We start from the raw sequence: 54,365 nt of genomic DNA on the forward strand, positions 1-54,365 counted from the left end.
CTCCTGAAGGTAACAGTGAGAAGAGGGCATGTCCTGGGTGAGGGGGGTCCTCAATGATGCATCGCTCGTGAAGATGTCCTGGATACCGTGGAGGCTAGCGCTCATGATTAAGTTCCCAACTTTCTTTCTGCAGCTTCTTTCGACCCAGCGCAGCAGGAGTAGTCGGGGGATCAAGTCCAAGAGCCTCGCGGTGACATTAAACCATGGCCGGGCCACGCTTACAGAGTTCAGCTCCCGCGGCCTCACTTCAGGGCGCTCTCGAGAGGGTGCAGAGGGAGACATACCAGGACGGCTGCCCCGATTCGAGAGCGTGCCTTATGAGGTGGGGTCGGCCGAGCTAGGCCTTTTCGCTTCAGAGCGGAGGAGGATGAGAGGTGACTTGTTAGAGGTCTACAAGCCGGTAAGAGGCGCAGATTGAGTGGACAGCCCAGTGCGGAAATGCCCAATACAAGTGGGGGGGGTGCATAATTTTAGGTGTTGGGGGGGAATATCAGAGGTAGGTGGGGTTTTTTTTTACAGAGAGAGAGGTGGTGCAGGACGAGGCAGATACACTTGGGACATTTAAGAGACTCTTAGATGATGAAAGAAAAATGGAGGGCTACAGGGAAGGGAAGGTTAAAGTGCAATATTGTGGGCTGAAGGGCTGTTCTATGAGCCCCTGCAAGACGAGGGTTTCTGAAACACCACTGTGAAAAAGGGACTGAGGCGGCCAACGTGTGCGCAGCAAGATCCCACATCACATCGAAGCTCCGTCGATCCTGGCCCAGAGGCAGATGTTACTGTCGGGACGTTCATTATAATGAGTTCCTCTGGTGATGACCCCGGTCGGGTCAGTCAGCTTCTGGGCCCCAAGAGCTCTGCAGGCCAGTCCTCAGAAGGGGATGCTTTAGGCCTACCGACGTCCCGGCACCCCCCCCCCCCACCATATCACCGAGGATCTTCCGGAGCATTAAATCAAATTCTGGAGATGGGACGTTACGTTGAAGTTGGACAAGACGTTGGTGAGGCCAAATTGTGTGCAGTTTTGGTCACCTACCTACAAGAAAGGTGTAAATAAGTTTGAAAAGAGTGCAGAGGAAATTTACAAGGATGATGTAAAGGACTTGAGGAGGTGAGTTATAGGAAAGATTGAATAGGTTAGAAGTTTAGATTGAGGGGAGATTTGACAGAGGTATACAAAATTATGAGGCTTTTTCCGCTGAGGTTGGGTGGTCATGGGTTAAGGGTGAAAGATGAAGCAGAATGAGGGGAAACTTCGTCACTCAGAGTGTGGGACAGCAAGTAGCAGATGGGGGTTCGATTTCAACATTTAGAAGTTTGGATGAGTGCAGGGGTATGGGCCCGGTTGCAGGTCGACAGGACCAGTCGGGCTCTCTGAGATCAGTAATCCAGTCCTGTTCCCCGGGAGAGCTGGATCATCGGTGGGCAGGGCTGGGGGCGAGGCGCAGGGGACAGAGAAGGAGCATCGCGCTATGTGTGGGGAGGGGGAGGAGGGAGCACCGGACCCCTCAGGGGCAGGAGGGAGCGCCAGCTGTGGGGGCAGCTGTACCAAGGGAGCGCCTCACTGCCAGAAGGGCAGTAATGAGGGAGCACCCTAGCAGTACCGAGGGAGTGCCAACTGAGAGGGAGCTGTGGGTGGGTCAGTACTGAAGGAGCTCCCGCTGGAGGGTCGGTACCGAGGAAATGCCTAGCTGTGGGGGGGGGGGTCAGTAACAAGGGAGCACTACGCTGTGGGAGGGAGAATTCTGAGGGAGTGCCTCCACTGGGGGAGGGAGAGTACTGAGGGAGCACCTGTGAGAGGGAGAGTACTGAGGGGAGCACCTCACTGTGGGAGGGAGAGTACCGAGGGAGGGCCTCGCTGTGGGAGGGAGAGTACCGAGGGAGCGCCACGCTGCGGGAGGGTCAGGACCGAGGGAGCGCCGATGTCAAAACAGCCGCCCCAGGTACCCAGAACTCAAACGCGTGACCTGAGTAACTGAGCCGCCCCGCCCCGCGGCCTCTTGCTGTGCATCGGGAAAGTCAGGCGGAGAGTAGACCCCTCCCCCTGGGGTGAGCTCAGTTCCGTGTCTGCCCGTGGAAGATGGCGTGTTCCGCTTTGCAGTTTGTGGAGCTGCTGTTGTACGGCGCGGCGTTTATCTGCGGCATCGTTACCGCTGCCCTGGTCACTGTCATCCAGGTACGGAGCAAGGCTTTGGAGCGGGGAGGAGGGCGGGTCACACTCATGGAAAGTTGTTCAAACTTTGCGAACAACCCCAAGTTTGCGCTGAAACTTGCCGAACGCCGCTGGCGCAGGCTTTAACAGTTCCTGCTATTGGGCAGGAGACCTGCTGTAGAAGTGTCGAGTTTTGGAAGTTCTCGGGGATTTTAACACGAGTAATGGGAGGAAAGTTTGGGGAGGGAGGTCGGCGCTTGAGGAAGGAGCCGACTTCGGCTGAATTGTGTGCCCAGTCCGCTGTTAGTTCCTCAAACCCTTCACGCCTGAGCTCTGCAAAGCTGAGCGCGTATCCCTGTCTTGGCCGTAGAGGCCCTACAGCCCACGGAGTCGCTGCTAGTCACTGACCCCCCCCCCCCCCCCGCCGCACAGACTTTAACTTTCTCCCGTCGACTCTCCCTCAGCTACCAACCTGCCGTGGGGAGGTGGGACTTTAAGCCATTGAAGTCAGAATCTAGCCCATGCCAAAAACTTTTTAAGCTGTCCGCCCCGGGACCGTAGCCCCCCCACCCGTGTATCCATCCAAACTCCTCGTAAACGTCGAACTGCAGCTCGCACGAGTGAAGAGGTCTCTCCCCACCCCCCCGGCGTTCCCCTTTAACCCTCTCACCCTTAATCCGTGGCCTCTGGTTGCAGCCCCACCCGGCCTCAGTGGGGAAAGCCCCGTCTGTTTACCTACCCCCTGGGTAGATGCCGCCCGACCTGCCGAGCTCCGGCCAGCGCTTTGTGCTGAGCCCCTTGCGTTTGCTTCCACGGCGACCGCTCCGGCCCCGAATTGTTTCCTTCCCTAGCTCAGCGCACCATGTAATGCTCAGCCCCGTACGGACAGTGCGCAAGGAGAGCTTTTTCTCACCGTACTTCGCCCTCCCGGACCTTGGGGGGACGCGAGAGGTTCTACAAGATGCTGGAAGCCTCCAGCGAGCCGCTGGCGCAGCACGGCAGGACAGGCAGGGTCCGTGGAGGGGACTGAAACGGTGGACGTTTCGGGTCGGGACCCCTTGATGGAGAGGTGTGCCCTGTAGACCTGGAGCAAGGAGACACGGAGGAACATTTCAGCTTGTGGGGTGCGCAGGGACTTTTTCCAGGCAGTCCACTGGGGAGGGGGGAACTTAAGAAGAAGTTTTTCGAAGGTAGAGGGGGGGAACTGCGACAGAAGAGGAACTGAGGCCTGGGGCGGATCTGCCACGATAGCACTGCCTTGAGGGGCCGAGTGGCCTCCCCTGTGCTTCGGAGGAGAATGGGGTGGGGTGGAGCGGGACTGTGACCGAATGGCAGACCATGCTCGATGGGCTGAACGGCCTACTGTCCCATTTGCTGCCTCGCTTCAGCTCCCTGTGGGGCATGGCCAAGTGTTTAACGGTTCTCGCCCTTACCGGAGGAGACTTTGGGAACTCTAAGCCTGCCCTGCTCCCTGTTACTGTGGATGGTGAGGACGTGGATGTAGTGAGGACCTACAAGTACCTGGGGGTTCACCTGGATGACAGACTTCAGGGGAGCACCAACACAGAGGCTTTGTACAAGAAGGGCCAGAATCACCTCTACTTCCTGAGGAGACTGAGGTGCTCTGGAGTGTACAGGCCTCTCCTTCACACGTTCTACCAGTCTGTTGTCACCAGTACAACCTTCAATGCGGGCGGTGTGCTGGGGCAGTGGCATCAACACGGGTGATGCCAACAGGCTCGATAAACTGATTATACAGGCTGTCTCTGTTATCGGAGTCAAACTGGACACACTGGAGGCCGTGGTAGAACAAGGGACCCTCTGGAAAATCCTGGCAATTCTGGACAATGTTTCTCACCCTCTGCATGCCACCTTGGCTGAACAGAGGAGCACTTTCAGTAACAGACTAAGACAACTCTGCTGCTCCAAAGAGCGCTATGTGAGGTCATCACTACCCTCAGCTCGATAATGAGTCAACCTGTCGCTGGGGAAGTGATGACCCCCTCCTGTTAGACTGTTTGAGATAACTTATTTTTTACTCTTTCTTACTTCTAATATTTGTATATCTGTGCACTTGTAATGCCACTGTGACACTGTAATTTCCTCTGGGATCAATAAAGTATCTGTCTACCCAGCCTCCCTTCCCCCATCTCTGGGAACCCATTCACCCCACTAAGGTGTCTGCGTTCCTCCAGTTCAGGCCTCTTGACCCTCCAATTTATCACCGACCTTGTGCCTTCAAGCCCGGGCCCTGAGCTCTGGGATTCGATCCCCCCGTGCCTCCTAAAGCTTTTATCCGGGCATTTCTCCAGCGGGCTGCCTGTGGTTTGTTGGTAAGCGTGGATGGAGGCTCCGGTCCGACTCCGAGCTCCGACGCTGCGTGTGGGCGTGTCCACGCTGAGGGTCTCCCCGTGCATCTCCTCCCGCTTGAGGGGGCGTAAGTCGGCCCCCTTAGTGTTGGGGGGGGAGAATGTGAGGGAGAATCGTTCGGAGGGGGACAATGGATGGATTTGGTGTGCGGGCCGGCATAACTTGTGTGGGCCAAACGGCCTCCCTCTGCGTTGACGTCAGATGGGCCTTTCAGCCGGCTGTCTGGTTCTGGTGTCTGACGCAGGCCTGATTGCCTTCATGAGTTAAATACTTCTGCCTGTCAAACGTGCCATCGTAATTGCTGCAGAACCGATTAAAGTCACGATCTGGATTTGAAAGTTCGTCAGATCCCGAGAGTGCAGCTCAACTTGATTACAGAAAGCAAATGCGAACGTGCACCATGGAATTTCGAGCCCTGTTCACCGGGGTGGAAGCGAGGCGTGAGGGGAAGAGTTGGGAGATGAAGATCGGCTTTGGTTGTCCGGTCTACGCTGAGACGTAGAGCGAAAGGCCCCATTTGCGCCGACGTCCGAGGCGTGCTGGGGGCGGCTCGGTAGCATAGCGGTTAGCTTGGCGGTTTACAGTGCCGGCGGCACAGGATTCGGTTCCTGGTGCTGCCTGCGAGGAGTTTGTACGTCCTTCCCCCTCCCCCGTGACCGGTTATGGTTTCCTCCGGCGGCTCCTGTCTGAAGGCCAACCGGTCAGTGGGTTAACTGGTCACCGTAAATTGTCCCTGCGATTAGGACCCCTTTGCGGGCAATTGAACCCCCACTCCGCCCCCCAAGACCTTGCAAACGGACCCCGTAAAGCGCAGTGCTCTCCGCCGGGGGAGCGGGGGTAAGTTCGGAGGAGGTGCGCGGAGCAGAGTGGCGGCTGCCTGGAACGGGCCAGCAGGGCTGGGGTTGGGTGGGTGTGGGGGAGGAATCGGATCCAGTGGTGGTGTTTCAGAGGCTGTTGTACACGTGAATACGGAGTGGGGGCAGAAGAGATTCCGACTGGGTAGCCTCCAGCCTGATGGCATGAACATTGATTTCTCCTTCCGGTGATATTTTTTTCCCTCCTATTCCCCAGTCTGGCCTCTTACGTCTTCTCCTCACCTCCCTCTGGTGCCCCTCCTCCTTCCCCATTCTCTCCTCTCCTCTCAAATTCCTCCCTCTTTGGCCCTTTACCTTTCCCACCCACCTGGCTTCACCTCTCGCCTTCTATCTAGTCCTCCTCCCTTTTTATTCTGGCCTCTTCCCCTTCTCGGCCCTGAAGAAGGGGCTCGGCCCGAAACGTCGACTGTTTGCTCCTTTCCATAGATGCTGCCCGGCCTGCCGGGTTCTTCCGCCCGTCTTGTGCGTCCGTCTTCTGCGTTTCCGGCGTCCGCGGAGTCTCCCGTGTCCAGGAGCGGGTTAGTCCTGGCACGGACGTGAAGGGCCGAAGGGCCTGCTCCAGCTTGCTGGCTGGGGTGGGGGGGGGGGGGAATCTGCCTCCCTGCTCGTCCGGGGCTACTAGAAAACCCCGGACCCAGGATTAGATCGCGCGCTCCCCTGCCGCCGGTCAGGGATGGAAATCCATTCCGGCCACCGGAATTTAAAGGGACAAAAGTGGCATGGCACCTCAGTGGGATGGGGTTGGCTCCCCGACTCGCTGTCCTCCGTGGGGCCTGGGACGCGACCGTGTGTCACCGTGCTACACTGGGGGACTCGCAGTGGTTCCGAGCCAATACTGGAGCTATACCTCCCTTCCCTCTCCCGAAATCACCCTGTGTGCTCTCTTCCCCGTCTCTGGAACCCTCTTTCTTCCTGAGGTCTCCCTCCTTGCTCAACTGAGCTCTCCCCAGCCCACTCTTAGACATAGAAACATAGAAACCCTACAGCACAATACAGGCCCTTCGGCCCGCAAAGCTTAGAGCTACCTAGGCTTTACCCATAGCCCTCTATTTTTCAAAGCTCCATGTAGCCATCCAGGAGTCTCTTAAAAGACCCTATCGCGCTGGCAGCCCATTCCACGCACTCACCACTCTCTGCGTAAAAAACTTACCCCTGCCATCTCCTGTGTACCTGCTTCTTAAAATCACCTTAAAGCTGTGCCCCCTCATGCTAGCCATTTCAGCCCTGGGAAAAAGCCTCTGACTATCCACACGATCAATGCCTCTCATCATCTTATACACCTCTATCAGGTCACCTATCATTCTCCGTCGCTCCAAGGAGAAAAGGCCAAGTTCACTCAACCTATTCTCATAAGGCAGGCTCCCCAATCCAGGCAACATCCTTGTAAATCTCCTCTGCATCCTTTCTGTGGTTTCCACATCCTTCCTGTAGTGAGACAACCAGAACTGAGCACAGTACTCCAAGTGGGGTCTGACCAGGGTCCTATATAGCTGCAACATTACCTCTCGGCTCCTAATCTCAATCTCACGATTGATGAAGGCCCTCCCCCCCCGCCCTGACCCTTTCTCCTTCTCCTGGGCCAACTGCCCCCTCACCCTCCCTCTTCCTCCTGATTTCACCCCCCCCCCCCAAACCCCTTCCCCAATCCCTTCCTGCCCTCCCTCTCCTGGTCTTCTGGCGGTTTGTGCCGAGGGTTAACGAGATAATGAGTAGTTCCTGACTGGTCCTGTGATCTGATTTATCAGCCAGCCGGGCCGAGCTGGGAGTCTGGAGGCAAAGTCCGCTTTCCTTGGCAGTGTTCACCTCCCCACAGTAACCCCTCCGCCTCTGGGGAAACCACCATCTCTCACCAGAGACGAGTTGCCAGCAATCAGATCTCTGTCTCTGGTGACACCGCGGGGTGGGGGGGGGTAAATTCCGGCCGCAAGACTCCCTGTGGCTCTGTGAGGTTTAGCCCCAACAGTGAAGGGAACTGGGTCACCCCTCCCCACCTGCACCGCACCTCCCGCGAACCCCCTTCTTTACTGCCCTTCGCGTGGCATGGGTCTCCCTTCTTTCTGGGGGGGGGAGGGGACTGCCCCTCTGAGTGCGGTGGCCAACGTCACTCCCCGTCGTCGGTCCACCGCACCCCAACTCTGCCGGCTGTCCGCGCGCGGGTTCCACGCGGCAGGCTGCGGGTGGGGTGAGCGAATGCGGTTCTGAGCTCCGCCTGCCTCCGAGCCTGGGTCCCCCGCTCGAAGGACCCTGGGGGTTGCTGCGGCCGTTGATTGTCTCGTCTCCCTGCTGCTCGGTTAGGCTGCCCCCCCCGCCCCCGTGGGAGGAGTTGGCATACTGTACAAGCTGCGATGTCGGTAAAGTTCATTTGAATACCCTGCATGCTGGCGTCTGGGTGTGGTCTGCACCAACCCTTCATATCGAGCACAACAGAAGTGAGCCCCTGGGGTGGGGGGGGGAGCAAGAGGGATTTCACCACCCCCTCTAAACCTGGCCCCCGACGGCCCACCAAACCCGTTTCTTTGCCACTTCGTTTTTAAATTCACTTTACTTATTCAGATGGTGCCGAAAGAGAAGGCTTAATTATGAGCAGGAAAGGGCGGCGCAGTGACGTAGCGGTTGGGGTGCGTTGGCGCTTACAACGCCGGCGATCGGGGTTCGATTCCCGCCACGTCCTCCCCGTGTCTGCGTGGGTTTCTGCCCAGGTTCCAAAGATGTACAGTTAGAGCTAGCAAGCGGCGGCGTAGGCGGGCTGCCCACGCCGCAATCCTCGCCAATGTCACATGATGCAGCCGAGGTATTTTGCTGGGTGGGTCGATATAAATATAGCGGATGAAGCTAATCTATCGTCAGGCCTCTTGTAATATCTTTTCACGCGTCAGTTTGCTTGCCTCGTGATATTTGAATTGAGTTGACTTTATTTCTTCCTTCATATACAGGAGAAGTAAAAATCTTTACATTACGTCTCCGTCTAAATGTGCAAATTATAGTAATCTATAATAAATATTATATACAATAGGACAGTCGATAAAACATAGAAATACAGTTGTGTCAGCGTGAATTAATCAGTCTGACGGCCTGGGGGAAGAAGCTGTCCCGGAGCCTGTTGGTCCTGGCTTTTATGCTGCGGTACCGTTTCCCGGATGGTAGTAGCTGGAACAGTTTGTGGTTGGGGTGACTCGGGTCCCCAGTGATCCTTCGGGCCCTTTTTACACACCTGTCTCTGTAAATGTCCTGAATAGTGGGAAGTTCACATCTACAGATGTGCTGGGCTGTCCGCACCACTCTCTGCAGAGTCCTGCGATCGAAGGAGGTACAGTTCCCATACCAGGCAGTGATGCAGCCAGTCGGGGTGCTCTCAATTGTGCCCCTGTAGAAAGTTCTTAGGATTTGGGGGCCCACACCAAACTGCGTCAACCGCCTGGATGCCATTAGATGTTAAAAATTAAGGCTGGTTCTCACTGTCACCATCAGGAAGGAGGTACAGGAGCCTGAAGACACACACTCAATGATTCAGGAACAGCTTCTTCCCCTCTGCCGTCCGATGTCTGAATGGACACTGAACCCGTGAGCACCACCTCACCATTTTCACTCTATGTTTGCCCTACTGACTTAGTTTACTTTTAAAGATATTTCTTAGTACAATTCAGAGTATATTTTATGTATTGGCTCTGTACGCAAGTCAACAAATTTCGCCACACGATAAACCTGATCCGGCTTCTGTGATTTCTGAGGGCAAGTTCTGGCACGAAGTCACAGATCTGCCACCATTGGAGATTCCTTTGCAAATGAGGAAGTCCAAAACTTGCCTGCCTTCGAACTATGACTTCATAATTTAATTCAGAATCAGGTTAATTATGGCCGGCATAAGTTGTGAAACTTGTTAACTGCAGCAGTACAATGCAATACATGATACAGAAGGGGAAAAAAAAAGTAAATCAATTGCAGAGAGTTTAAAAATAAAATTGATTTACTTGTTAGATATGTTTTATTTAATATATATGTACCGTCAGGTTCTGTTGACTGAATAAGTCGAGGGAAGATGATCTCTGGCCAACCAAACATGAGATTGAGGTGCAAGCATGTTTGTATGGATGCTGCGTGATGTGTCAGCCTGTTACAGATCAGTACCACGAAATAACAGGCACCAGATGCAATTAAACGATTTAGCTGTGTGATTCCTAATTTGACTAGAGGGTTAGTAAAGTAAAAGGATAAGAAAAAGGGCCCGTTTTAACGAAACAGTCGAATGTGCACAAGTTGGGGCTCACGGTGTCCCTTTCTCTGATCCTCCATCGACTTCCCCCGGGGCCTCGTCGACTCCCGGCCGCACTCCAAGTCCACTCCTTTCTCGTGTCTTCTTAAGTAAGTAGTTGAAGAAAATAGAAATTAAAAATGTAGTGAGATAGCGTTCGCGGGTTCAATGTCCATTCAGACATCGGACGGCAGAGGGGAAGAAGCTGTTCCTGAATCGCTGAGTGTGTGTCTTCAGGCTCCTGTACCCTCCTACCTGATGGTGACAGTGAGAAGAGGGCATGTCCTGGGTGGTGGGGGTCCTTAATGATGGAGGCCCCTGCTGAAGATGTTCTCAATGGGGGGTGGGGGGGTGGGGGGGCTGTGCCCGCGATGGAACGGGCTGAGTTTACAACCCTCTGCAGCTTTCTCAGACCCTGTGCGGGGGCCCCTCCCTCCGTACTGGTGATGAAACCAGTTAAAATGCTCTCCGCCGTGCATCGGGAGAAATTCAGTCACCTCTGGTGATGGACCGAAGTTCCTCAGACCCAGAGTGAAATACAGCCGCTGATGAGTTGTCTTCGCTCGCTGCTGTCCGTCCTGCCTGTCAGGAAACCCTTAACCAGTCGTGTCTGTTGGGCCGTGTTGAGAAAAGGTTGTGTGACCGCGGGTTTTTGTCTTTGGACCTGCGGAGGACGAGAACTGACCCGAAAGGGGTGTAGAAGATGATAAGAGGCACAGATCGAGTGGACAGAGACCCCCCCCCCCACCCAGGCGGAAATGGCTGATACGAGGGTGTAACTTTAAGGTGATTGGAGGAAAGTATGGGGGGATGTCAGAGGTAAGTTATTTACACGGAGAGTGGTAGGTGTGTGGAACGCCCTGCCGTGGGGTTGGTGGCAGAGAACATGTGAGAGACTCTTAGTTGGGCAGAAAAATAGAGGGCTGTGTAGGAGGGGAGGATTAGATTGAGCTGAGATTAGGTTAAAAGGTGAGCACAACATTGTGGGCCGAAGGGCCTGTACGATGCGGTTCTGTTCTGCCTTGTCACAGAGTCGTAGGAAAGGACGACACAGAAACAGGCCCTTTGGCCCATCCAGTCTGTGCCATACCATTAAAACTGCCGAGTCCCATCGCCCTGCACACAGCCCTCCACAACCGTCCCATCCATCATCCATGGACCCATCCAAACTTCCCTTAAACATTGAAATCGAGCTCACATCCACCGCTTGTGCTGGCAGCTCGTTCCACACTCTCAGCACCCTCTCTGAGTGAAGAAGTTTCCCCTCATGTTCCCCTTAAACTTTTCACCTTTCACCCTTAACCCATGACCTCTGGTTGTAATCCCACCCACCCTCAGTGGGGAAAGCCTGCTTGCATTTACCCTCATAATTTTGTACACCTCTATCAAATCACCTCTCAATCTTCTACGTTCCAAGGAACAAAGTCCGAACCTATTCAATCTTTCCTTACAACTCGGGTCCTCCAGACCCGGCAACATCCTTATAAATTTTCTCTGTACTCTTTCAACCTTATTTACATCTTTCCTGTAGGTAGGTGATCAAAACTGCACACAATACTCCAAATTAGGCCTCACCGACATCTGATACAACTTCAACATAACATCCCATCTCCTGTACTCAATACTCTGATTTACGAAGGCCAATGTGCCAAGAGCTTTCTTTATGACCCTACCTACCTGTGACGCCACTTTCAATGAAATGATGTCCCTGTGTCCCTGTGTCCCTGGATCCCTCTGTTCTACCTCACTCCTCAGTGCCCAGTTCTGTAGGGCCTACCTTGGTCGGTCCTCCCAAAGTGCAACACCTCGCATTTGTCTGCATTAAATTCCAGCTGTGTGCGCATTTGGGAGTGGATCTGTGCGTACTTGCCCGGTCTGGGTAAAACAGCTGGCCGACTGCAAGCTCGTGTTGTAGGTGCAGTGAGGCGTGACCTGTACCTTCTGACAGTGGGCAGAGTAAACAGAGAGGGGTCTGCAGAAGCAGGGACAAAGTTTTTCGCAACTCATAAATTCCTCACTGAATTAGTCCCCCCTGCTTACACAGTGTCCACATCCCTCCATTCCCTGCACCAACACACCTCTATCGTATTTACCGCCACCACCCTCCGGCAGCATGTTTCGGGCACCCACCATGTCTCTGTCGAACTTCCACCTCTCGCCGTAAATGCGTGAATTCTAGTGTTAGACGTTGCTTACCCTGGTTAAAAGATGCCGGCTCTCGACCCTATCTGTGCCTCCACTGGACGCCGCTTTTCTGAGGCACCGCTCCTTGAAGATGTCCTGGATACGACGGAGGCCGGTGCCCATGATGGAGCTGACTGAGTTTACAACTCCCTGCAGCTTGTTTTGATCCTGTGCAGTAGTCTCCACCCCCCCACAACACCAGACAGTGATGCAGCTGGCTAGAATACTGTAGAAATTTGCCAGTGTTTTAGGTGACAGGTCAAATCTCCTCAAACTCCTAATGAAATATAGCCGCTGTCGTGCCTTCTTTATAACTGCATCGGTGTGTCGGGCCCACGTTAGATCCTCAGAGATGTTGCCATCCAGGAACTTGGAACTACTCACTCTCTCCACTTCTGATCCCTCTGTGAGGGTTGATTCATGTTCCCTCGCCTTACCCTTCCTGAAGTCCACAATCAGCTCTTTGGTCTGACTGACGTTGAGTGCCAGGTTGTTGCTGTGACACCACTCCACTAGCTGGCATATCTCACTCCTGTACGCCCCCTGAGATTCTACCAACAGTGGTTGTATCATCAGCAAATTTATGGATTGCATTGAGCTGGGCATAACCACACAGTCATAAGACCATAAGACAAAGGAGCAGAAGTCAGCCATTCGGCCCATTGAGTCTGCTCCGCCATTTTATCATGAGCTGATCCATTCTCCCATTTAGTCCCACTCCCCCGCCTTCTCACCATAACCTTTGATGCCCTGGCTACTCAGATCCTATCAATCTCTGCCTTAAATACACCCAATGACTTGGCCTCCACTGCTGCCCATGGGAATAAATTCCATAGATTCACCACCCTCTGCCTAAAAAATTTTTTCCCATTTCTGTTCTGAAAGGGAGCCCTTCAATCCTTAAGTCATGCCCTCTCGTACTAGACTCCACATCATGGGAAATAACTTTGCCACATCCACTCTGTCCATACCTTTCAACATTTGAAATGTTTCTATGAGGTCCCCCATCATTCTTCTAAACTCCAAGGAACACAGTCCAAGAGCGGACAAACGTTCCTCATATGTTAACCCTCTCATTCCCAGAATCATCCCGGTGAATCTTCTCTGTACCCTCTCCAATGTCAGCACATCCTTTCTTAAATAAGGAGACCAAAACTGCCCACAGTACTCCAAGTGAGGTCTTACCAGTGCCTTAACCCTCTCATTCCTGGAATCATGGCTATATAGAGAGTAGAGCAGTGGACAAAGCTCACATCCCGGAGGTGCGTGCATCAGTGTTGACTGTCAGCGAGGTGGAGATGTTGTTTCCGGTCCACACAGACTGGTCTTCCGGTTCGGAAGTTAAGGATCCGGTTGCAGAGGGAGGTAGATTGGAAACCTCAAGCTTTCTCCCATCCAACTCCCTCAATATACAGCTCGTAATATACAGCCCCTGCCACCTAACCAGAGGTGGACAAAGCCCAGTTCCACCACGGGACGCACCCTCCCCACTACTGAGCACACCTACAAGAAGCGTGGATGCAGGAGAGCAGCGTCCGTTACCAGGGACACCTCCCGGGCCGTGCTGTCTTCTCCCCACCGCCAGCGGGCAGGAAGTATGGGAGACTCGGGTCCCACACCTCCATGTTCAGGAGCGGTTACTACCCCTCGACCGTCGGGCTCCTGAACCCGGGTGGATAGCTTCACTCACCTCAAGCCGACTTTCCTGCACTGTCTCCGGTGTTAATCCCCCCCCCCACCGAGGCTGGTGGATCTCGGACACCCTGCTTCCAGAGGGCAAAGTGGGATCAGCAAATGGGGTCAGAATGGCCCAAGCGGGCCGAAGGGCCTTCTTAAACTCTAATTAGTGGGATCTTGCTGTGTGCTTGTCTGCTACCATTCCCCTCCCCCCTCACCCGCTTTCAGGCTGAGAGAGATTATGGGAGGGGTGGAAGGGGAGGTGGCCGCGGTCTCCCCCAGGTGCTGGTTCTAGTCCCGGATACGGCACTCTCCGTGGAGACTGACCCATGCTTGCGTCCCGCCTGCAGGGGGACTTCGAAGGGAACTGCATCCTGTACGGCGAGGCCAGCTGGAACGCCACGGAACAGGTGCTGGGCGTAGCGAGCTTCGGCAGCGGCTCGCTCTGCAACTTCGTGGACTTCGTCTCGCTGCTGGTCGCCATCTACTGCTTCTGCACCGTCTTCTACTTCATCTACGCCATCTGCCTGGAGGAGATCACCCGGTGAGTGCGCCTGCAGGCGGCAGGGGTGTGCCGTAACTGGAGCACCCTCGGTGCCCGTTCCCCCACCCCCCACCCCCCACCCCTGTCACTCCCCTACCCCTGTCACTCCCCTCCTGACTCTGTAACTCTGCTCTGGCCCCTACAGCCCTCCCCGTCTCCGTAACCCCCTCCCCGTATCCGTAACCCCCTCCGGCCCCTACACCCCTCCCCCCCTCCCCGTCTCCGTAACCCCCTCCGGCCCCTACACCCCTCCCCCCCTCCACCCCTCCCCCCTCCGCGTCTCCGTAACCCCCTCTGGCCCCTACACCCCTCCGCGTCTCCGTAACCCCCTCTGCCCCCTACACCCCTCCCCCCCTCCGCGTCTCTAACCCCCTCCGGCCCCTACACCCCTCCCCCCTCCCCATCTCCGTAACCCCCTCCCCGTATCCGTAACCCCCTCCGGCCCCTACACCCCTCCCCCCCCGCGTCTCCGTAACACCCTCCGGCCCCTACACCCCTCCCCCCCGCGTCTCCGTAACCCCCTCTGGCCCCTCCCCCCTCCCCCCCTCCGCGTCTCCATAACCCCCTCTGGCCCCTACACCCCTCCCCCCCTCCACGTCTCCGTAACCCCCTCTGGCCCCTACACCCCTCCCCCCCTCCGCGTCTCCGTAACCCCCTCTGGCCCCTACACCCCTCCCCCCCTCCCCGTCTCCGTAACCCCCTCTGGCCCCTACACCCCTCCCCGTCTCCGTAACCCCCTCTGGCCCCTACACCCCTCCCCATCTCCGTAACCCCCTCCCCGTCTCCGTAACCCCCTCCAGACCCTACACCCCTCCCTTTTTCTGTAACTCCCTCCATCCCCTACACTCCTCGCTTACTCTGTAACCCCCTCTGGCCCCTACACCCTTCTCTGTCTCTGTAACCCCCTCTGGCCCCTTACACCCCTCCCTGTTTCTGTAACCCCCTCTGTCCCCTACACCCCTCCCTGTCTCTGTAACCCCCTCCATCCCCTCCCTGTCTCTGTAACCCCCTCCATCCCCTACACCCCTCCCTGTCTCTATAACCCCCTCCCTGTCTCTATAACCCCCTCTGGCTCCTACACCCCTCCCTGTCTCTGTAACACCCAATGGCCACTACACCTCTCCCTGTCTCTGTAACCCCCTCCATCCCCTTCACCCCTCCCTGTCTCTGTAAACCCCTCTGACCCCTATGCCCCTCCCTGTCTCTGTAACCCCTCCAACATCTACACCCCTCCCTGTCGCTGTAACCCCCTCCATCCCCTACACCCGTCCCTGTCTCTGTAACCCACTCCGGCCCCTACACCCCTCCCTGTCTCTGTAACCCTGTCCGGACCCTACACCCCTCCCTGTCTCTGTAACCCCCTGCGGCCCCCTACACCCCTCCCTGTCTCTGTAACCCCCTCCAGCGCCTACACCCCTTCCTGTCTCTCTAACCCCCTCCAGCCCCGACACTCCTCCCTGTCTCGGTAACCCCCTCCAGCCCCTACACCCCTCCCTGTCTCTGCAGCCCCCTTCATCCTCTATCACCCTCCTTGTCTCTGTAACCCCCTCCGGTCCTTACACCCCTCCCTGTCTCTGTAACCCCGTAAGTCCCCTACAGCCCTCCTTGTCTCTGTAACCCCCTCCGGTCCCTGCACCCCTCCCTGTCTCTGTAACCCTGTCCGTCCCCTACAGCCCTCCTTGTCTCTGTAACCCCCTCCGGCCCCTACACCCCTCCCTATCTCTGTAATTCCGTCCGGCCCCTAGACCCCTCCCTGTCTCTGTAACCCCTTCCAGCCCCTACACCCCTCCCTGTCTCTGTAACCCCCTCCAGCCCCGACACCCCTCCCTGTCTTGGTAACCCCCTCCAGCCCCTACACCCCTCCCTGTCTCTGTAGCCCCCTCCAGCCCCTACACCCCTCCCTGTCTCTGTAGCCCCCTCCATCCCCTAGAACACTCCTTCTCTCTGTAACCCCCTCCGGCCCCAACACCCCACCCTGTCTCTGTAACCCCTCCAACATCTACACCCCTCCCTGTCTCTGTAACCCCCTCCGGCCCCCTACACCCCTCCCTGTCTCTGTAACCCCCTCCGTCCCCTGCACCCCTGCCCGTCTCTGTAAACCCCTCCATCCCCTTCACCCCTCCCTGTCTCTATAGCCACCTCCATCCCCCTAAACCTCTCCCTGTCTCTGTAACCCACTCCGACCCCTACAACCCTCCCTGTTTCTCTAAACCCCTCCATCCTCTACACCCCTCCCTATCTCTGTAACCCCTCCGGCCCCTACACTCTCCCTGTCTCTGTAACCTCCTCTCTCCCCTACACCCCCCTCTGTCTCTGTAACCCCCTACACCCCTCCCTGTCTCTGTAACCCCCTCTCTCCCCTACACCCCTCTCTGTTTCTGTAACCCCCTCCGGTCCCTACACCCCTCCCTGTCTCTGTAACCCCCTCTCTCCCCTACACACCTCTCTGTTTCTGTAACCCCCTCTGGTCCCTACACCCCTCCCTGTCTCTGTAACACCCTCTGTCCCTGCACCCCTCCCTGTCTCTGTAGCCCCCTCCAGCCTCTACACCCCTCCCTGTCTCTGTAACCCCCCTTCATCCCCTAGAACCCTCCTTGTCTCTGTAATCACGTCCGGCCCCTACACCCCTCCCTGTCTCTGTAACCCCTTCCAGCCCCTACTGCCCTCCCTGTCTCTGTAACCGCCCCCAGCACCTACACCCCTCCCTGTCTCTGTAACCCCCTCCATCCTCTACACCCCTCCATGTCTCTGTAACCTCCTCCAGCCCCGACATCCCTCCCTGTCTCGGTAAACCGCTCCGGCACCTACACCCCTCCCTCTCTCTGTAACACCCTCCAGCCCCTACACCCCTCCCTGTCTCTGTAGCCCCCTCCATCCCCTACACCCCTCCTTGTTTCTGTAACCCCCTCCGGTCCCTACACTCTTCCCTGTCTCTGTAACACCCTCCGGCCCCTACACCCCTCGCTGTCTCTGTAAACCCCTCCATCCCTTTCACCCCTCCCTGTCTCTATAACCCCCTCCATCCCCTACACACCTCCCTGTCTCTATAACCCCCTCCATCCCCTACACACCTCCCTGTCTCTGTAACCACTAATGGCCACTACACCTCTCCCTGTCTCTGTAACCCACTCTGGCCCCTACGCCCCTCCCTATCTCTGTCACCCCTCCGGCCCCTACACCCTCCCTGTCTCTGTAACCCCTTCCGGCCCCTACACCCCTCCCTGTCTCTGTAACCCCCTCCAGCACCTACACCCCTCCCTGTCTCTGTAACCTCCTCCAGCCCCGACATCCCTCCCTGTCTCGGTAAACCGCTCCGGCACCTACACCCCTCCCTCTCTCTGTAACACCCTCCAGCCCCTACACCCCTCCCTCTCTCTGTAACACCCTCCAGCCCCTACACCCCTCCCTGTCTCTGTAACCCTCTCCAGCCCCGACATCCCTCCCTGTCTCTGTAACCCCTCCAGCCCCGACACCCCTCCCTGTCTCGGTAACCCCCTCCAGCCCCTACACCCCTCCCTGTCTCTGTAACCCCCTCCAGCCCCGACACCCCTCCCTGTCTCTGTAACCACTAATGGCCACTACACCTCTCCCTGTCTCTGTAACCCACTCTGGCCCCTACGCCCCTCCCTATCTCTGTCACCCCTCCGGCCCCTACACCCTCCCTGTCTCTGTAACCCCTTCCGGCCCCTACACCCCTCCCTGTCTCTGTAACCCCCTCCAGCACCTACACCCCTCCCTGTCTCTGTAACCCCTTCCGGCCCCTACACCCCTCCCTGTCTCTGTAACCCCCTCCAGCACCTACACCCCTCCCTGTCTCTGTAACCTCCTCCAGCCCCGACATCCCTCCCTGTCTCGGTAAACCGCTCCGGCACATACACCCCTCCCTCTCTCTGTAACACCCTCCAGCCCCTACACCCCTCCCTGTCTCTGTAACCCCCTCCAGCCCCGACACCCCTCCCTGTCTCTGTAACCCCCTCCAGCCCCTACACCCCTCCCTGTCTCTGTAACCCCTCCAGCCCCGACACCCCTCCCTGTCTCGGTAACCCCCTCCAGCCCCTACACCCCTCCCTGTCTCTGTAACCCCTCCAGCCCCGACACCCCTCCCTGTCTCGGTAACCCCCTCCAGCCCCTACACCCCTCCCTGTCTCTGTAACCCCCTCCAGCCCCGACACCCCTCCCTGTCTCGGTAACCCCCTCCAGCCCCTACACCCCTCCCTGTCTCTGCAGCCCCCTCCATCCCCTAGAACCCTCCTTGTCTCTGTAACCCCCTCCGGCTCCAACATCCCACATTGTCTCTGTAAACCCCTCTGACCCCTACACCCCTCCCTGTCTCTGTAACCCCCTCCGTCCACTGCACCCCTGCCGGTCTCTGTAAACCCCTCCATCCCGTTCACCCCCTCCCTGTCTCTATAGCTCCTTCCATCCCCTACACCTCTCCCTGTCTCTGTAACCCACTCCGACCCCTACACCCCTCCCTGTTTCTCTAAACCCCTCCATCCTCTACACCCCTCCCTGTCTCTGTAACCCCCTCCATCCCCTAAATCCCTCCATGTCTCTGTGACCCCCTCCGGCCCCTACACCCCTCCCTGTCTCTGTAACCCCCTCCATCCTCTACACCCCTCCCTGTCTCAGTGACCCCCTCCGGCCCCTACACCCTCCTTGTCTCTGTAACCCCCTACTGCCCCTAAACCCCTCCCTGTCTCTGTAACCCCCTACTGCCCCTAAACGCCTCCCTGTCTCTTTAACCCCCTCCGTCCCCTGCACCCCTCGCTTTGTCTGTAACCCCCTCCGGCCCCTACACCCCTCCCTGGCTCTGTAACCCCCTCCGGCCCCTACACCCCTCCCTGTCTCTGTAACCCCTCCGGCCCCTACACCTCTCCCTGTCTCTGTAACGCCCTCCGTCCCCTGCACCCCTGCCCGTCTCTGTAAACCGCTCCATCCCTTTCACCCTTCCCTGTCTCTATAACCCCCTCCATCCCCTACACACCTCTCTGTCTCTGTAACCACTAATGGCCACTACACCTCTCCCTGTCTCTGTAACCCACTCCGGCCCCTACGCCCCTCCCTATCTCTGGAACCCCTCCTGCCCCTACACCCTCCCTGTCTCTGTAACCCCTCCACGCCCCTACACCCCTCCCTGTCTCTGTAACCCCCTCCATCCCCTACACCCCCCTCTGTCTCTGTAACCCCCTCTGTCCCCTACAACCCTCCTTGTCTCTGTAATCCCGTCCAGCCCCTACAGCCCTCCCTGTCTCTGTAACCCCCTCCAGCCCCTACACCCCTCCCTGTCTCTGTAACCCCCTCCAGCGCCTACACCCCTCCCTGTCTCTGTAACCCCTCTGGCCCCTACACCCTCCCTGTCTCTGTAACCCCCTGTCTCCCCTACACCCCTCTCTGTTTCTGTAACCCCCTCCGGTCTCTACACCCCTCCCTGTCTCTGTAACCCCCTCCGGCCCCTGCACCTCTCCCTGTCTCTCTAACCCCTCCAACCCCTACACCCCTCCCCGTCTCTGTAACCCCCTCCGTCTCCGACACCCTTCCCTGTCTCTGTAACCCCTTCCAGCCTCTACACCCATCCCTGTCTCTGTAACCCCTTCCATGCCCGACACCCCTCTCCATCTCTGTAAACCCTCCAACATTTACACCCCTCCGTGTCGCTGTAACCCCCTCCATCCCCTACACCCCTCCCTGTCTCTGTAACCCCTTCCATCCCCTACACCCCTCCTTGTCTCTGTAACCACCTCCGGCCCCAACACCCCACCTTGTCTCTGTAAACCCCTCTGACCCCTACGCCCCTCCCTGTCTTGGTAACCCCTCCAACATCTACACCCCTCCCTGTCGCTGTAACCCCCTCCATGCCCTACACCTGTCCCTGTCTCTGTAACCCACTCTGGCCCCTACACCCCTCCCTGTCTCTGTAACCCTGTCCGGACTCTACACCCTTCCCTGTCTCTGTAACCCCCTCCGGCCCCCTACATCCCTCCCTATCTCTCTAACCCCCTCTCTCCCCTACACCCCTCCCTGCTTCTGTAACCCCCTCCGGTCCCTACACCCCTCCCTGTCTCTGTAACCCCCGTCAGCCCCTACAAACCTCCCTGTCTCTGTATCCCCCTCTGGCCCCTACACCCCTCCCTGTCTCTGTAACCCCCTACTGCCCCTACACCCCTCCCTGTCTCTTTAACCCCCTCCGTCACCTACACCCCTCGCTTTGTCTGTAACCCCCTCTGTCCCCTACACCCCTCCCTGTCTCTGTAACCCCCTCAGCCCCTACACCCTTCCCTGTCTCTGTAACCTCCTCCGTCCCCGACACCCTTCTTTGTCTCTGTAACCTCCTCCATCCCCTACACCCCTCCCTGTCTCTGTAACCCCTTCCATCCCTTACACACCTCCCCGTCTCTATAACCCCCTCTGGCTCCTACACCCCTCCCTGTCTCTGTAACACCCTCCGTCCCCTACACCCCTCCCTGTCTCTGTAACCCCCTCCATCCTCTAAACCCCTCCATGTCTCTGTGACCCCCTCCGGCCCCTACACCCCTCCCTGTCTCTGTAACCCCCTCCATCCTCTACACCCCTCCCTGTCTCAGTGACCCCCTCCGGCCCCTACACCCTCCTTGTCTCTGTAACCCCCTACTGCCCCTAAACCCCTCCCTGTCTCTGTAACCCCCTACTGCCCCTAAACGCCTCCCTGTCTCTTTAACCCCCTCCGTCCCCTGCACCCCTCGCTTTGTCTGTAACCCCCTCCGGCCCCTACACCCCTCCCTGGCTCTGTAACCCCCTCCGGCCCCTACACCCCTCCCTGTCTCTGTAACCCCTCCGGCCCCTACACCTCTCCCTGTCTCTGTAACCCCCTCCGTCCCCTGCACCCCTGCCCGTCTCTGTAAACCGCTCCATCCCTTTCACCCTTCCCTGTCTCTATAACCCCCTCCATCCCCTACACACCTCTCTGTCTCTGTAACCACTAATGGCCACTACACCTCTCCCTGTCTCTGTAACCCACTCCGGCCCCTACGCCCCTCCCTATCTCTGGAACCCCTCCTGCCCCTACACCCTCCCTGTCTCTGTAACCCCTCCACGCCCCTACACCCCTCCCTGTCTCTGTAACCCCCTCCATCCCCTACACCCCCCTCTGTCTCTGTAACCCCCTCTGTCCCCTACAACCCTCCTTGTCTCTGTAATCCCGTCCAGCCCCTACAGCCCTCCCTGTCTCTGTAACCCCCTCCAGCCCCTACACCCCTCCCTGTCTCTGTAACCCCCTCCAGCGCCTACACCCCTCCCTGTCTCTGTAACCCCTCTGGCCCCTACACCCTCCCTGTCTCTGTAACCCCCTCTGGCCCCTACACCCCTCCCTGACTCTGTAACCCCCTCCATCCCCTACACCCCCTTTTGTCTCTGTAACACTCTCCATACCCTACAATCCTCCCTGTCTCTGTAACCCCCTGTCTCCCCTACACCCCTCTCTGTTTCTGTAACCCCCTCCGGTCTCTACACCCCTCCCCGTCTCTGTAACACCCTCCATCAACTACACCCCTCCCCGCCTCTGTAACCCCCTCCGTCTCCGACACCCTTCCCTGTCTCTATAACCCCTTCCAGCCTCTACACCCATCCCTGTCTCTGTAACCCCTTCCATGCCCGACACCCCTCTCCATCTCTGTAAACCCTCCAACATTTACACCCCTCCGTGTCGCTGTAACCCCCTCCATCCCCTACACCCCTCCCTGTCTCTGTAACCCCCTCCATCCCCTAAACCCCTCCATGTCTCTGTGACCCCCTCCGGCCCCTACACCCCTCCCTGTCTCTGTAACCCCCTCCATCCCCTACACCTCTCCCTGTCTCTGTGACCTCCTCCGGCCCCTACACGCTCCCGTCTCTGTAACCCCTCTGGCCCCTACACCCCTCCCTGTCTCTCTAACCCCCTCTCTCTCCTACACTCCTCCCTGTTTCTGTAACCCCCTCCAGTCCCTACACCATTCCCTGTCTCTGTAACCCCGCCGGCCCCTACACCCCTCCCTGTCTCTGTAACCCCCGTCGGCCCCTACAACCCTCCCTGTCTCTGTGACCCCCTTTGGCCCCTACACCCCTCCCTGTCTTGTGACCCCCTCCAGCCCCTACACCCCTCCCCATCTCTGTAACCCCTCCAACATCACCACTCACCGTCTCTGTAACCCCCTCCGGCCCCTACACCCCTCCCTGTCTCTGTAACCCCCTCCAGACCCTACACCCCTCCCTGTCTCTCTAACCTCCTCTGGCCCCTACACGCCTCCCTGTCTCTGTAACCACTCCATCCCCTACACCCCTCCCTGTCTCTGTAACCCCCTCTGGCCCCTACACCCCTCCCTGTCTCTGTAACACCCTCCATCCCCTACACCCCTCCCTGTCTCTGTAACCCCCTCTGGCCACTATACCCCTCCCTGTCTCTGTAACCCCCTCCGGCCCCTACACCCCTCCCTGTCTCTGTAACCCCTCCGGCCCATACACCCCTCCCCGTCTCTGTAAAAGCCTCCATCCCCTTCACCCCTCCCTGTCTCTGTAACCCCCTCCGGCCCCTACAACCCTCCCTGTCTCTGTAAACCCCTCCATCCCCTTCACCTCTCCCTGTCTCTATAACCCCCTCCATCTCCTACACCCCTCCCTGTCTCTGTAACACCCTCTGTCCCCTACACCCCTCCCTGTGTCTGTAAACCCCTCCATCCTTTACACCCCTCCCTGTCTCTGTAACCTCCTCTGTCCCCTACACCCCGCCCTGTCTCTGTAAACCCCTCCATCCCGTACACCCCTCCCTGTCTCCATAACCCCCTCCATCTCCTACACCCCTCCCTGTCTCTGTGTACCCCTCCGGCCCCTACACCCTCCCCGTCGCTGTAACCCCCTCTGGCCCTTACACCCCTCCCTGTCTCTGTAACCCCTCCGGCCCCTACACCCTCCCTGTCTCTGTAACCCACTCTGGCCCCTACACCCCTTCCTGACTCTGTAACCCTCTCGATCCCCAACACCCTCCTCTGTCTCTGTAACCCCCTCCGTCCCCTACACCCCTCCCTGTGTCTGTGACCCCCTCCGGCCCCTACACCCTCCCTGTCTCTGTAACCCCCTCTGGCCCTTACACCCCTCCCTGTCTCTGTAACCCCTCCAACATCTACACCCCTCCCTGTCGCTGTAACCCCCTCCATGCCCTGCACCTGTCCCTGTCTCTGTGACCTCCTCCGGCCCCTACACCCCTCCCTGTCTTTGTAACCCCGTACTGCCCCTAAACCCCTCCCTGTCTCTGTAACCCCCTACTGCACCTAAACCCCTCCCTGTCTCTTTAACCCCCTCCGTCCCCTACAACCTTTGCTTTGTCTGTAACCCCCTCCGGCCCCTACACCCCTCCCTGGCTCTGTAACCCCCTCCGGCCCCTACACCCCTCCCTGTCTCTGTAACCCCCTCCGTCCCCTGCACCCCTGCCCGTCTCTGTAAACCGTTCCATCCCTTTGACCCCTCCCTGTCTCTATAACCCCCTCCATCCCCTACACACTTCTCTGTCTCTGTAACCACTAATGTCCACTACACCTCTCGCTGTCTCTGTAACCCACTCCGGCCCCTACGCCCCTCCCTATCTCTGGAACCCCTCCTGCCCCTACACCCTCCCTGTCTCTGTAACCCCTCCACGCCCCTACACCCCTCCCTGTCTCTGTAACCCCCTCCATCCCCTACACCACCCTCTGTCTCTGTAACCCCCTCCAGCCCCTACACCCCTCCCTGTCTCTGTAACCCCCTCCGTCCCCTGCACCCCTGCCCGTCTCTGTAAACCGTTCCATCCCTTTGACCCCTCCCTGTCTCTATAACCCCCTCCATCCCCTACACACTTCTCTGTCTCTGTAACCACTAATGGCCACTACACCTCTCGCTGTCTCTGTAACCCACTCCGGCCCCTACGCCCCTCCCTATCTCTGGAACCCCTCCTGCCCCTACACCCTCCCTGTCTCTGTAACCCCTCCACGCCCCTACACCCCTCCCTGTCTCTGTAACCCCCTCCATCCCCTACACCCCCCTCTGTCTCTGTAACCCCCTCCAGCCCCTACACCCCTCCCTGTCTCTGTAACCCCCTCCAGCGCCTACACCCCTCCCTGTCTCTGTAACCCCTCCGGCCCCTACACCCTCCCTGTCTCTGTAACCCCCTCTGGCCCCTACACCCCTCCCTGACTCTGTAACCCCCTCCATCCCCTACACCCCCCTCTGTCTCTGTAACACTCTCCATCCCCTACAACCCTCCCTGTCTCTGTAACCCCCTGTCTCCCCTACACCCCTCTCTGTTTCTGTAACCCCCTCCGGCCCCTGCACCTCTCCCTGTCTCTGTAACCCCCTCCGTCCCCTACAACCCTCCCTGTCTCTGTAACCCCTCCAACATCTACAGCCCTCCCTGTTGCTGTAACCCCCTCCATCCCTACACCTGTCCCTGTCTCTGTAACCGACTCCGGCCCCTACACCCCTCCCTGTCTCTGTAACCCTGTCCGGACTCTACACCCCTCCCAGTCTCTGTAACCCCCTCCGGCCCCCTACATCCCTCCCTGTCTCTCTAACCCCCTCTCTCCCCTACACCCCTCCCTGTTTCTGTAACCCCCTCCAGTCCCTACACCCCTCCCTGTCTCTGTGACCCCCTCCGGCCCCTACATCCCTCCCTGTCTCTCTAACCCCCTCTCTCCCCTACACCCCTCCCTGTTTCTGTAACCCCCTCCGGTCCCTACACCACTCCCTCTCTCTGTAACCCCTCCGGCCCCTACACCACTCCCTGTCTCTGTAACCCCCTCCGGCCCCTACACCCCTCCCTGTCTCTGTAACCCCCTCCAGACCCTACACCCCTCCCTGTCTCTGTAACCCCCTCCTGTCCCTACACTCCTCCCTGTCTCAGTAACCACTCCATCCCCTACACCCGTCGCTGTCTCTGTAACCTCCTCCGGCCCCTACACCCCTCCCTGTCTCTGTAACCCTCTCCAGCCCCTACACCCCTCCCTGTCTCTGTAACCCCCTCCATCCCCTACACCCCTCCCTGTCTCTGTAACCCCTCCATCCTCTACACCCCTCCCTGTCACTGTAACCCCTCCATCCTCTACACCCCTCCCTGTCTCTGTAACCCCCTCCAGACCCTACACCCCTCCTTGTCTCTGTATCCGCTCCATCCCCTACACCCCTCCCTGTCTCTGTAACCCCCTCCAGCCTCTACACCCCTCCCTGTTTCTGTAACCCCTCCGGCCCCTACAACCCTCCCTGTCTCTGTAACACCCTCCAGCCTCTACACCCCTCCCTGGCTCTGTGACCCCCTCCGGCCCCTACACCCGTCCCTGTCTCTGTAACCCATCCATCCCCTACACCCCTCCGTGTCTCTGTAACCCCCTCCGGCCCCTACACCCCTCCCTGTCTCTGTAACCGCTCCGGCCCCTACACCTCTCCCTGGCTCTGTGACCCCCTCCGGCCCCTACACCCGTCCCTGTCTCTGTAACCCTTCCATCCCCTACACCCCTCCGTGTCTCTGTAACCCCCTCCGGCCCCTACACCCCTCCCTGTCTCTGTAACACCCTCCGGCCCCTGCACCCCTGCCCGTCTCTGTAAACCCCTCCATCCCTTTGACCCCTCCCTGTCTCTATAACCCACTCCATCCCCTACACACCTCCCTGTCTCTGTAACCACTAATGGCCACTACACCTCTCCCTGTCTCTGTAAACCACTCCGGCCCCTACACCCCTCCCTGTCTCTGTAACCCCTCCGGCCCCTACCCCCTCCCTTTCTCTGTAACCCCTTCTGGCCCCTACACCCCTCCCTGTCTCGGTAAACCGCTCCGGCACCTACACCCCTCCCTGTCTCTGTAACCCCCTCCATCCCCTACACCCCCCTCTGTCTCTGTAACACTCTCCATCCCCTACAACCCTCCCTGTCTCTGTAATCCCCTGTCTCCCCTACACCCCTCTCTGTTTCTGTAACCCCCTCCGGTCTCTACACCCCTCCCTGTCTCTGTAACCCCCTCCGGCCCCTGCACCTCTCCCTGTCTCTGTAACCCCCTCCGTCCCCTACAACCCTCCCTGTCTCTGTAACCCCTCCAACATCTACAGCCCTCCCTGTTGCTGTAACCCCCTCCATCCCTACACCTGTCCCTGTCTCTGTAACCGACTCCGGCCCCTACACCCCTCCCTGTCTCTGTAACCCTGTCCGGACTCTACACCCCTCCCAGTCTCTGTAACCCCTTCCGGCCCCCTACACCACTCCCTGTCTCTGTAACCCCCTCCGGCCCCTACACCCCTCCCTGTCACTGTAACCCCTCCATCCTCTACACCCCTCCCTGTCTCTGTAACCCCCTCCAGACCCTACACCCCTCCCTGTCTCTGTATCCGCTCCATCCCCTACACCCTTCCCTGTCTCTGTAACCCCCTCCAGCCTCTACACCTCTCCCTGTTTCTGTAACCCCTCCGGCCCCTACACCCCTCCCTGTCTCTGTAACACCCTCCAGCCTCTACACCCCTCCCTGGCTCTGTGACCCCCTCCGGCCCCTACACCCGTCCCTGTCTCTGTAACCCATCCATCCCCTACACCCCTCCGTGTCTCTGTAACCCCCTCCGGCCCCTACACCCTTCCCTGTCTCTGTAACCCCCTCCGTCCCCTGCACCCCTGCCCGTATCTGTAAACCCCTCCATCCCTTTGACCCCTCCATCCCCTACACACCTCCCTGTCTCCGTAACCACTAATGGCCACTACACCTCTCCCTGTCTCTGTAACCCCCTCCGGCCCCTACACCCCTCCCTGTCTCTGTAACCCCCTCCGGCCCCTACACCCCTCCCTGTCTCTGTAACCCCCTCCTGTCCCTACACTCCTCCCTGTCTCTGTAACCACGCCATCCCCTACACCCCTCCCTGTCTCTGTAACCTCCTCCGTCCCCTACACCCCTCCCTGTCTCTGTAACCCTTCCATCCCCTACACCCCTCCCTGTCTCTGTAACACCCTCTGGCCCCTACACTCCTCCCTGTCTCTGTAACCCCCTCCGGCCCCTACACCCTCCCCGTCGCTGTAACCCCCTCTGGCCCTTACACCCCTCCCTGTCTCTGTAACCCCCTCCGGCCCCTACACCCCTCCCTCTCTCTGTAACCCCTCCGGCCCCTACACCCTCCCTGTCTCTGTAACCCACTCTGGCCCCTACACCCCTTCCTGACTCTGTAACCCTCTCGATCCCCTACACCCCCCTCTGTCTCTGTAACCCCCTCCGTCCCCTACACCCTCCCTGTCTCTGTAACCCCCTCTGGCCCTTACACCCCTCCCTGTCTCTGTAACCCCTCCCTGTCTCTGTAACCCCTCCAACATCTACACCCCTCCCTGTCGCTGTAACCCCCTCCATGCCCTGCACCTGTCCCTGTCTCTGTAACCCCTCCGACCTCTACACCCCTCCCTGTCTCTGTAACTCCCTCAGCCCCTACACTCCTCCCTGTCTCTGTAACCCCCTCCGTCCCCCTACATCCCTCCTGTCTCTCTAACCCGCTCTCTCCCCTACACCCCTCCCTGTTTCTGTAACCCCCTCCGGTCCCTACACCCTTCCCCATCTCTGCCATAATTTTCCCATGGGGGGGGTTCAGTGAATTACAGAGCGAGGTGGAGCACAAAGCAGGCCACTCGACCCATCAAGTCTCTGCTGGCTGTTTACACAGATCCCATTTAATTCTTCCCATGTTCCCATCAATTTCCTGCCAATTCTGGATTACCCTGAGGGGTGGGGGGAGCCCACACAGTAATAAAGCACCAGAGTTTGGAATCAAACACGGGTCAGGCAGTGTCTCTCCCCCGCTGCGCGCTGCCTGGAGTTGAATCGCGTCGGAGGACCTTGTGAGTTTTTTTATAAGTCACTTTTAGGGCATGGTGTGGCTAAAGGGAAGACGGGAATATCCTGGAGACTGTAGTGAATCCCGCTGAGTCTCACGTCAGTTGTGGGGAAATCGCAGGAGAAAGTCCTTAGGGATAGGGTATATGAGCGTTTGGAAACTCGTGGCCCAACATAGGGAGAGCCAACACAGCTGTGGGCAGAGAAATGGCAGATGCAGTTTAACCCAAATAAATGTGGGAAGTTGCAAGGATCTGGGGCAAAACCCTTAACAGTGTTGCTGGGCAGGGAGAGATCTCGGGGTCCAAGTTCATAGCTCCTTAGAAGTGGCTGCGCCGGTCGGTGGAGATGATCGAGGAGGCTTGAGGGACGCTTGCTTTTATTGGTTGAGGCATTGAGCTCAAAAGTGAGGAGGCTCTGTCGCAACTTTATGAAACTCTGGTCAGGCCACACCTGGAGTACTGTGAGTATTTCTGGTCTCCCCCACTGTAGGGAGGGACGCTGAGGCTTTGGAGAGGGCGTGGAGGAGATTCACCAGGATGCTATCTGGTTCAGAGGGTGTGTGTGCTATCAGGAGAGGCCGGAGGCTGAGGGGAGATCTGATGGAGGTTTATACCTTTATGGGAGGTATTAATAGAGTGGACAGGGAGTATCTGTTGAAATGAGGGCATGCATTGAAGGTGGGAGGGGTAAGTTTTTTACTCAGAGAGTGGTGGGTGCCTGGAATGGGATGCCTGGTGTGGTGGGAGAGACATTTGGATGGGCAAATGGATGTGAGGAGGATGGAGGGATATGGACATGGTGTAGGTAGGAGGGATTAGTGTTGGCGTGTTTTTGATTTGCTTTTTAGCCAGTTCAGCATGGAGACTGTGGGCCGAATGGCCTGTCCCTGATTGGAGGGGGTGGGGGCGAAGGGAGATCGGCCTGGGCGGACGGGGTCTTCTGTTACCTTGGCTGCTTTGCTGAGAGATCCCCGGAGGGGAGGCTGGCCCCCTTGCGAGCTGCAGGCCGACTCTCGTGCGCCTGCGTTGAGCGTGCACGATTTCCCTGTGACCATAGAGCCCGCCTCCCCCAGCACCTCTGGGTTCTTCCTCACGACCCAACAATGTGCTGGTTAGTCACTGTAAACCCTTGACCCCCTGTGACTGTGATTCCCTGCTTCCTCAGGATGGGACAGGACGGGGAACGCTGTCAGGCGCAGCTATAAAAATCGGTCAGCATCCCGACGAGAGGATCTCGGCCCCGAAATGTCGGCTGTTCGTCCTCTGCCCGCGAGGCCGCCCGGCCTGCGGACTTCCTCCAGCGTTTTCTGTGAGCGCGTCGCGATGCGTCGAGGCGGTGCAAAGTTTAAAAAGAAGTGTGCGCCCGCGCGCGTCGCTCTGCAGGGTCCCTTGTGGTTTGACCTGTGTGAACGGTTCGCGGGGGCCAGCTGTCCGCTCTGCGACGGCGCCAGCCCTGTTTTCCCGGTCAGTGCGGGAGGGAGGCCGAGCAAGGGGGCGGTGGGGGAGCTCGTCCGTGGCTTCTGTGACCCTGTCTCTCTGGTTCCCGTCCAGGGGTGCGCGCTGGTTGACGGCTTGCCTGGTGGTCTCCGTCGTCTTCCTCTTCCTTCTGCTGGTGTGCGGCTGCCTGATCAGAGTTGGCTTCAGCACCTTCTGCCAGTCTGTGGTCAAGGCAGCTGGAATCAAAAGGTAAGACCGTCGAGTCCAAACTGTGCCACGTTGCGCTGGGGGGGGGGGGGGGGAGGAATTGATGGGGCTGCGAAGTGTTGTCCGTGCCCACCAGGGAACTGAGGTCTGCCCGGACAAACGCCTCCCCCGGTCAAGAGAGAGAGAAGCGCTGCCGGGGACCCTGTCCCCTGGAGTAGGTGGTTCAGGTCCCGTATTGAATGGAGCGGCCCGGGACTGTGTAAGTTCGGCCACAGTGGATCACCTCTCAATACCGGGCCGAGACGGTTAGCTGTCGCCCCGGGCAAAGATCTTGTAGCCTGCGCACAAGAGGGAGACTGGGCGCCAGTTCTTTGGCAGGCGGAGGTCTCCCTTCTTGGGCGATAGGACTATGACAGGACTATGTTCTTTTGGTTTTCCCAGACGATACTATGTTTAAATTTGGAGAAAATTAGAAGTAATCTTTATGATTCTTCAGCTAAATTTGAACAGACCTGGAGATCTTTTATTCAATATTTTCATTGAATGTAATTTTTTTTTCTCTCTCGGTCCATATTTACATTCCCTTCTTGCTTTTTAACTGTTTTTAATGGAGGTCGGGTTTGAGGACGTGATTGTTTTAAGTTGTTTAACTCTACTTGATACCTAGTCAGCCCATTGCTTTGCTTTGCTTTTTATGTTAGTTGCACAGTGGGGTTTTCTGGGGGAGTTTATTTGGGTTGTTTTTTCCTTTCCTTATTGATATGTATGAAAATTAGTATGCTATTACCTTGTTATTTTATATCTAAACTGCACTGTACTAATTTTTTTGTGTATTAATATTTCTTGTAAAGTTATATCGCAACGGTGTATTAGTGCCTATATGGTTTACCTTTTGTGTACTAATTCAATAAAAAGATTTAAAAAAAAAGAAAGCATCACGACAGTTCCCCGCCACGAGGGCAGAGTCCTGGCCGACCCCTGCCCCCACCTCAACGGATGTCGGCAATAGAGTAGCTGCATTTGTCTCTGTCGTTTAACTACCTACACGTGTGCCGTCAAACGAGACGCCGTTTCTCTGGGCGCAGTACACAGAACGCAGGACAATGAAAGGAAGGGGGAAGTCTACGGGTAGATGACAAACTGGTGTTCAACTTATTGTGAGGTGCAGAGCAGCGACACTTTGAGTGCGACGCGGCAGGGGGTTCAGAGGCCTCGTGGCCTGAGGGAAGGAACTGTTTCCCATTGTGTCTCCTGCCCGACTGTAGACAGCCAAAGAGGGTGCCGGAGGGACGGGTGGGATCCCAGACGTAGATCCTTAATGCATGACGTGCTGGTGCTGCCACGCGTACACTCCAACCCAGTGATCCTAACCCGCACAGCTCGACTTTGGACGTGGGAGGGAACCCGCGCTGTCACGGGGGAGAATTAGAAGAACCGGGGGTGGGGAGGGGTCTCATTGAAACCTATGGGATATTGAAAGGTCTACATAGAGTGGACATGGAGAAGATGTTTCCAGTAGCGGGGGAGTCTAGGACCAGAGGGCACATCCTCAGAATAGATGGATGTTTCTTCAGAACAGAGATGAGGAGGAATTTCTTTAGCCAAAGGGTGTGGAGTCCGTAGAATTCATGGCCACAGGCGGCCGTGGAGACCGAGTCACGGTGTATTGAAAGCGGAGGTTGATAGGTTCTTGTGTGGCGTGGGGCCAGGTGGTTAGGGTGTTGGGCTAGCGATCTGAAGGCCGTGGGTTCGAGCCTCGGCCGGGGCAGCGTGTTGTGTCTTTGAGCAAGGCACCTAACCACACAATGCTCCAGTCCACCCAGCTGAGAATGGGTACCGGCAAAAATGCTGGGGGTTAACCTCGCGATAGACTGGTGTCCTATCCGGGGAGGAGTCTCGTACTCTCAGTCGCTTCACGCCATGGAAACCAGCATAAGCACTGGCCTGTTGGGCCACAAGGCTCCTGACAGACTTTAATCTTTAATCTTGATAGGTTATTGATTAGTCAGGGCATCAAAGGTTATGGGGAAAAGGCAGGAGAATGGGGTTGAGAGAGATAATAAATCAGCCACGATGCAGCAGACTCGAGCTGATGGGCCGAATGGCTTAAATCTGCTCCCGTGTCTTAGGGTCTTGTGGATTCCTGGAGCATTTGGCCTGGGGTGCGGGGCACCCATGTGCAAGTGGGCATGTGGCTTGTGGTGGCGGGGGTCACCCTAACCGCAGGCGGGAACCTTTCACCAGGGCTACATTGACCGGTCTCCAGCGCGGCCTGACTCTACGGAAACTTTATGGGGTGTCCTAAGCCCGCCAGGGAGACCAGTAACCACTGCACTGTGGGAAGTGTGGTCGCCAGTTGGCAGGATGTGGCCGGGTCTGGAAGGGAAAGATGGAACAGGTTAGGACTTTATTCCTTGTAGAAGATTGAGGGGACATTTGATAGGGGTGTACAAAATTATGAGGGGTATAGATAGGGTAAATGCAAGCAGGCTTTTTCCACTGAGGTTGGGTGGGACTATGACCTGAGGTCAGGGGTTAAGGGTGAAAGGGGAGAAGTTTAAGGGGAACACGAGGGGGAACGTCTTCACTCAGAGAGTGTGGGAGCGAGCTGCCAGTGGAGCAAGCAAGCTCGATTTCAACGTCTAAGAGGAGGTCGGGCCAGTACGTGGGTGGGAGGTTCCCGGTCTGGGCGTACGTCAGCAGGATTAGGCAGGATAATGTTTTCAGCACGGACTAGGTGGGCCTGTTTCTGGGCCATCGGAGAGGGTCACTGTCGAAACGCTGGCACCTCGGAGAGTTGGGGTGGGGTGGTTGTTTACATCGCCGGGCACCTCGGACAGTCGGCACTGTCAGAGCGGAAAACGGCCCCAGCAAGACTGAACACAGCCCAAGGACAGGCCCTTTGGGTGTCAAGTTCAACGAAATCTATTCTTCTTGCACGCGATCCATCTCCCTCCTTCCCCTGCAAGCCCACGTCCCTGCCTGACGGCCTCTTAAACGCCACCATTGTATCTTCCCCCCCACCCCAGCGGAACGTTCCACGCACCCACCACTCTGTGTGTGTGTGTGTGTGTGTGTGTGTGTGTGTGTATGTATGTGTGTGTGTGTGTGTGTGTGTGTGTGTGTGTGTATGTATGTGTGTGTGTGTGTGTGTGTGTGTGTGAGGGCGGGTGGGGAGAATATCTTGCCTCACACATCTCCTTTAAATTGCCCCCTACACCACCTCAGATCAAGTATTGGACTTGTCTATCTGAGGAACCAAGCCCCCTGCGGTTTGTTGTGAGCACTGTGCGTGAGAATCTGGAGCCGTGCAGCTTTCCTGGCCCAGTGACGACAACGCGTGTGCTCCGAGTAATCTCCTCACTAAGAACGGTATAAATAAGCCCGTTTCCGGAATCTGCAGAGACGTCAGCGCAGACTCCCGCGTTGCCAGCGCCGCCAGCCTCAGAGGCCAGAAACGGAAATGAGACTGCGTGCGGCCGCGAAACGTGCCGAGTGGGCCGCCGGGGTAGAGGGCGATGACCTTCTCGTGCGCGCGCGATCGGGAGGGAGCGTTGCCTCAGGAAAAGACTCTCGACCATCTCCCCTCTCTGTGGCTCATTGGGGGGGGGGTTTAAAACTTCTTTTGGGTCGCCCCCACAGCCTCGAGTAAACAACAGAAGTCAGCCCAACCTCAGACCCTCCCTCATCCAGGCAGCAGCCTGAGGGACCTCTTCTGCACCCTCTGTAAAGCCGCCACACCCTTCCTGCAGTGGGGCAGCCAGAACTTGACGCGGTGCTCTAAGCTCGGCCGAACCAGAGTGTTATATAACCATAACCTGACTTCCTGACCCTTGAACCCAAAGCCCTGCCCACTGCCGTATGCCTTCCCTACCACCATGTCGAGTTATGTCGTTTCTTTCATAGAGATGTGGACTTACACCTATTTATTAATGATGTTAACTCTCCTGCCATAAGGTATAGGGGCAGAATTAGGCCATTCGGCCCATTGAGTCTGCTCCGCCATTATGGCTGGTCCTGGATCCCACTCAGCCCCATACGCCTGCCCTCTCGCCATATCCTGGGACCGATCAGGGAACGATAGGGAGGGCGGGAGGAGGGGGGGGGTTGGCAGACAGCGAGGTGAACTGGCTGATTGCCGGGAGGTGGGACCCTGAGGCTACGCTGCCGACCCCCCAGCCCAGGATGGAGAGGGCTGCTGGCATTCTCTTACTGACCAGGCCATCTCTGTTTCGCAGCTGCTCAGAGGCCGAGGCGCGGAAGTGGACTCCCCCGTTCCATGGCACCAACTTCAACCAGAACTTCAATAGCGCTGAGGTGAGGCTCCGTCCCCGCACGCCCCAACGCAGCCCGTCACTTTCGGTAATGTCGTGGGGTAGTCTCGCCGCAGGAGCGAGCAAAATTGGGTCTGTTCTGCCATTCGAACAAAAAGTTCAAAGTACATTTATTATCAAAGAATGTATACATTATACAACCTCGAGATTTGTCTGCTTATGGGCAGCCGCAAACCGAGAAACACGAAAGAGCCCAATTGCAAAAATAAAGACCAACCCCCCCCCAACAATGCGCAGAGAGAAAAAAAACAAATCATATAAACAGCATAAGCGAGCAATAGCATTCTGAGCCAAATTGAATTCCCAGAGCAGCCCAGGGTAGGCCCAAAGCCTCAGTGTTCAGTTCATCATATTTTGGGGGAGGGCAAATTGCACAAAGCCCTCTCTCCCCCCGCCCCCCAGTCTACCTGGGTCACCGCTTAAATTGTCCAAACAGCGGATCATGCCTCACGCTCGGACCCGGGCTCCACGAATCACTCCGGGCCTGGAACAGGCTGCCGCGATTCTCTTCGGGCCTCGATTTTGGGTGCCGGCGAAGCCGTTCCTGAGCTCTCTGAATCTGCTCGGTACTTAGAGTGATCCACTCCTGCTCCCTTTGTCTCGACCCCCTTCTTCCCGCCACCCTTAACCCCTTTAAGAACCTATCAATTTTTTTTTGCCTTAAATAACATGGCAGCGTGTTCCACAGGTTCATCAGTGAAGATGTTGAGCCTCATCTCAGTCCTAAAGGGATGTTCCTTTCTTCAGGGCCCGTATCGATCTCTCAGATCCAAGTCTCAGGTCTCCCATCCCCACCTTCCTCTCTGTCCCCTGCACGTCCTTTCGTAAGAAACGGGAGCAGGAGTCAGCCATCTGGCCCGTCGAGCCTGCTGCACCATTCAATAAGATCATGGCTGATCTGACCATGGACTCATCTCCACCCACCTGCCTTTTCCCCACAACCCTTAATTCCCCATCTGTGCAAAAATCTATCCAACCTTGTCTTAAATATATTTACTGAGGCAGCCTCCACTGCTTCATTGGGCAGAGAGTTCCACAGATTCACCATTCTCTGGGAAAAGCAGTTCCTCCTCATCTCCATCCTAAATCTACTCCCCCGAATCTTGAGGCTCTGTCCCCTAGTTCTAGTCTCACCTACCAGTCGAAACAACTTTCCTGTCTTTTATTTATCCCTTTTGTAATTTTATATGTTTCCATAAACTTTCCTCTCTTTCTTCTGAATTCCAGCGAGTACAGTCCCAGGCGACTCAATCTCTCCTCATAGTCTAACCCCCTCATCTCTGGAACCAGCCTGGTGAACCTCCTCTGCACCACCTCCAAAGCCTTCCAAAGCTCTGATGGACAGTTTCCTCTCCACCGCGAGCTCTGGACCCCTTGCGGTCCGCTCCCCTCATTCTCCCTCTATCTTGCACCATGTGCCAATGGGAGTAGCTTCCCTCTGTGTGCTCCACCCCCCCCCCGGTCTAAACCAGCCCACTCCGAACAAACCTCTGAGCCCAAAGCAAATGTAGCCTTGATTTAGAGAGTGTGGCCTCTGACAGGGATCCCTAACCTTTTTCGCACCACCAACCGGGGCGGGGGGACGGTGGGGGTGTTCAGGTTCAACAGGGCGTGACAGGGAATGAAGAAAGGTGCAGCCGGCTCGTATGGTTTCCTCCACCGGCCTATGAGAATAGGCTGTGCCAGCGAGGGCTGTTCTGTCTGGAGCGGGGAAGGGTGAGAGGCGTACAAGATGACGAGAGGCGCAGATTAAGAGGAGAGCCAGAGTGGGGCACAGTTTTAAGGTTATTGGAGGACGGTTGTCGTAGCCGGGGGTGGTAGTACGGATAAGCTCCCACTACCTATAAACTGCTCCAAATGGCGTGCGTCTCTAACAGCCTCTGACAACCAAGTCCAACTCTTGTGGCTTAGCTACTAGGCCGGACGGAACTGTTTCTACTGACAGGGGGCGAAGGCGGACCACTGCCACCTCAAACCCCAATGGGGCTCATCAGCCTTGGATGGCAGCCTGCCTAGGAGAAGGAAAACTCTGATTTTAAACCTCCGCTGCCTTTGCGGCCATAACCACCCTTGGGAAAGGCTTCGGGGGTAAACCCCGAGGCAGAAATCCGGAGCCAGGGTCCCTAATGCAGTTTGATGTTGTTTACAACTTCACTCTGCCAACCTCTGCGACGGCACTGGTGCCAAGCTGTGTTGGTGCTTGCCCTTCCCTTGGACTACATCGGTGACGCGGAGAGGGGGAGCTCGCTGTACGGGCAACAGCCTGTTCTTCAAATCTTCCTGCCCACAGTCCTCCAGAGGCGCAAACCCACGGTTCCCTGAGATCGACGGCTGCCCACTGGAGGAAAGTGTGGGGAATGTCAGAGTTAGGGTGGGTTTTTTTTTACACATTTGTTGCCACAGGCCAAGTCACTGGGTGTATGTAAGGCAGAGGTTGGTAGATTGTTGAGTGGTGGGTGCATGGATCACCCTGCCAGGGCTGTTGGTACATAAGGGATATTTATGGGACACCGAAGGCACATGGATGATAGAAAAATGGAGGGCGATGTGGGAGGGAAGGGTGGGATTGATCTTGGAGCAGGTTAAAGGGTCAGCACATCATACTGTGGAAAACTGGAAAATGCCAGACACACTCGTGGAGAAGGAAAGGGAACAAACATGTCAGGTCAAAGAACGGGGAGCAGAGAGCACGGTACAGGCCCTTTGACCCACCATATTGTGCCAACCTTTGATCGGCCATATTGTGCCAACCTTTGACCCGCCATATTGTGCCAACCTTTGACCTGCCATATTGTGCCAACCTTTCGACCCGCCATATTGTGCCAACCCTTCAACCCAGCTTGCTTTTGTTTTGCTGCGGAGTTTAAGTTGAAAGTAAATTTGATTACCTGTGTGCATGTACGTTACCAGATACAACTCTGAGATTCATTTCCCTGCGGGCATACTCAGCAAATCTATAGAATAGTAACTGTAAAGAGGATCAGTGAAAGATCAACCAGAGTGCAGAAGACAACATGAGATAAAGAGTCCTTAAAGTGAGATCATTGGTTGTGGGAACATCTCAGTGGATGGACAAGTGAGTGTAGTTATCCCCTTTTGTTCAGGAGCCTGATGGTTGAGGGGTAGTAACTGTTCCTGAACCTGGTGGTGCGAGTCCTGAGGCTCTTGTACCTTCTACCTGATGGCAGCAGCAAGAAGAGAGCACGGCCTGGGTGGTGAGGGTCCCTGATGATATACACAGTGTTTGATGTCGATGTGCCCAGTGGTTGGGAGGGCTCTGCCTGTGTTGGACTGGGCCAAATGCTCTACCTTTTGTAGGATTTTCTGTTCAAAGGTGTTGGTGTTTCCAAACCAGGCCAGGCTGACCCTCCTGATGAGGACTGCCTCGCGGACCTCTGGTTCCCCTCTCCTGAAATCAGTACTTGGGTCTTGCTGACATCGAGTGAGAGGTGGCAGTCACCGCACCACTCGGCCAAGTTCTCCTGCACGCCGATCTCTCTTCAGTGCGGCCCACGACGCTGGTGCCATCAGCAAGCTTGCGTATGGAGTCGGGGCTGCGGTCAGCCACGTAAGGCGGGTAGAGCACACAGCTCTCTGATGGAGATGTTGTCGGTCTGAACTGACTTGGGCCCTCTCAGCTGAGGACATCCAGGGTCCAGTCACACAAGGGGGCATTGGGGCCCAGGTCTGGGAGCCGAGTGATTAGTTTTGAGGGGATGACGGTATTAAATGCTGGGCTGTAGTTGCCGCAGAGTTGTACTGTTACAACTTCACAAGGTGCTGCGGTTCCGGTCTCTGTAATTTAAGGAGGGATGTGGTTTTAGAGAAGGTGGTACCGAGAACTTCCCAGAATGGAGGCCTCAATTTAAGTTGATTGTAGTTTAGGATTAATGAGAGAAGATAGTATTGGTACGAGATTTTGAGGGCAATTAACAGGGTAGATGTTTTCCCCCGAGTGAGAGGTGTCTAGAACCGGGTGCCAGGGACACAGTTTCAAACTATTGCTATTCACGGTGGGGGAATTTCTTCCTATTGAGTCTTGGCCCGAAACGTGGGCCGCTCGCTCCCCTCCATAGATGCTGCCTGGCCTGCTGCGTTTTGTGTGTGCGTGTCTCTGAGTCACTGGGGCAGGGGTTTGGTCAGCGGGGCAGCCGACGGCAGGGGGTGTGGGGGGGGCGTCAGGAGAGTGAAGCTGAAACCAGCGTCAAGACCTGCTCGAGGTGCGCGAGATGAAAAGAGGCATGGATTGAGTGCACAGCCATCCTCCCCCCCACCCCCACGGCCGAAATGGCTATTGCCTCTCTGAGCCGCGCTGCCCCCAGCAGCCCCAGCGACAAACCCGGTTAACCCTAACCTGACCACAGGATAATTTTTAACGACCATTATCCTACCAATCAGTACGCCGTTGGACCGTGGGAGGGAATCTGAGCACCCGGGGGAAACCACACATTCCCCGGACAGCACGTCCAAAAACTCCTTACAGAAACATAGAAATCTACAGCACATTACAGGCCCTTCGGCCCACAATGTCGTGGCAACCATGTAACCTACTCTAGAAACTGTCTAGAATTTCCCTACTGCATTGTCCTCTATTTTTCTAAGCTCCAGGTACCTATCTAAGAGTCTCTTAAAAGACCCTATTGTATCCGCTTCTACCACCGTCACTGGCCGTGCATTTCACGCACCCACCACTCACTGTATGAAAAACTTACCCTGATGTCTCCTCTGTACCAACTTCCAAGCAGCTTAAAACTATGTTCCCTCCTGTTGGCCATTTCATCCCTGGGAAAAAGCCTCTGACTATCCACACAATCAATGCCTCTCATCATCTTATACACCTCTATCAGGTCACCTCTCATCCTCCGTCGCTCCAGGGAGAAAAGGCCGAGTTCACTCAACCTATTCTCATTAGGCATGCTCCCCAATCCAGGCAACGTCCTTGTAAATCTCCTCTGCACCCTTTCTATGGTTTCCACATCCTTCCTGTAGTGAGGTGACCAGAACTGAACACAATACTCCAAGTGGGGTCTGACCAAGGTCTTATATAGCCGTAACATTACCTCTCGGCTCTTGAACTCAGTCCAACGGTTGATGAATGCCAACACACCATACGCCTTCTTAACTGTCAACCTGCACAGCAGCTTTGAGTGTCCTATCAACACAGACCCCAAGATCTCTCAGATCCTCCACACCGCCAAGAGTCTTACCATTTATATTATAATCTGGCGCCAAATTTCTACTCTGATCCCCAGACTGCCCCGAACTGTGTAACGTCACGCTAACCACCACCGCCACTGTGGCTAACACAGGGGGCATCTGTGCCATCCAGATGCCATAGGGTTGAGTGAAAAGCCACCGTAATGGTACCAGCCGTGGACTTGATCTGCCGGGAGGCAAAGTAGAGAGGGTTCGTGTGTTTCATCACCGACCTCTCAAAGCACTTCGTCACTGTGGATGCGAGTGCTACTGGACCAAAGTCAGGCTCATCTCAGACTGAAGTCTGCTTGAAGCAGGGGGGTACCTCAGACTGCCGAAGCGAGAGGTTTAAAGATCTCAGCGAGCACTGAAGACATCACGAAACGTCGGACTAAAGACATAGTTGGAAGTAGTTTTTCTGAGGTAAATTGTGTCAAATTACCGCCGTGAACCATGAAGGGGCGAGCGGTGGTGAGGCGGGTTCGGGGGATGAGTCGATGCGGACTGGCCCGGGAGTGAGGTCGGGTCGCTCTCTGGGCGCCAAGCTGAGGATCCTGAGGACGGCGGAATCCGGGCCCGGAGCGAGTCGCTGGGTGGGGCCGGTCAAGGCCCAGGGCCCTTTGCAGGGGCCTAGTGCAAAGGTCCCACGCACTGCTTAGGCAATTTAAACGCCAGCCCACTTCGGGGGGCGGGGAGGAGAGCCCCGATTTCACTCACTCTCCGCGATGTCCGCTCCTCCCTCCAGGGCACCGGAGCCTTTTGCTATTCCATTATGGAGTCGATCTAAACACCGGCCCCGATGAGCTGAAGAGATGGTGTCGGGATCCAGGGCGAGAGCCGATTCCACCCGATCTCCGCGATGGCCGTCTCCACGGCGCTGAAACTACGAAGACTGACCGGTTGCCATGCTCCGTGCCCACTCACATGATGCCTGACAAGCCAGGCTTCGGGCCTACTCCTGGGCCCGGATCTGAGGACTCGTTCTGGTTCGGAATGCTGTTGTTCACTTCAGTTGTTCACACAATTTGTTTTTTTTTCTTTCTCTTGCGCATCGGGGGTTGGTCTTTTTATTTTTATTCTTTTTTATCCTTTAATCGGGTTCTTTCGGGCTTCTTGCTTTGTGGCCTCCTGTGAGCGAGCAAAGCTCAAGGTTGTGAAAATGTACACGTGGGAGATGAAGAGGGACTGCTTTTCGCAGAAAGGAGTTAATCTGTGGAGCTCTCTTCCCGGGGAAGCAGTGGAGTCCAAGTAGATTGAAGACACAATTAGAAGGGTTTTTCCATAACAGGGGAATTGAGGGTTCTGGGGAAACGGCTCGTAGGAAGAGCTGAGTCCATTGCCAGAACACTCTGCTGTCCGTTACACCGCTGGCGTTTCGGGCAGCGATGGAGGTCCTCCATCTCTGGCGGTGTGCAGGGCTTCACGATGTTGTAGTGGTGTCGGCACCCGGATGTCAGAGCACAAGGTCCCCGGTTCGAATCCGGCTGGCTCCTCGCACACTTTCCACCCATGCTGAGCTGAGCGTCGAGCTAGCGACTCGGCCTCGTAAAAAAAAAAACAAACGCTAAAGATTGCCACCCGATATGCGGGAAGGAACTTCATCGGGTCAGGAGCTTCCTCTCGGTTTTCACTCCTGTCAGTCGTGCAAGTCCCGGGTGGAGACTCAGGAATACCGTCACACTCAGATGGAGAATGATTCTTCATTGCTGTTTCCAGAACAGCTTTGTCTGACCAGTCGGGGTTGTTAGCCCCGAACCTGGAGGACCGGTGGGCCGCTCTTAATTTGACCTGTTTGGCATGGGCGACCCTACCAAGAGCCAAAGCACGAAGCCCTGACTCCAGCCGGCACCGCTCTCCTGGTCACTGAGGCAGGCAAGCCCCCAGACCCTAGGACAAGGCTGTGGTCCTTTTGGAAGAAGGCCAGGTCAGATGTCATCTTACTGAATGGTGGAGCGGGCTCGGTGGGCCAGTTAGCCAACCTCTGCTTCTGGTTCTAAAGTTCTTATCTTACTGATCTTTTATTTTATGTAGAGATTGCTACATAAATGAGCGCTGAGACTGATGGTTTGAGATGTATCTGTTTTAACACGAGGAGTATTACGAGTAAAGCGGATGCGCTTAGAGCGTGGATCTGCACTTGGAGTTATGATGTGGCCATTGCAGAGACTTGGATGTGCAGGGCCAGGAATGGCTGCTTCAAGTGTCAGACTTTAGATGTTTCAGAAAGGACAGGGAGGGAGGCAAAAGAGGTGGGGGCATGGCACTGCTGATCAGAGATAGCGTCATGGCTACAGAAAAGGAGGAAGTTCTGGAGGAATTGTCTACTGAGTCTCTGTGGGTGGAAGTTAGAAACAGGAAGGGGTCAATAACTCTACTGGGTGTGTTTTTTTATCGACCACCCAAGAGTAACAGGGACATCGAGGAGCAGATAGGGAGACAGATTCTGGAAAGGAGTAATAATAACAGGGTTGTTGTGGGAGATTTTAATTTCTCAAATATCGATTGGCATCTCCCAAGAGCGAGGAGTTTAGATGGGGAGAGCCAGAAGGGGCCTTCAGAAGGCCTTGGCGGGCAGGATTAAGGAAAACCCCAAGGCATTCTACAACTATGTGAAGAGCAAGAGGATAAGACGTGAGAGAATAGGACCAGTCAAGTGTGACAGTGGAAAAGTTTGTGTGGAACTGGAGGAGATAGCAAAGGTACTGAATGAATACTTTGCTTCAGTATTCACTATGGAAAAGGATCTTGGCTATTGTAGGGATGACTTTCAGCGGACTGAAAAACTTGAGCATGTAGATATTAAGGAAGAGGATCTGCTGGAGCTTTTGGGTAACATCAAATTAGATAAGTCACCGGGACTGTACGGGATGTACCCCAGGATGCTGTGGGAAGCGAGGGAGGAGATTGCTGAGCCTCTGGCAATGATCTTTGCATCATTAATGGGGACGGGAGAGGTTCCGGAAGATTGGAGAGTTGCAGATGTTGTTCCCTTATTCAAGAAAGGGAGTAGAGATAGCCCAGGAAATTATAGACCAGTGAGTCTTACCTCAGTGGTTGGTAAGTTGATGGAGAAGATCCTGAGAGGCAGGATTTACGAACATTTGGAGAGGTATAATGTGATTAGGAATAGTCAGCATGGCTTTGTAAAGGGCAAGTTATGCCTTACAAGCCTGATTGAATTTTTTGAGGATGTGACTTAGCACATTGATGAAGGTAGAGCAGTAGATGTAGTGTACATGGATTTCAGCAAGGCATTTGACAAGGTACCCCATGCAAGGCTTATTGAGAAGGTAAGGAGACATGGGATCCAAGGGGACATTGCTTTGTGGATCCAGAACTGGCTTGCCCACAGAAGGCAAAGAGTGGTTGTAGATAGGTCATATTCTGCATGGAGGCTGGTAACCAGTGGTGTGCCTCAGGGATCTGTTCTGGGACCCCAACTCTTAGTGATTTTTATAAATGACCTGGATGAGGAAGTGGAGGGATGGGTTAGTAAATTTGCTGATGACACAAAGGTTGGGGGTGTTGTGGATAGTGTGGAGGGCTGTCAGAGGTTACAGTGGGACATCGATAGGATGCACGACTGGGCTGAGAAGTGGCAGATGGAATTTAACCCGGATAAGTGTGAGGTGGTTAATTTTGGTACGTCAGATATGATGGCAGAATATAGTATTAATGGTAAGACTCTTGGCAGTGTGGAGGATCAGAGGGATCTTGGGGTCTGAGTCTATAGGACACTCAAAGCTGCTACGCAGGTTGACTCTGTGGTTAAGAAGGCATACGGTGCATTGGCCTTCATCAATCGGGGAATTGAGTTTAAGGGCCGAGAGGTAATGTTACAGCTATATAGGGCCCTGGTCAGACCCCACTTCCAGTACTGTGCTCAATTCTGGTCGCCTCACTACAGGAAGGACGTGGAAACCATAGAAAGGGTGCAGAGGAAATTTACAAGGATGTTGCCTGGATTGGGGAGCATGCCTTATGATAATAGGTTGAGTGAACTCAGTCTTTTCTCGTTGGAGTGATGGAGGATGAGAGGTGACCTGACAGAGGAATACAAGATGATGAGAGGCATTGATCATGTGGACAGTCAGAGGCTTTTTCCGAGGGCTGAAATGGCCAACACAAGAGGGCACAGTTTTAAGGTGCTTGGAAGTAGGTACAGAGGAGATGTCAGGGGTAAGTTTTTTTACGCAGAGAGTGGTGAGTGTGTGAAATGGGCTGCCGGCGATGGTGGTGGAGGTGGAAACGATAGGGTCTTTTAAGAGACTCCTGGATGGCTACATGGAGCTCAGATAAACAGAGGGCTATGGGTAAAGCCTAGGTAGTTCTAAGGTAGGGACATGTTCGGCACAGCTTTGTGGGCCGAAGGGCCTGTATTGTGCTGGTGGTTTTCTGTGTTTCTATTGCAGCACGGAAACAGGCCTTTTGTCCAAATCCTCTCCCTCTGACCTGCCTGAGGTAGTCCCTCATTTGACCCAGGTGTGTCTAACACCTTCCTATCCACGTACCTGTCCAAACGACTCTTAACTACTGACCCCGCCATGTCCTCTGGCAGCTCACTCCACATACCCACCACCGGCTGTCTGTGTGTGTGTGTGGGGGGGGGGGAGAATTGTCCCTTTAAATCCTTCCCCTTTCACCTTTAACCCATGCCCTCCAGTTTGAGATCCCCCCCCGGCACAGAGTCTGTGGCATCCACCTTGCCTCTGCCCCTCGTGATTTTATAAACGTCCGTAAGGAGAGCCTGTCCAGTCTGTCAGGCCCAGAGTTAGTCCCGTTTCCCCGATCCTTCCCTCGATCTCTGCAATTCCTCCCCCGCTTCCCGAGGTAAAGCTCAAAAGGAGTCCGGCCCCACTGTGGCCTCACAGAATGAAAGCAGCTTCTTGTAGGGCTAAATCCAGCAGAGACGAGTCAATAACGACGCCACCAAATTTCTCCCACGCCCACAGAGTGCCCCAGGTGATAAAAACAGGGAACAGTTTGCTTATTGTAAACACAGGAGATTCTGCAGAGGCTGGAAATCCAGAGTAACACGCACACGATGATGGAGGAACGCAGCTGGTCAGGCAGCATCTATGGAGGGGAGTCAACAGTCGGCTTTTATTAGTCGGGGTAGGGTGGCCGATATTTCCCTCAGGGTTTCCCTCCCGAAGCCTTCCCTGTGAGCGGGTATAGCCACGCGGCAGCGGAGGTTTAAAATCAGAACTTTCCTTCCGGACTTGCTGCCAACAATGACTGATGAGCCCCCATCTTCCTGAAGCGACTGGTTTTAAAACAACAGTAACCGGCCTTTGCCCCGTCTCCTGTCAGTGGAAATGGTTCGCCAGGCTTAGTGGCTAAGCCACACGTGAAGGCCAGGAGATAGACTTGGTTGTCAGAGGCTATTTGAGCTGCACGACATTGGGAGCATTTAATAGGTAGTAGGAACTTGTCCCTATTATCAAAGCTGAGGAGAACAACCTTAAGGAACTTGGTCCCCTTACACCTGGAATATTGTGGACAGTTCTGGTCTCTCTACACCTGGGATATTGTGGTCAGTTCTGGTCTCTCTACACCTGGGATACTGTGGTCAGTTCTGGTCTCTCTACACCTGGGATACTGTAGTCAGTTCTGGTCTCTCTACACCTGGGATACTGTGGACAGTTCTGGTCTCTCTACACCTGGGATACTGTGGTCAGTTCTGGTCTCTCTACACCTGGGATATTGTGGACAGCTCTGGTCTCTCTACACCTGGGATACTGTGGACAGTTCTGGTCTCTACACCTGGGGTATTGTGGTCAGTTCTGGTCTCTCTACACCTGGGATACTGTGGTCAGTTCTGGTCTCTCTACACCTGGGATACTGTGGACAGTTCTGGTCTCTCTGCACCTGGGATATTGTGGACAGCTCTGGTCTCTCTACACCTGGGATATTGTGGACAGTTCTGGTCTCTACACCTGGGATACTGTGGTCAGTTCTGGTCTCTCTACACCTGGGATACTGTGGACAGTTCTGGTCTCTCTGCACCTGGGATATTGTGGACAGCTCTGGTCTCTCTACACCTGGGATATTGTGGACAGTTCTGGTCTCTACACCTGGGATACTGTGGACAGTTCTGGTCTCTCACCCCTATCAACTTGCATGGGAAATTTGAGGGAACTGTGGGTTTGGACCTGAGGATATCTCTGCTGCTCCACACTATTGTGAATCTTACCATGGAGCCAAGAGGTAATGTTGCAGCTATATAGCACCCTGGTCAGACCCCACTTGGAGTACTGTGTTCAGTTCTGATCAGCTCACTACAGGAAGGACGTGGAAACCATAGAAAGAGTGCAGAGGAGATTTACAAGGATGTTGCCTGGATTGGGGAGCATGCCTGATGAGAATGGGTTGAGTGAACTTGGCCTTTTCTCCTTGGAGCGACAGAGGATGAGAGGTGACCTGATAGAGGTGTACAAGATGATGAGAGGCATTGATCGTGTGGATAGTCAGAGGCTTTTCCCCAGGGATGAAATGGCTAGCAGGAGAGGACACAGGTTTAAGGTGCTTGGGAGTAGGTACAGAGGAGATGTCAAGAGTAAGTTTTTTTATGCAGAGAGTGATGAGTGAGTGGAATGGGCTGCCGGCAATGGTGGTGGAGGTGGATACGATAGGGTCTTTCATGAGACTCCTGGGCAGGTACATGAAGCTTAGGAATATAGAGGACTTTGGGTAACCCTTGGTAATTTCTTAGGTAAGGACGTGTTAGGCAAAGGTTCGTGGGCCGAATGGCCTGTTTTGTGCTGTAGTTTTTCTATGTTTCTATTTACTCTGTACTCTGCCTTCAAATTTGACCTTCCAAAGGGGGATCACTTCACACTTTTCCTGGTTGAGATCGGTCTGCCACTTCTCAGCCCAGCTCCACACCCTGCTGTCCTGTTGTAACCTGTGACAATCTTCTGCGCTGGCCACAGCTGCACCCTCTGTGGCATCTGCAGATTTATGAACCCACCCTTCCACTTCCTTAAAGAAAAAACACAACCTTGGAAACAGGGCGCCAGATTTCTGGATACTGACGGTTGCGAGGGCAGGGCAGGTTGTGAGGAAGATAAATGTGTGAATGGGGGAAAGCAGGGCTCGTGGGGCCGAAGCGGCTCTCCACTCCTCCTGCACTCGATCAGAAGTTGGCATTACGAGTCGGTAGCTCTGCTAATGGGGTTGACTTGCACAGAGAAGTCCCGGAGATCCCTGCCCCACTGACAAGGCCGAATCCTCTCCCCACAGACTGCAACCTGGGTGAATTTCTTCCTCTGGGTCCTCATCCTGAGCCTGCTGGTCGTCCAGCGGAGGAGGGGCAACAGCATCCGGCTGTTCTCCGGCGCCGATCCCGAGTGGAGCACGGCTGTGGCGGGCGGCACGGCGGCGACAGAGACTTCGGGCACGGTGTCTGAGACGAAACGCCTGATCCCCTCCAGAGCCAAGCCGTGAGGGCGCCCCCCTCCCCCGGAGAGCGGGTGGGAAGGGGGCTCCCTTGGCGACAGCACGGGTGGCCGCGCAGCTGGATCCTGGACGGGCTAGTGATCTGCCTCTCCCTCTCACCCCGAGGGTCCTAACTACCGACAGGTCGGTGGGAGGGGAACTGGGACTGCAGGTGTGTCTGTGCTCTGATGTACGGAGTGTGTGTGTGAGAGAGAGAGTGAGATTGACTGTGCCTCAATACTGTAAACAAGTCACCTACTGTCTGTCTAATTCTGTATCCCTTTCACTGCCCAGTACTCCGTTCAAGTCTGGCACTGTGTGTGTGTGTGGGTGGGTGTCCACTGAGGCCGAACTCTCTTGTCTGCGTGTGGGTGCCTGCCGGGGTCCAAATCTGTCCGATCGTGTGCCTGGGCCTGGGATACTCTTGTCTGTGTGGCATTCGCTGTCTGATACCACCTGGCAGGGATTTGCTGTGTCTGCGGGAGGGGATTGGGGGGTCTAATTTTGCCTTTTTGGAAGTGCTTGATATTTTGTGGTGTGTGTGTGTGTGTGTCTAGACACCTTTTATATGTGATACTGTCGGGGGCTACTCTGATTGAACTTTTTCGCCGTGCACGCAGTCTGATTTAGTTTCGTCTGGGTGTTGCACGGTGTGAATGCAGACATCGGACCCGTGAGTGGACCCATATTCGGGGGGGAGGCGGTGGTGGGTTGAGATGGGGGTTGGGATACTTCGTGGTGGAGAAAGCTGCTGTGCTTAAAGGGGAGGGGATGTCCCGGGGGTTGGGGGAGACTGATTTGTCCCCGCGAAGCGAACTGCAACCCAGCTGCCCGGCTGTACCTGTATGGGTGGAGAGAGAGAGACTGTGATAAGAGGTCTCTCTAACTCAGCCAGCTCCCGTCCAACGGGACCAGGGCGGTGGAGGGAGGGCTTCCACCCCCTCGCTGAGGGCCTCCGCAGGTAGGAGGCACAGGAGGAGGATTATGAGCCGATGGCTTTGAAGGAGTTGGGCGGGGTGTTGGGGCAGGGCCATTCCTGGAGGGCATGGGTCCTGGCAGAGGGGGCACTTAACCACGCACCCTGGGCTGGTGAGAAAGTGATTTTGGTCACCGGGCACCAATTCTCCCACTGTGTGCCCAGCACGAATGCCCCGTCGCACTTGGCAGGCCCTTGTGGGGGACAAGCTGGCCTCGTCTCTTCCTCTCCCCAATCCCAGCAAGGCCCCAGGGGAGGGGAGGGGGTCAAAGGCCAGGATTGGCGACTCGTGCTTCCTCGCTGTGACGGACCCCAGATCAGGGAGCCAGAAGGAGAGGGAGCCCGTGGAGATCGACAATCTGAACCTTCTTGAGTTTGCTGGAAATGTTGATGCGAGTATAATCTTTAATGTACAGATCAATTGTGTACGAGAATAAAAGAATTCTTTGTGATGGTAACTGTCTCGTCAGGCTGTGCATGTGATTTCAGGGACAATCGAACTGACTGGCTGGGGAAGAGAGAGGGAGGTCGAGGTGAGGTGTGCTACAGATTTTTGAGTCTGATCACTGCTCAGCCACCTGCGTACGTCCTCTTGCTGGAGCATGAGAGGTTGCGGTCCCTGTTTTTGTGTCGGAAGGGGCTGTTCAAGTTTGGTCACACTTCAGCCCCCCCCACCCCCAGGCGGCTGTTCTATGGTCACCGGGTGCCGAGGGGAGAGGGTCACTCGGGGATCTCCTGGCCCCAGCCAGGACCACAAGACATAGGAGCAGAATCAGGCCTTTTGGCCCATCGAGTCTGCTCTGCCCTTCGATCGTGGCTGATTCATTATCCTCCTCAACCCCATTCTCCTGCCTTCTACCCATCACCCTTCAGCATCAAGACCTATCAACCTGCAGCAATAAATTCCAAGTTCTCTACCCTCTGGCCGTTCTAAATGGACATCCTTCAATTCTGAGGCTGTGCCCTCTGGTCCTGGACACCCGCTACTATAGGAAACACCTTCTCCGCATCCACTCTATCTGGGCCTTTCAATATTCGAGAGGTTTCCAGTGAGTGCAGGCCCAGAGCCATCAAATGCTCCTCACACGTTAACCCTTACTTTCTGGGGATTATTTTCACGAGCCCTCTGTGCACTGACCCCCGCTGCCAGCATGCTTTGTCATGGCTGCAGGCAGTGGGCAGTTGAGGTCTCTGCCCGAGCCGATTTCAGCCACCTCGCCGGAGTTATAGCTGTGCCCAGGTGTACCTGGTATCCGTGGGGATTTCCGAGAACAGTGGGGCTGACCCCTCGGCTTCGAATGTGTTGTAATAATAGTATTTTAATTAAAACGGTAGTGTACGAAACCATGACTATTGTATAGCATTTTGTCGGTAATAGACGTTTGTTGAAAAAGGGATGCAGAGCGCAGAATATCCAAAGCCTGAACGGAGGATCGGGGAGGCCATTGAGTCATTTTACAACACAGACGGTGGCAGGCTGGAACCCAGTGTTCATATTCTGAGGTGTTACCCCATCCCCGTCTGCCTTGACAACCTCTCCACTATCTGTTGGTTCCCGTCCCCCTGCGACTCCAGTTTACACCCCACCACGCGGTGTTAACGAACCTGCCCGCTGGGATATTAGTGCCTCGTCCCATCCCACCTTCCCTGGCAGGGAGCCCAACGACCCAGAAATGTTATGCCGTCCCTCCTACACCAACTCCTCAGCCACTACCTGCCTAGTTCTGGCCTCACCGGCACAGGTAGCAATCCTGAGATCACAACCTGGAGGTCCTGCCCTTTAACTTAGCCCCCCACTCCCTCTGCAGAACCCCAGCACCCGTTCTACTCATTTCATTGGTACCTACATGGGCCGTGACCTCTGGCTGTTCACCCTCCCCTTTAAAAATGCTGACGACTTGATCCGAGTTACCCCAGACTCTGGCACCCGAGAGGCAACACACCGCCAGGGAATCTCGTTCTCAGCCACAGAACCTCCAGTCCGTTCCCCTAACAAATAAATCTCCCATCAGCACACTGTGCCTCATCTTCCCCCCACCCCCCCTTCCCTTCTGAATCAGAGAGCCAGAGACCCGTGACTTTCCTCGCTAGGTCATTTCCCTGCCCCCCCCCCCCCCCAGACAATATCCAAAGTGTTAAGCTGTTGTTGAGAGGGATGGCCACAGGGATACTCGCCACTGGCTCCATAACCCCTTTCCCGTTCCTGACTGTCACCCAGTCTCCCGCGTCCTCCGCCTCTCTATAAATCCTACCTATCACCCCCTCAGCCTCCGGAATGGTCCGCAGTTCATCCAGTTCCAGCTCCAACTCCTCAACGCGGATTGTTAGAAGCTGCGGCCTCCCCGCCGTCCCACATCCCGCAAGAAGAGCATTCAACTAACACTCACAACACGCTGATAGAGCTCTTAAAGATAGCGGAATCAAAGGGTTATGGGGATAAGGCAGGAACTGGATACTGATTGTGGACGATCAGCCATGATCACAGCGAATGGCGGTGCTGGCTCGAAGGGCCAAATGGCCTACTCCCACACCTACTGTCTGTTGATGCTGAGATCCTCCAACGTTTTGTGTTGTAAAATAGTTTCCCCACTGTAGCCCAGTAAGTGACAGCAACACATAGGAGTACAGGCCCTTTTAACCAACTCCAACCCTTCCCTGCTCAATCAAAGCAACACACAGAATGCTGGAGGAACTCAGCAGGCCAGGCAGCGTCTATGGAAAAGAGTACACAGACGACGTTTCGGGCCGAGACCCTCCTTGGGGACTGGGAAAAGAATCCTCAAGGTGATGGGTGAAACCGGGAGGGGGTGAGGTAAAGAGCTGGGAAGTTGCCTGGTGAAAGATCCAGGGCTACAGAAGGGAGAATCTGACAGGAGAGGGAGAGGACGGAAGGCCAGGGGAGAAATGGGAGCAGCACCAGAGGCAGGTAAAGAGATAAGGTGAGGGGGGAAATGGGAGTGGAGAATGGCGGGGGGCGGGGGGGGGGACGTGTTATCACCAGAAGTTGGAGAAATCGATATTCATGCCATCAGGTTGGAGGCTACCCAGGCGGAATATGAGATGTTGTTTCTCCAACCTGAGTGTGGCCTCATCGTGACAGTAGAGGTGGCCATGGACTGACATGTCAGAATAGGAATTAAAATGGGTGACCACTGCTTTTTCTGGCAGAAGGAGCGTAGGTGCTCGGAGAAGCAGTCTCCCAATCTACACCAGGTCTCACCAATTCACAGGAGGCCACACCGGGAGAACCTGATACACTGGAAGTGTCGCCTCACCTGGAAGGACTGTTTGCGGCCCCGAATGTTAGCGAAGGAGTCAGGTAGGGAGCGATCCCTGCGGAAAGCAGAATGTGAGTTTGGGGGGAGGGAAACAGAGGGGAGAAGATGTGCTCAGTGGTGGGATCCTGCTGGAGATGGCAGAAGTTACAGAGCATTACGTGCTGGACACAGAGGCTGGTGGGATGGTAAGTGAGGACAGGAGGAACCCTGTCCCTGGTGGGATGGTAGGTGAGGACAGGAGGAACTCTATCCCTGGTGCGGTGGTAGGTGAGGACAGGAGGAACCCAATCCCTGGTGGGATGGTAGGTGAGGAGAGGAGAAACCCAATCTCTGGTGAGATGGTAGGTGAGGATGAGGAACCCAATCCCTGGTGGAGTGGAACCCAATCCCTGGTGGGGTGGTAGGTGAGGATGAGGAACCCTATCCCTGGTGGGATGGTAGGTGAGGACAGGAGGAACCCAATCCCTGGTGGGGTGGTAGGTGAGGACAGGAGGAACCCAATCCCTGGTGGGGTGGTAGGTGAGGATGAGGAACCGAATCCCTGGTGGGGTGGTAGGTGAGGATGAGGAACCGAATCCCTGGTGGGGTGGTAGGTGAGGATGAGGAACCGAATCCCTGGTGGGGTGGTAGGTGAGGATGAGGAACCCAATCCCTGGTGAGATGGTAGGTGAGGACAGGGGGAACCCAATCCCTGGTGGGGTGGTAGGTGAGGACGAGAGGAACCCAATCCCTGGTGGGGTGGTAGGAGGATGGGGTGAGAGCAGACATGTGCGAAATGGAAGAGATGCTGCTGAGGGCAGTGTTGATGGTGGAGGAAGGGTAAGGAAGACATCTCCCTCGTCCTGGAATGAAAATCCTCATCCTGAGAGCAGATGTGGTGGAGACAGATGATCTGGGAGAAGGGGGCTGGCATTTTTACAGGTAACAGGGTTGACGACAGCGTCGATGGTGGAAGAAGTGACCACTTTTCGATCACCCACGAGTCTCTTAAACCTCCCAGATACATCTGCCTCGACCAGCAACCCTGACAGTGCGTTGCAGACACTTACACCTCTCTGTGTGGGGGTAAAACACCCCACCTGACATGGCCCCGGAATGTTCCTCCGGTCACATGGGCAAAGGGCCTGTTATCGTCCTTTTGTCAAATACACAAACGCGAGTCGTTTTCTCTGCAGGGGCAGGGCAGAGGGGAGACCTGAGGGAAATTTATTGAATTGTGAAAGGCAGATAGGGTCGAGAGCCGGCATCCTTAACCAGGGTAAGCAACGTCTAACACTAGAATTCACGCATTTACGGCGAGAGGTGGAAGTTCGACAGAGACATGGTGGGTGCCCGAAACATGCTGCCGGAGGGTGGTGGCGGTAAATACGATAGAGGTGTGTTGGTGCAGGGAATGGAGGGATGTGGACACTGTGTAAGCAGGGGGGACTAATTCAGTGAGGAATTTATGAGTTGCGAAAAACTTTGTCCCTGCTTCTGCAGACCCCTCTCTGTTTACTCTGCCCACTGTCAGAAGGTACAGGTCACGCCTCACTGCACCTACAACACGAGCTTGCAGTCGGCCAGCTGTTTTACCCAGACCGGGCAAGTACGCACAGATCCACTCCCAAATGCGCACACAGCTGGAATTTAATGCAGACAAATGCGAGGTGTTGCACTTTGGGAGGACCGACCAGGGTAGGCCTTACAGAACTGGGCACTGAGGAGTGAGGTAGAACAGAGGGATCCAGGGACACAGGGACATCATTTCATTGAAAGTGGCGTCACAGGTAGGTAGGGTCATAAAGAAAGCTCTTGGCACATTGGCCTTCGTAAATCAGAGTATTGAGTACAGGAGATGGGATGTTATGTTGAAGTTGTATCAGACGTTGGTGAGGCCTAATTTGGAGTATTGTGTGCAGTTTTGATCACCTACCTACAGGAAAGATGTAAATAAGGTTGAAAGAGTACAGAGAAAATTTATAAGGATGTTGCCGGGTCTGGAGGACCCGAGTTGTAAGGAAAGATTGAATAGGTTCGGACTTTGTTCCTTGGAACGTAGAAGATTGAGAGGTGATTTGATAGAGGTGTACAAAATTATGAGGGTAAATGCAAGCAGGCTTTCCCCACTGAGGGTGGGTGGGATTACAACCAGAGGTCATGGGTTAAGGGTGAAAGGTGAAAAGTTTAAGGGGAACATGAGGGGAAACTTCTTCACTCAGAGAGGGTGCTGAGAGTGTGGAACGAGCTGCCAGCACAAGCGGTGGATGTGAGCTCGATTTCAATGCTTAAGGGAAGTTTGGATGGGTCCATGGATGATGGATGGGAGGGTTGTGGAGGGCTGTGTGCAGGGCGATGGGACTCGGCAGTTTTAATGGTGTGGCACAGACTGGATGGGCCAAAGGGCCTGTTTCTGTGTCGTCCTTTCCTATGACTCTGTGACAAGGCAGAACAGAACTACATCGTACAGGCCCTTCGGCCCACAATGTTCTGCTCACCTCTTAACCTACTCTCAGCTCAATCTAACCCTCCCCTCCCCTCCTACACAGCCCTCTATTTTTCTGCCCAACTAAGAGTCTCTCACATGTTCTCTGCCACCAACCCCACGGCAGGGCGTTCCACACACCTACCACTCTCCGTGTAAACAACTTACCTCTGACATCCCCCCATACTTTCCTCCAATCACCTTAAAGTTACACCCCTCGTATCAGCCATTTCCGCCTGGTGGGGGGGGGGGGTCTCTGTCCACTCGATCTGTGCCTCTTATCATCTTCTACACCCCTTTCGGGTCAGTTCTCGTCCTCCGTAGGTCCAAAGACAAAAACCCGCGGTCACACAACCTTTTCTCAACACGGCCCAACAGACACAACTGGTTAAGGGTTTCCTGACAGGCAGGACGGACAGCAGCGAGCGAAGACAACTCATCAGCGGCTGTATTTCACTCTGGGTCTGAGGAACTTCGGTCCGTCACCAGAGGTGACTGAATTTCTCCCGATGCACGGCGGAGAGCATTTTAACTGGTTTCATCACCAGTACGGAGGGAGGGGCCCCTGCACAGGGTCTGAGAAAGCTGCAGAGGGTTGTAAACTCAGCCCGTTCCATCGCGGGCACAGCCCCCCACCCCCCATCGAGAACATCTTCAGCAGGGGCGTCCATCATTAAGGACCCCCACCACCCAGGACATGCCCTCTTCTCACTGTCACCATCAGGTAGGATGGTACAGGAGCCTGAAGACACACACTCAGCGATTCAGGAACAGCTTCTTCCCCTCTGCCGTCCGATGTCTGAATGGACATTGAACCCGTGAGCACCACCTACTTTTTCTTTAAAAAAATGCAAGAGATTCTGCAGACACTGGAAATTCAACATGGCACACACAAAATGCTGGAAGAACTCAGCAGGTCAGGCGGAAAGGAACAAACAGTCGGCGTTGGGCGGGCCAGGACCCCTCATCAGGACCTTTCCACGTTTGCTGCCTGACCTGCTGAGTTCCTTATCTCTCGTTCTCTATTCGCAGTACATATTTAAATTTTTACCTATTATAGGAGGGGAACGTCGAGGAGGGAGGGAACATCGACTCAGACCATGAGGGGCCTGTGTCGGGCATTTTTCATGCCTTACAAGGCGCAGATTGGAA

The 54,365-nt window shown here is 55.7% G+C and overlaps 1 protein-coding gene across 2 annotated transcripts; it reads left to right on the forward strand.

The window, feature by feature from the left end:
- Positions 1-2,059: 2,059 nt before the first annotated feature.
- Positions 2,060-48,807, forward strand: LOC140188983 (transmembrane protein 179B-like). Of its 2 annotated transcripts, none has more exons than XM_072245645.1 (5): positions 2,060-2,176; positions 13,858-14,051; positions 29,433-29,567; positions 33,764-33,842; positions 47,961-48,807. In XM_072245645.1, exons 1-5 carry the CDS (start codon positions 2,081-2,083, stop codon positions 47,973-47,975), a joined length of 519 nt encoding a protein of 172 aa, XP_072101746.1. In that variant the 5' UTR covers positions 2,060-2,080; the 3' UTR covers positions 47,976-48,807. The 2 variants fall into 2 exon arrangements, with proteins under 2 accessions (XP_072101746.1, XP_072101745.1); XM_072245644.1 differs by lacking the exon at positions 47,961-48,807 and adding an exon at positions 46,301-47,929.
- The last annotated feature ends 5,558 nt before the right edge of the window (positions 48,808-54,365 follow it).

Source organism: Mobula birostris, chromosome 28, assembly GCF_030028105.1.
Source record: "Mobula birostris isolate sMobBir1 chromosome 28, sMobBir1.hap1, whole genome shotgun sequence".
Classification (NCBI taxonomy): Eukaryota; Metazoa; Chordata; class Chondrichthyes; order Myliobatiformes; family Myliobatidae; genus Mobula; species Mobula birostris.

Excerpts from the sequence above, each read along its gene's own strand:
- LOC140188983 (XM_072245644.1), top strand. The coding sequence starts at position 2,081 with ATGGCGTGTTCCGCTTTGCAGTTTGTGGAGCTGCTGTTGTACGGCGCG. Across the intron at positions 2,177-13,857 it reads CCCTGGTCACTGTCATCCAG|GGGGACTTCGAAGGGAACTG; the intron begins GTACGGAGCAAG and ends TCCCGCCTGCAG. Across the intron at positions 29,568-33,763 it reads AAGGCAGCTGGAATCAAAAG|CTGCTCAGAGGCCGAGGCGC; the intron begins GTAAGACCGTCG and ends TCTGTTTCGCAG.